This window comes from Zea mays, chromosome 8 (assembly GCF_902167145.1).
Source record: "Zea mays cultivar B73 chromosome 8, Zm-B73-REFERENCE-NAM-5.0, whole genome shotgun sequence".
Lineage (NCBI taxonomy): Eukaryota > Viridiplantae > Streptophyta > Magnoliopsida > Poales > Poaceae > Zea > Zea mays.
Window position 1 is genome coordinate 127,208,926 of NC_050103.1, and position 72,089 is coordinate 127,281,014.

General features: G+C 41.2%; 3 protein-coding genes and 2 long non-coding RNA genes across 9 annotated transcripts; 1 reads left to right on the top strand and 4 right to left on the bottom strand.

Moving 5' to 3' along the window:
* Positions 1–6,112: 6,112 nt before the first annotated feature.
* On the bottom strand, positions 6,113–9,812 carry LOC100382611 (uncharacterized). The gene has a single exon (XM_020543289.2). It carries the CDS (start codon positions 6,697–6,699, stop codon positions 6,331–6,333), a length of 369 nt encoding a protein of 122 aa, XP_020398878.1. The 5' UTR covers positions 6,700–9,812; the 3' UTR covers positions 6,113–6,330.
* An 8,800-nt stretch (positions 9,813–18,612) lies between these two features.
* LOC109941550 (uncharacterized) lies at positions 18,613–19,353 on the bottom strand. The gene is made up of 3 exons (XR_002264201.1): positions 19,298–19,353; positions 18,834–19,220; positions 18,613–18,735 (listed from the first exon to the last, which is right to left on the bottom strand). It is a non-coding gene; the product is annotated as an uncharacterized lncRNA (long non-coding RNA).
* A 20,587-nt stretch (positions 19,354–39,940) lies between these two features.
* LOC103635852 (uncharacterized) lies at positions 39,941–42,228 on the top strand. Its single transcript, XR_557656.4, has 3 exons — positions 39,941–40,175; positions 41,443–41,547; positions 41,624–42,228. It is a non-coding gene; the product is annotated as an uncharacterized lncRNA (long non-coding RNA).
* Positions 42,229–51,599: 9,371 nt separating this feature from the next.
* LOC103635859 (Inner membrane protein oxaA) lies at positions 51,600–55,864 on the bottom strand. Of its 5 annotated transcripts, none has more exons than XM_035961795.1 (9): positions 55,607–55,814; positions 54,040–54,324; positions 53,746–53,950; positions 53,534–53,643; positions 53,247–53,443; positions 52,904–53,007; positions 52,547–52,734; positions 52,261–52,460; positions 51,600–52,061 (listed from the first exon to the last, which is right to left on the bottom strand). In XM_035961795.1, exons 1-9 carry the CDS (start codon positions 55,746–55,748, stop codon positions 51,861–51,863), a joined length of 1,632 nt encoding a protein of 543 aa, XP_035817688.1. In that variant the 5' UTR covers positions 55,749–55,814; the 3' UTR covers positions 51,600–51,860. The 5 variants fall into 5 exon arrangements, with proteins under 5 accessions (XP_035817688.1, XP_020398389.1, XP_008656458.2 ...); XM_020542800.1 differs by having other exon boundaries at positions 53,746–53,959; positions 55,604–55,794; XM_008658236.3 differs by having other exon boundaries at positions 53,746–53,959; positions 55,617–55,787.
* A 10,308-nt stretch (positions 55,865–66,172) lies between these two features.
* On the bottom strand, positions 66,173–66,565 carry LOC103637259 (uncharacterized). Its single transcript, XM_035961982.1, has one exon. The coding sequence runs from the start codon at positions 66,563–66,565 to the stop codon at positions 66,173–66,175; it is 393 nt and encodes a 130-aa protein (XP_035817875.1).
* Positions 66,566–72,089: the final 5,524 nt, after the last annotated feature.

Genomic DNA, 72,089 nt, shown 5'->3' on the forward strand with positions numbered 1-72,089 from the left:
TGTTTTCCCTAAGGCCTGTTTAGATCCTTGGAATGGAATTCTATTCTAATAATACTAATAATTTAACACATATCCACTAAGCTAAAACAGTTTTATGAACAAAAACTCGACCTAACCAACTCAGCTAGCAAAAAACGGGGATTTTTATTAAACAATTGCATAAAATTCGCTCCCATAATAAGGAGTTGAATCCAGGACACAAGGAGTGTTATTCAGACCACCTAACCAACTCAGCTAGAAGCCATTTGACATTTTATGCAAAATATATTTATATACTATTATTAGGAAGATGACGAAAATATTTATGTGCTGAAAGGAAAATGGCATTTACCATTTTCTCTAAATTGTTTTTTTATGATTGATGACCATTACAACTTAATGGACTAACTAGTTTGCCTAGTTGATTAATTCTCAGGTGCATAATTCCATTCATCTTAACTCTAAGTAGACTGGGTGGTGGCAATGCAAGAGGAGCTCAACAACTTCACGAGGAATGGTGTCTGACATTTAGGTCCACGTCCTAACCAAAATATTATAGGCACCAAATGAGTATTCCACAACAAACAGGACAAGCATGGTGTGGAGACTAGGAATAAAGCCCGACTTGTTGCCAAGGGGTATTCACAAATCAAAGGTTTGGATTTTGATGAAACATATGCACCACCCATAGCTAGGTTTGAGTCAATTCGAGTTTTACTTGCCTATGCTACTTACCATGGCTTTAAGTTGTATCCAATGGATGTGAAAAGTGCCTTTCTCAATAGCCCTATCAAGGAAGATGTGTATGTTGAGCAACCTTCCGACTTTGAAGAGAGTGATTATCTTTCACATGTCTTTAAGCTCTTAAAGGCGCTTTATAGGCTCAAACAAGCCCCGAGAGCATGGTATAAATGCCTGAGAGACTTTCTTATTGCTAATGGTTTCAAAGTCGGAAAAGCTGACCCTACTCTCTTCACTAAAAAAATTGTCAAAGACTTGTTTATATGCCAAATCTATGTTGATGATATTATCTTTGGGTCTACTAACAAGTCATCTGGTGAAGAGCTTAGTAGAATTATGATACATAAATTTGAGATGTCCATGATGGGGAGTTGAAGTATTTCCTTGGATTCCAAATCAAGCAACTCCAATAGGACACCTTCATTAGCCAAAAAAAGTACACTCAAGACATTATCAAGAGGTTTGGAATGAAGAATGCCAAGCCCATCAAGACTCCTATGGGAACAAATGGACATCTTGACCTCGACACAGGAGGTAAATCTATAGATCAAAAGGTATACCGATCGATGATAGGATCTTTAATCAATTTATGTGCTTCACGACCAGATATTATGCTTTCAATATGCATGCGTGCACGATTCCAAGCCAGCCCTAAGGAAATCCACCTGGGGGTCATGAAAAGAATCATGAGATATTTAGTTTATACTCCTAGGTGTGTTGTGCTTTTGTAGGGGCTCCTCCTCAGCCTTATTGCTGACTCACGAGGAATTACAACGCATGATTCGTGCACGATCTTTATACACCTGCCTCTGTTAGAGCTATACTGAATTTGCTGGTGGTCAGCGAGTCATCAAGGAACTCACACATCTTCTGCTGCACAGCGATGTCAATGGGAGGGAGCGGGGGCAGAGGTTACGTAGAGGTGGGTTTTCCTCGCATAGGGGAAACTACACCTACAAGTGGATTGAGTAATTATGTAAAGCGAAGTGAAGGGAAGGTTAGTCTTACCGATAGGGTTCCTATTTTAGAAATTAACTAACTATAATGGATGCCAATAATAAATAATAATAATATATTTTTAATGCATGAAAAATGGTTTTAAAGAGTCTAAGAATTCTAGAAAAAAAAATCCTAGACATATTTTAGAGCCCAACAATCTCGAATAAAGTGTTTGGAGCTTATAAAAAATGTTTTTAAGTGCCCTAAATAAATAGAATTTGTTTTCTTGAAAAACGGGAAAATTACTCAAAAAATATGGAAAAGTAATGGAGACTTCAAGGAGGTATGCTAACACATTTCAAGCATCTTTTGCATTTAAAAACACTATTCAACAACCAAAGCTTCTCTAGGGTTTTATTTACTAAGCTAACACTTATATATATACAAGAGAAAAGCTTATCAATGACCAGAAAATGACGACCACCTGTAATATGTGGTTGTGAGGAGTCTCGGCAACACAGTGCAAGCTCTATCCAACCCAACCATCGTTAGCGAGTTGACCTCTGTGGTCGTTAAACATAAAATCCAACTTTGCCTTCACGACGACCATAGTGATTGGCGTGAATACCTACCCCTCCCCGCGCGTAGACAGAAAAGGAGTTGACACGATCTACAACAACCCCGCCTAAATCGAAGCTCACTCGATCTCCTTCAAGATTTCCTCTCGTTCACTGTCAATAGATCAATCTACAGACCAGGGCGGCCACAATGTCTTCCTCCTCCCCATGGTAATTCCTAACCAGCCACCACGTCTTCCTCCTCCCCTCTGTAATTCCTAGGTCAAAGGGAGCAGGAGCGACCATCCCCCATCCCTTCCCTTTCAGGTCGCGACCATCTTATCACCTTGGGAACCACATTCACCTCCCTAAAACAACATCCCCCTCATCCCATGTGCCCCTAATTTATATTTTGGAACCACACAAGGCAGTTCGTCCAAGCAAAAGGGTGTTCCTGCTGTAATCTTCAGAGAATATATGTTAATTAGTTAGATTCCACAAGTTTATAAGTTAATTGTGAGGCATAGCGGCTGATCTGTGAGAATTGTATACATAAATTACTTGTATCAAATGGGAATTCCGACCATTGTGGTTGTGGCTGAGATCAAAATATACTACAATATTTAGTTTAATCAGTGATGCTGCTAGAACCTCATCCCATGTGCCCTAATTTATATTTTGGAACCACACAAGGCAGTTCATCCAAGCAAAAGAAGGGTGTTCCTACTGTAATCTTAAGAGAATATATGTTAATTAGTTAGATTCCACAAGTTTATATGCTAATTGTGAGGCATAGTGGCTGATCTGTGAGAAGTGTATACATAAATTACTTGTATCAAATGGGAATTCAGACCATTGTGGTTGTGGTTGAGATCAAAATATACTACAGTATTTAGTTTAATTAATGATGCTGCTAGAACCTCATCCCATGTGCCCGTAATTTATATTTTGGAACCACAAAAGACAGTTCGTCCAAGCAAAAGGGTGTTCCTGTTGTAATCTTCAGAGAATATATGTTAATTAGATTGATTTCACAAGTTTATATTTTAATTGTGAGGCATAGTGGCTGATCTATGAGAAGTGTATAAAAAAATTACTTGTATCAAATGGGAATTCCGACCATTGTGGTTGTGGTTGAGATCAAAATATACTACAATATTTAGTTTAATTAGTGATGCTGCTAGAACCTCATCCCATGTGCCCCCAATTTATATTTTGGAACCACACAAGGCAGTTCATCCAAGCAAAAGGGTGTTCCTGCTGTAATCTTCAGAGAATATATGTTAATTAGTTAGATTCCACAAGTTTATATGTTAATTGTGAGGCATAGTGGCTGATCTGTGAGAAGTGTATACAGAAGTTACTTGTATCAAATGGGAATTCAGACCATTGTGGTTGTGGTTGAGATCAAAATATACTACAATATTTAGTTTAATTAGCGATGCTGCTAGAACCTCATCCCATGTGCCCCTAATTTATATTTTGGAACCACACAAGACAGTTTGTCCAAGCAAAAGGGTGTTCCTGCTGTAATTTTCAGAGAATATATGTTAATTAGTTAGATTCCACAAGTTTATATGTTAATTGTGAGGCATAGTGGCTGATCTGTGAGAAGTGTATACAGAAATTACTTATATCAAATGGGAATTCAGACCATTGTGGTTGTGGTTGAGATCAAAATATACTACAATATTTATTTTAATTAGTGATGCTGCCAGAACAATTTACTTTTCAGTGTTGTGTTTCGGTTAATATTATTCACGGATATGCAGTTTCAATTTATATCATATATTTCCTATTGACTGGCACCTTACTATTTCATAATTGTCACTACAGAACGTGCTGATTTCAGGATCGTGCATTTTACATTATTTGTCTCAACCCGAAGGAGCAATTCATCCAAGTAAAGGTGTGCAACCTAAATCTCCTAATATAATCTATGCATAGTTATGGCAATTTCAATTCAAGTCTGACCCACTAGCAATTTTTATGGTGAATACCTAAAGATTTTTCACTCAACTACTTTGGTCACATATAAAATTCTATGATTTATAAACATACAATTTTAGTAGATGTAAATTATAGTAAACATTTAAGAGTGAATGATATATGAATTTGTTTTGACAACAAATATATTACCACAGGTTTTATAATTAATATTTACCATATTTATGGCACCGAGTAAGGCATGGATGAATCTAGTTGACGAGCGTCTTAGTACTGAATGTTTGGATGGCCTGACTTCAAAAAAAATCTTTATTTAGATGGAGTCACCAAGTTCTTGGATTATGCATTCAGTAGGTCAGGTGATGGCGGTAAAATTAGGTGTCCCTGCATCAAGTGTTGTAATACATACAACCGTGCTCTTGGCACATCATTCGCACGACACATTGGTAGAATCGTCCGTGATCCTACTATTACCCCGGTGAGGGTGAAGAAATGGACAGACATTAGTGAGACATCTATGATGCATATTTTTGCTGCAATCAAGGTATACTTTCATTATATTGTTGTGTTATCTTTTATATATGGTATACTTTCATTATATTGTTGTGTTATCTTTTATATATGTATATATATATCCTTGAAGATGGTACATTTATATGGGGCATCTGTTTAACAATTTTTTAGGACAAGTTTGAAAACATAGACGAAAAAATTAAAATGGTTGTCTATGAAAATGATATCATGGAGCATGCTAGGGATCTATGGAACAATTTGTGTGGTGACTTTTGTCAGCACTATGTCAAGCCAGCAAAGAATATGCAACAAGCTATTAAGAACTGCCCTGAAGATTTTCCAGAAGCTAAGTGGGAGTGGTTGGTTAAAGAACATTTCTATAGTAAGGAGTTCATTGTAAGTGCTATACTGCTGCCCATTACTGTTCTTAATTGTTTACTGCTGAGATGATGTTGTTAACATGTATAGTAATCTAATTATTCATTGCATTCTAGGCAAGGAGCAAGAGAAATTCAAAAAATAGATCTAACTTGACAATCCTCCATCACAGTGGCAGCAAACCATCTAGAAAAGTAATTTATGACAATGTAAGTATTTGTCATTTTATCTCAACATGTTGATTAGTTTTCTTGTATTACTTGTTAGTTTTGATTACATTTGTTCCATGCATATACTAGGGCGGTAAGGGTAACAGCCCTCCAAGTTTGGATGCCTTATTTTTCATGACTCACACAAAGGGTGGTACATAGTTTTCTAGATTCTGAATCCTCCAGCAAGCATGTGAGCTTATGAAGTCATATATATTTCTTTTTATTGGTGATATATCATAATACAAACCTCTGAAATTAAGGTATCTTTGAATGCAGGCACAACTTGAGGAACAAATATCATTAGATCCTTCTCTTTCTAATACAGAACTTATGGATAAGTGCTTCCCTTCAAAGAGACAGGATCACATTGTTGGATATGGTGGTGGCATGAAAACAAGACACCTTAGAAGTCCATGCATTAGTAAGGCTGAATTGATAGAAAAGTTGAAACAATCCGAGGATGAGAAAAGAGCAATGCAAGAAGAAAATAGAGAGCTACGAGAAGAAAATAAAGCTACAAACAGTCGTATGAGCCGTATGGAACAAGAGTGGGAAGAACTAAAGAATAGATTAAGTAGTAGTTAGACAAAAAGTCCTAGTGTGAGCATTACTGTAAAGATTTTTCAGATTTTATACTATATGGAAATACATCTCATATGTAATAATCAGATTTGTTTTGGTTAATACAATTTATACTTGTTTCAAATGAGGTTCATATATGAGCTCTGAAGTGTTTGTTGGTGCATGCTGAAATGAAATGTAGTTTCCTGTCTTTGATATACTATCTACTACTACTCTATAAAACAGTAAGGAGGGCGTCCACAGATGCTACACCATGCCCCCGCATCGACATCCTCGCCCCCGCCGCGTTCTCTGCAGATGGAAGGCACCATTCACGAATCCTACGTGCGCCCCCGCCATCCTCGCCCCGCTCCCCGCGGTCCCCTTCCATCGGCGACACCATCCTCGCCCCCGCCGCCCGCTTTCCTCCCTCCCCGCCCGCGTTGTGTTGCGCCTCACCTCTCTGCCTCGTCCTGTCGCTGCAAACCTGCACTGCTGCCTCCTCAATGCAGACCTGCACTGCTCTGGTGCGTGTCCACGGGGGTGTGTAGGGTGGCGTCGGGCGCCATGGTGAAGCCAGTGCCGGCGTTGCCGGGGCCCACATGCGGGAAGGTTCCATCAGAGCACGTGCCTGTGGTGGTCGGCGCAGAGGGGGAGGATACGCAGCGGTTCATCGTCCCTGTGGAGCTGCTGGGCCGCCCGCCCATCGTCGAGCTACTCCGCCGCGCCGCGCAGGAGTACAGGTATGCGCGTCGGGACCTACTCCACATCCCCTTCCCCGTGGTCGCGTTCCGCCGCCTCCTCAGCGCACTCGCGGGGACCGCCGCCACCGCCGGCCCCGACGGTGGGCTCACGCTCACTTGCTTCGCCATGGTCGTCTGAGATGAGATCCCTAGCGTAGCGGGTTCTTTCTTCTGCTGCTTCTCCTTCCTTGAGGCATGCGTTGTGCTGTCAGTATTCTTGCTTTTCTAGATTCCATTTGTTTCTTCTTCCTTTTCTCGTTTGGGCTCCGGCAGCTGCTTCACCTCTACAAGGCTACAAGCTCTGCAACAAGAGCGACCACGTCCGGGTCAACTACAGGTGTGCCTCACCTTCTCCTTCCGCCGCTTTGTCGTTGAGGCCGCCTACAAGGCCTGGCATCATCGTGATGGCCGCTCGACGCTCCCTTGTCCACGCTCGCGATGTCCCCGACGTGATGCCCCCTCCCCCCGCGCGCGTACACCTCTGGTGCGCATAGCAGTACGTTGCCTGCAATGTTGTCCTCGAGTCCGTCCATGCTGCATCCATCAGCGTCTGCTCCTGCTAGGAGTACATTGCTGGGCCAAGATCCCCAAGTTCACCTACTTCATCGACCCGCCGTGACCTTCATCAGGTAGCTACTCATCACCTTGCCCCACCAGTCGCATCGAACAGGGAAATCAAACGGATCTATTCCTTAGAGTTTTGTTTCCTATGTAGCGTGCCATATTAGCATTTTTGTCGTTGCGCTCTTGTTTATTCGGATTTCGTAGTTCGAGAGATGAACAATGCAATTTAAGCGTCATCAGAAACATGTTCTGGTTCCCCCCAATATGCAAGTAATATGTACGCCAGGTGTGTTCAGATTCTCTTTGCAACTAACCCATCGACCGAGCTCTTTTTTTCTACTTATGTTGTTGAAGTAGTGTTTTCTTGGCAGATGTTCGCCTTTGGGACATTGCTATGAGGTACTATGTAATGCAATGCAACTTATGTTCATATTCTGTTTCATTTCTCCCCCATTAGAAACAGTAGCCTATATTTATATAATAACACTGGACATTTCATAGGTTAATGAAGGACTAAATTTCTTGTATGTGCTGCAACACAATTTGTGCCACAGATTCAGCTCAAAAGTCGATACAATAACAAAATTGGTGTTTTTATATGTTCTTCAACATTTCTTTTCTTTACGTTGAATTTAGATCATTGTAGTGGTTGATTCTTCCTCCTTTCTTTATCTTTGTTATTTCTTGGGCCTTGGTGGAGGAGGTTACAACGGCAGCGGTGGACAATTTGGCTGGTTGGATCTTATTTGTGTGCTCGTATTGTATGTTTTACGCAGAGTCGGAAGGACGTGGAGGGCCGCTCTTAGTCATCAAGAGGTTCTTCTCTTTCTGATGTGTTTGCATACAAATAGAAAATTTGATAGTTTGCCAATGTCGTTTGTTCAAGCAATTTTCTATCTACTAAATCATAAACATATTAGTTGTTTGGCATAGTAGATCAAATGCAGAATCTATTACTGGACTACAAAAAATATGATCCGTTGTGCTTTGAATGGTTTCTCTTTGTTTCCTAGATGCAGAGCATGGCTCTTATTCTTTGCCTGTTTAAATCGATTGTAGTGATTTGTTTAGTTCTGCTCTGCAGCCCTTTGAGAGATACATACATGGGTTTGTATATTTGTCCATTTCAAAGGTCAATGTATTACCTTGTCAGGCAGCTTTAAGATTTCTAAAATTGACAAAAATGGTTGGAAGATCAAACATCGAGAAATCACTTTCTACAAGTGGAACAATTGCATATGAGGGCATTGATCTATTGACATGTGCCCATATTTCTATTTATTTGTCTTCAAGTTCTAGATATCTCTCTTATTCTGATTTCTATAGGCACATTTTGCTACAGATTTCTGTTTTCAAATTGTTCCTGTGCCATGTTCCATTAGCACTAATATTTTAGTTTAATTAAAAAGGATCTGGCTTAGCATGAGTGAAAAGATATTTAAGTTAGTTAAACATAATCTAACTTTGGACCCATTTGGTTGGAGGTAGTCACATTTAGTCCCTAAATTGCCAAACGGTGGGACTAAACTGTTTTAGTCTTTAGTCCCTCAAGGGATGACTAAAAGAGACTAAACCATATAAATTCCACTTTTCCCCTCCTTTATTTCAGTTGCACTAATGGCGGGAGAATGCTAAGGGGTATTTTAGTCCTATTATGATTCATTTAATGTGTTTTAAATAGTTTTAGTCTCTAGAACTAAACAGGATAGGGACTAAAGTTTAGTCTTTTAGTCTCCTAACTAAACTTTAGTTCCTAGACTAAAGGAACCAAACGAGGCCTTAGCATGAGTGAAAAGACATGTGAGTCATTTTTATGACTTCTACATTTGCAACATGTGGTATGTAGCATGTCTAAAATAGCAATACGCAACTTTCATGAATTATGCAATTTTTAAGCAGCATGACATGTGAGGACTGATTTTTCTGTTATAATGCAAGGGGGCACCATGATAGGTGGTGGCGGGCGCGTGGGTGGACACGAAGGCAACTGGGTTTGCCCTGACGTCAGGTTCGTTTCCATTATCGTGTTCATGGATTTTCTATTGGACTAGATTAAAGATTCGTTGAATCATATTATTCTGTACTGGCATGTGAATTATGTCATGTAGACTCGACTCAAGTAAAACTGTTTCAAGATGTTCTTTGCAGTGTTTGGGTGATTGAATCATTATGCTTTTAGGCATGTGGCACACATGCTGTTACTATTCTAGATTGACCACTATCATTCACATTCCTTTTTTTCCTGCATCTTTTACATCATGGGCTTCGATGCCGCCGTGTATGGGTGGGGCAGGGGTTCGGGGGTTTTCTCGACCTATGTGAGAAGGTCTTCTTCTTAATACAATGCCCGGGGATGTCTTACCCCCCACAGGTCGAGTTTTTTTACATCATGTAGTTACACAAGAACAACTTGATCATGCTAAAGAAGCAACCAAATCTGCAGTTTTGATGAACTTGGAATCAAGGGTACAATGTTCTTGCTCCTGATCAAATCCTAATTGTTTAACATGTTTCCCTAAAGTGTTCTTTACAGTACATACTTTTCCTCTTTTGTAATCTATAGCATTTAAAGATAAAGACAAGTTTAAAATAGGAGACATGACTAGGTTTATTATTATTCAAACAATGTTCACTCTCCACTATTATGTTGAATTGTTAAATGTATTTACATGTCGTTGGAGCGTCACAATGTTCAGTTGTACTACATATTTGGGTGTAGCTAACTTTCGGTGTTGTTATGTACATAATATTGTGTGCCTGAACTTTTAAATTACCATTTGTATTTTATTGTGTTACCATTTGGGATGCATCTACATGCTTGTTGTTTTGGTGTCACCTCGCCAAATATATATTGCTCGGCCACTGTATTGCAGGTTCAGTTCGGTTATTAAAGGATAAAAATTGTAAAAATACTAATAATTTAAAATAAAAAATATAATTGTGTTTGAATAAGTGTTTCGTTTAAACGATGTCTACCTATATGATATATAAAAACCGTAGCAGCGCACGGGCAACTAACTAGTTAATGTAATATGATTACAGATGCAGTTTTCAATACTATTGTAAATGGACATTAATGTTGACATGTGGTTATTAATAGTCATGGCTGTTATAGCTAAAACCGAGGTTGTCGATGCCTCATATGTGGTCGCTAAAAGCTGCAAATTTGGTTGTTGATGCTTTTTATGCGGTCGTTAATACCCCACAACTAACGACCATTATATATACGGTTGTTAATCGAATAACGACCGGAATCTACATGTGGTCGTTACTACAATTAACAATGGAACATTTAACGACCATCGACGAACACAGTTTGTGGTCGTTGTTTACTTTTGACGACCACATTTTGGCTATTAACGACCACATATCCTATCGTTGATACTCATTTCTCTTGCAGGTACAAAATAACTCTCTGTATTTTTGTAAAAAGAGAAAAGAGGATAATAAAGAGAGGGTAACCCATGAATTTTGAGTATAGAGCAAATAAATTTTTATACCCAAAAAATCAAGGTTTTACATCTTGCCTTTCTTACTTGTGATAACGTGCTAATGAGTCTTCAAAAATATTGATCTACAGATATCTCGTACACTCGCCCGTCTAAACACAAATGTACAAACAAATAGACAAATATTAATTAAATAATATAGCACCAAACAAAGAAACAAACTACGATAATATTCTACGCCCCTACACGAGTCCGTAGGTTCAAGAACCACTAAAACCGGAGTTAAAACAAACAAGTTATACGTTTCCTAAGCTTTATTGAATTATTTGTATACTTAAAATCAATTTTCAAATTTATTATATATATATATATTTTAGAGGTCTGTGGAATGTTATTTAAATATATATAAAAATTAAATCTGAAAACTTTGTGTGCGGTATGAAAACAGACGAATAAACGGAAAACCCTTATCCCATTTCCATTTTCGTGATTTATCATCGAAAACGGGATTGGAACCATAAGAGTCAGAAATAGAAAGGGTAGCGGAATCAACGGGTGTACGAAAACAGACGGGAACAAAACTATTAAGCGAAAACTCGTAATTTAATACAAACACACATGATATTGATGACTAACCGGTGACTGACCAGAAAGGCCACAACATGAAACAATTAAAAACAGAGAGATACTACTATATTGTTGTTTGTTTGCTAGTGGTAGACATATAGCTACAGTCGGTGTTGTTTGAGCCTTTAGACCACCTTTCATTGAGAAGAGCTGGTGGCTAGAATGAACTCTTGTGCTATAATTTATCACTAAGGACACGATGCTTTAGTTAAACTAATGCATATTGGGTTCGTCCTAGATTTCTCAAATATGGAATAAATACGAGTTCAATCAGGCTAAAAACAGGATCGGCAAAAAAATGCACGGAATATACCCTCTCTCGTTTATAGAATTTTTCACATACGAAAATGGATGGGTTAGATGTGGAAAATTGTACGAGTTGAGATGGGATTTTTTTCGTTTCTTTTTCAACCCTAGAGACGTGAGGGAAATCAGGTGGCGCACACCCTGTGCCGACAGGCCTACCATTGCCCGGGAGTGTAGGTAGGAATGTTGTGGTCGTCGATCATCTTGCGCAAGGCCGAAGAAAACCGTCGTGGCGTCTTGCATGAGCGTGCTGTGGTGGCCCGACGAGGCGATGATTGACGAAAGAAGTCATCCAGTGTTCCTAGTGACGGTTGATGCGATGCTACGATGGTGGCTCGATGTAGCATCCCAAAAATTCAAATCTTGAAATTTTCTCAAACTCGCTCTAAATTCAAATTGAATTTTAAATTTCGTTTCAAAATGTTTGTTTGTGAGTTGATATCAGCAAATAAATTATAGTGGTCTATATTCTCTCCAAAATCCTCCTCAAAATATCCTACAAATATTTCCCTAATGATCCCCCTCAAATTCTTTCCAGAAATACTACCCAGATATTTCCCTAGTGACCCCCCTCAAATTCTTTCCAGAAATACTACCCAGATATTTCCCCAGTGACCCCCCTCAAATTCTTTCCAGAAATACTGCCCAAATATTCCACCGATATATCTCCAGATATTTTCCTCCTGAGAAATACCTTCAGAATCATTTTTCAAGTCCCCACAAATATTTTCTTCATAACTTTCCTCATGTTCATACGTATACGTATGCGTCCGGTGTCATACGTTGAGCTCTACAAGCTAATTACACTCATATAAGACAAATATATGCTAATCTCCCACTAATCCTCTCATCCTCCCACTAATCCTCTCATCCCTCACCCTAATCCCCCCACCATGGCTATAAATAGAGGGGCAAGGGCCTCCTCTCATCCCACCCCAAGCCATTTCATGGCAACTGTCCCCCCCAACACACACCCACTCCATGTTCCACACAAGCACACACTAGCACAAGGATCGTTCGGTCGTTCTTCGATCGTTCGTCCCCCTGTTCTTAGTTTGTCCATTCGTTCGTCCGATCGTTTGATCGTTCGTCCGATCGTTCATGGTTCGTTCGTCCGTTCGTCCGATCGTTCGATCGTTCGTCCGTTCGTTCGTCCAAATAATCTTTTTCCTGCCGTTATGCTGCCAAAATTCCGATCATTCGTTCGATCGATCATTCGATCGTTCATCGTTCGTTCATAGTTCCTATTCATCGTTCACCATTCGTTCATAGTCCCTATTCATCGTTCTTCCAGATAATCTTTGTCCTGCCGTTATGCTGCCGAAATTCCGATCGTTCGTTCGTCCGATCATTCGATCGTTCATCCGTTCGTTCATCCAAATAATCTTTTTCCTGCCGTTATGATGCCGAAATCCGGTCGTTCGTTCGTTCGATCATTCGATCGTTCATCGTTCGTTCATAGTTCCTATTCATCGTTCATCGTTTGTTCATAGTCCCTATTCATCGTTCTTTCAGATAATCTTTGTCCTGCCGTTATGCTGCCGAAATTCTGATTGTTCGTTCGTCCGATCATTCGATCGTTCGTCCGTTCGTTCATAGTTCCTATTCATCGTTCATCGTTCTTTCATCGTCACTATTCATCGTTCGTTCATACGGACTATTCACCATTACTATTCATTGTTACTATTCACCGTTACTATTCAGCATCGTTACTATTCATCGATGATATCTATGGCAACCTTTTCGTCGTCACTATTCATTGTTACTATTCATCGATGATATCTATGGCACCCTTTTTGTCATCACTATTCATCGACACTATTCACCATCATTACTATTTATCGTTACTATTCATCAATCATCCGATCACCCCAAATTTCAACTACTCATCCATCATGCTGTCCAGTCCACCTAAGACCAGCCAGACCCATATTCCAGTCATACGAACTCCGGTGGCTGTGATTTTCCTTCCAGTAGGGAAGTTCCCATCTGGTCACCCATCCCAGGTTTCTCCAATTTGAGCACGCTTAACTTTGAGATTCCTTCAAACCAGGCTCCCAAACTCAGATTCCAATAATTCTTGTTTCTAAATTCTTATCAAACTATTCCCTATCCAACCATGTCATCCCTTAAGCATGGTCCATATTCCAGAAAACTCCCAAAATACTCTTGTCCCATGTTCTGCCTGTAACTCTCCTGTTCATACTAAGTCAGACGATTAATTCGTCACTATTCTCACCAACAGTGAACTTCACTGTTCTACACCACATACACTCAGCTATAAATACACCCAGCTACCCTCTCCCTCTCCACACACACTCAACACCCTCAGCCAAGGCAAACACCCCACCCACTCAGTTACTCCGCTCTGCCGGCTACACGCATAGTGTCGCTTCGCCTCCAGTCCACCCTCCTGGTAAGCACCTCCGCTCCACCACTAGTAGTATCTCAACACCACATGACACAGATTCTACTCAAGACTCTACCCATTCATATATCGCTATTTTGACCACTATACTAAATGTTTGTTGGTATACTTGCTTGTTTGTATGTTTGCTTATTCATGTTGCATAGTTATTGGAGCGTTCGTGCCGTCTCGTGGAGGCCAGATCTGCAAGTCTACGCCAGGCGGTGGAGCCAGAAGCCAGTTCCGCGAGCTCTCCTTCCCCCTTCGCCGGATAAGCACGGCAAGCTCACTAGATCCCTTTGATGCATAAATTACCTATGATTTTTCAACCACAACCCTCAGCCTGTTATTTTATGCATGATATGATTTTGAGACAAGTTATTATGGCCACCCAAGCCGCTTGCCGCAATCAATCCTTAATATATTTGTTACAAATGATTTGAGAAAAGGTGTGAGTTTTTCAAAAGAAAATGCTCTTCAAAATGTGATGATGAAGGGTTTTCACCCTTATCACCTTTGAGTAGGGATGATCAGGGACTCCCTGGTTTAGGGGAGGGCCTAAGGTGATGGCTCAGCTGGTTTAGGCGTGAGCAGAAGGATTGTCCCCTCACATAAGGACCGGTTTGTCATCCTTCACTACCTATACTCATGATAAGTACAACCACTCGAGACTGTGTGGGTAGTCACTCAATCTGAACTCGTACGGTCCAACCCCAGGGTTATGAAGGCTGGGGAGCACCGGGAGGATAAGGAGGGGGAATGTTTTGTCCGGTTTGGACATGGCGGTGGCCTGACTCCTTCCGGTATAACCGTTAAGGTTAGGACGTGCGAGGAAAGAAAGAGATTCAGATTCGGATCTCACTAGCTATGAGATCGCAGAGCCGGACTAGTGGGTAAAGTGTACCCCTCTGCGCAGAGTTCAAACCTATTCGAATAGTCTGTGTCCAGAGGAATGGACGAGTCTGGTGTGGTATGGCAATTAGTGTTTTGTTTTCCAAAAAAAGAGATGCGTTTGAGAAAAGTGGTTTTTAAAAGGTCCGGCGGTTGAGTCGTGAGCTATGGTGGACGGGAAGTCCAGTAGTTGTTTTTTGAAAATGAAAACCAGTGGGAAACTGCTGAGATACCTGGATGGTTTAGTCCAGGGGATTTTGTTCTAATATTGAAAAACTTCCTACTCCTTTGGGAGAGGATGCGTTTTGCGAAATACAAAATGTTTTACAAAACAACCCTGCATAAAATATTGTTGTTTCTGCAAAATATCCTAAGCTCCACATATTCCATGCATTATATCTGATTTCCCCATTCCGTGGGTGAAGGTGGGTTGCTGAGTATGTTTGTACTCACCCTTGCTTATTTGTTGTTTTTCAGAAAAAGGAGATCGGGTAAGAGTTATGACTGTTCCCAACCTTGCCTGTGGCTGTTGGACCGCTGATTTGCTTCGCTGCGTATATCGGGCTGCTTCAGCCCCACTCTGATGATATGTCCCGAGTTGTGGACCAACTCTTAAAGTTGATCACCACCTTTATAGGTTTGTCTCGTTTAAGCAGATCTGGAATCATCTGATGTATAAATGTGTTTACTAGCCTCCTAGGACTAGTAATTGTATCACATTTGAGTCCCAGAGGATTGGGGACGCTTCACTCGATGATCGGCGAAACAAGTCCTATGCAAGTTGCATGGGTGACCTTTTGGAAAATACAGGGCCAAGAACGAGGACACAAGTGTGGAGAACAACAGAACGATCCAGGTACTTATAGATGGATGGCACCAGAGATGTACAAGCACAAGCTTTGGGCTTCTCTTGTGGGAATTGGTCACCGGCACAGCCGTACCGGAGGGGGTGCGGCCGCACCGGGCCCCCAAAAACAGAGGGCCTCTTAGCCACTGGACACTAGCACTTTTTCCTGTTAAACATATCTTTTCTAAACACAAATACACAAAGAGCGATACGCTATCGACCAATTTCGTTTAGATTGTTAAACTAATGTCTCAATTACTTATCGAATACTCCATCCGTTTTAAAATAGTATTTGTTTTATCTCTTTATTTTTATGTTTATATTCAACTATATAATGATGAATCCACTAAAGAAGCAAAACAAATTCTATTTTGATATAGAGAGAGTATTATTTACTATACACATGATGGTTGCATCGACAAAGAGAAGCTTTTTAAAATTGAAATATTTTTGTCAACTATTTATGGTCAACAATAACTCAATAGAGGTTAAATGGCTTGCCGATTCTATATATAAAAAAGTTGTTGGATGAGTTGATCTCAATAATATAAGTGATGACTTTGTATCACAAAATGTTAGAAGATATTTTTAATGATATCAATTAACAAGTAAGTGTTTTCGGCTATATTTTACATTTGTTATCTTATAAACTTTAAAATAGTGCATAATAATTTTTATATGTCAAATATTCGATACTACATGTATAATTATATATATTTGTGTGTGGATGAGGCCTCTATATCGGATTTCGCACTGCCCCCCCCCCCCCCGAAAAGTCAGGAACGACCCTGGTCACCGGTTCACTCCCTTATGAAGATATGACTCCGCTTCAGGCAGCTTTCGCCGTTGTTAATAAGGTGTGTGTGCTACTTCGATTTATTTTGTAAATAGATAATGTGGGGTTCGTCTCCGGCCTGGCCTGTTTATGTATAGTTTGGAGTTCCGATGATCGGTAAGAACTAAGAAAAAAAAGCTTCATGTCCAATGTTTTCAAGAAGGAAGAAGAAAAGAGTACCAGTCAACGAGTTTACCCTTTCTGCTAATTTATATGAAGCATAGATATGGAACGACAAATCACTACACTATAAAATGCTTAAATGTGCAACTGGGTCCATCATCCAGTTGACAAGAGCTATACTATTCCATGGGGCAGCACAAATAAATTTCCGTAAGATGTTAAATATTATGTAGGGTACAGAGGCTTTATATATCACAAGAGGAAGTTCAACTTTTCATGTTCTACCAGGAAAGGACAATTACACGGTATATTGTGCCATTGCGTTTATTATGATCGACGATCACAAGAAAGCAAATCAAAGTTTTATTGTGAGTGTCATTTCCATCCCTCTCAACTTCTCAAGCATCAGCGTGAAACAAGTTGCCATGGATCTGCTTAGGAACTAACTGCATCAGTAAAACTGACATAAAAATAAAACTGCACATCATCTTCCAAGATTGTTTGCTACAAATGGACTTAAAATCAGGTTGCAGGACTCTTCTGTTGTGTATGCATAGTATTCTTTGTCGTTGTCCACATTATATCTCAGAGATACCACTGTCCAGTCATGTTGCAGGTGGCAGATTTCTTAAAATCAGGTTGCATGTTGCAGGTTTCTTGATGTTGTCGTCCATGAACAGCCACATTTGCTCATTCTCCAGTTTCACCTTCTCCTACAGGCTGTTAATAATGACAAAGCACTAATGAAATAAAATTTATTTGGGAAAAACCACTAAGGTCATGCCTTTCAAACAACAATTAGATATAGGTACAAGAATGTCTGAACAATTCTATATTTGCACAGTAGACAACAATCAATGTTGTAGTCACATGCATAAGTATATTGTAGAAAACCATACTCCATACAGTAAAGCACTAACCAATTTCTTCCATATTGTACCAAATTCATGTCTGAAAATAGTATGAATTAACAATAGATATGAAACAACAAATATTAATATGATATGTAAAATCCATTATGAGGAAATATCATCGTAGTACTAATATTATATTGACAATATAAATATGTAATAATATTATAAATACGTCGAACCAAATAGATTGAACTGATGCCGAGCAAACATTATCAATACGCACAGATTATTTCTAAAAAGTCAATATACAATTTTTAGTGATAAGTAAATATGTTTACACTAATCTAATCTTTTTAATCGATATTGATAAGCTTGTGTGGTATGTCTTCACTTGGAACCTAGCTTAGGCAAAGAAAAAAGAACTATGGGTCATACATATGGGCTCTTACTATTACATGACATTAAAAGGATGCAAATTACACATCACATATCAGCTACGCTCTTATCGCAGCACAACATGGTTGCTTCCCCTACTCAAGTGTTTACATAAGGGAATCTTTTGGAGATTTTAGTTCTGAAATATCCAAAGAGAAAACATGGTCCTAATTCGGTAACCAAATACATGTAACACAAAAGCATCTATGTTAGTTAGAAGCAAAAGAAGGGGCTAAAATTCCAAGCACACGGATGAAGTACATGACAGATGAAGAATATGTAAGTTTAACAAATGAAATGAAAACATAAGCTTCCATTTATTTTGGAGCATTTTGTGTTTGCAAAATGTAAAGTAGGGCACCATCTATATAGTTGAGTTTCTAATGAAACAAAAAAGAAAAGCTTAGCACACCGAGAATCTTTAACCAACATGCTAAAGTTGTTATCTCTAGAAGTAGACGATGAAAAAAACTGACACCCTGCAAACATGAGCATATGCACCATGACTCCATGAGCACCCCGGAGATTCGAAGTAACAGCAGTAGCAGTCAGGTATCAAACACGACAATGGTGAGCACGGGAGGTGGTAGGCTCTCGGTGCGTTCGCACGTGCGTTGTATGAAACTGTCATGACATGCACACAAAACTTTTCTGCACCATACCCTTCAAATCACAACATTGCCTTCTTCAGGAGATAATCACTCTCCCTCATCAGAATCATTAGACTCATACTCATCCTTGTTTTTTTTCAAGCCCAAGACTTGATTTTGAAGCTGCAGCAACTGCCTTCTCTTCACTTCTCTGGTCCTCCATCCCATCACCTTTGCCTAATTAGATATATTCATGATCCAAACAATCCATAATTCAAACAACCCCAACAATGCCAGAAAAAACCCACCAGGAAAAAAAGAGAAGATATATATACCATTTTCCTTGATTACTGGAATGTTTAGCTCCTTCTCTTCATCTTCAGAATCAAGATCGATTATGTAAGAGGCAAGAAGCAAAAATGAGGTCAAGGAAACAAAATACTCCACAAAGAAATAGTTTAGATCAGTCTTACATGAAATAAAACTAATAAAAAATCAATGTTAAAAAGAATATTCATCTTCCTCGATTGGTTGCACAACCTTGTAACCAAAGAAAAATACACTGGTAGTTTTCGATGTGTGTGATAGCTCACACTCTTTATTGAAAACCAAATCAATTTATATCTAAGGGTATTTTTCAATAGAGAGGGTTCCAATAGCAAGCTTCTGGTCATCAACTTTGACATGGCACTTTCACTTTTCTTTGATTCCCCAAGTGCAGCCTACAGGATTAAATCCAAGTAAGTATATAGAGCAAATCCAACCAAGAAAAGTAAGTACACATTACAATGAGATTTACACTGGAAAGTGCAGGATAAAGTCATGTCCAAGCACACACTTGATAGTGGGTCTAGGCTTGACCTCGAGACCTACAAAACACAGAGCAATCTGAGATAGATTAAATGAAGAACACAAACTTGATGTTGTTAGAACAATCATTTCACAATGCACAAAATAAGAAATTTAGGAGCATACCTCTCCCTGCCATGTGGAGCATATTTGTAGTAGAACAAAAGAAGCAATCTGAGGAAGGATACAATATGAATGATCTGATGTTGTTTAACAAAGGTAGCAAAAGAACAAACATCATAATTCAGTGGCATCACATCCTATAATAAGACCCTATTGAAACAGGACACATTGACAGATGCATGGTTTAAGAAGCTAATAACTGACAATAGTAACATAAGCATTGCCCTGCCTTACTTCATTTATAGAGACATCACTTTCAAATACCACATGATCGAACGAAGGCAAGGGAGCCTTCTATATTAAACACAAGCAAACATAAAGTAACACATCCATGCATATATGATTACGATAGTCAAACCATATCTGAATTTGAACACAGCTGACAAATTGAAGAGGAACTGTCAAGTCAGAAACAAAATAGAGTTATACTTTAAGTAATTAGGTCTCTGAGATACTCACAAAGATCTGTATTTTTCATTTTCTGCAAGGCGATTGAGCACATATATCTCAATCATTGCAGCATCACAGTACTTGCGGATACTGCGAACAAATTTTATGGCAACATATTCACGTGTTTCACGGTCCCAGCATTCCAAAACACGCTCAAATGTACCTACAAAATTCCAAATCGTAGCCCTCTTCATTAGAATAATAACGGAGATACCTAGCAGAACACGAGATGACAGATTGAAGAAAACCCAAACCTTCTCCCATTTTGCTCAAGATTTTATCTGCAAAGCTAAAAAGCATTTTGTCAATAAACATAACCATATATCAAACTAAATCTAAGTCCAAAAGGATACTAGGAACTATACGAACCGCATACTGCATAAAGTTTGTTACTTTTTTGCGAAAAAGGTTATTGCTATTAAAATCACAAAAAAACTAAAGATCAGAATGGGAACCCTGCTTCACACATTATTAGCTTGATATGACAAAGGAAAACCTAAAGGTGTACTAACTACCAGTTTGCAATCGGGATCTTATAACAATAAAAAGCTGATAAAACCAAAATAACAAAAAGATGTTGCCACTAATTACATATTATTAGACACAACTAAATGATATATCCATGCACAGGGGCTCGAGGAACTGAAGTAGTGCAAGATGGTAGCTAATGACCAAAGATTAAGATTTAATAAGATATGTAGCTAAATGATGAGTTGAGGAGAACACAAAAAGGTCAATACCCGATCCATATATGAAATCTGCTTCTGTTGGCATCCTCCTTGCTTTCTACAGTAGTAGACTTGTACTCTTTCTTTCAGCTTCAGTGAGTTCAGTCCGGGTTGTGAAAGATAAAATCATTTGAGAAAACTACCATGGTGCAAAGAATTACAGAAATCATGGTTTGAAAAATAGGGCATAAATAGTGCGATCAATTCATGATGCAGATGATGAATCCACAGTATACAACTCACAGAAATATTGCCCTATTGAGACACGTAACTAAATCTTGATAGAGGTCAATCTCCATTGGGCATCGATGGATCGGTGGATATGTCAGTATATTTCTTTTCACTAAACCTACAACATTATTAGGGCAAATAACTTTGCCAAGCACAAGGTTGCTATTGATGCATAGGAGAATCATCCCAAAACACTGACCTACCCAAAAATTGGTGCTTGACGGTGAAACAATTTTTTGTTTCTGAGATCAACAAACCAATCGGTCAATCACAAAACAGAGAACCGACAAATTCAGTGTTGGTTTTCTACTTACTTGAAGTCCCTAGGTGCTTGCTCTTTGCCTCCGTCGCACCCTCCTTGCGCCGCCTATCGCGGCCTTCCTGCTTCACTCTCGCGCGGCTGCGCTGCACGTGCAGGAGCCGATCTTTGCCGCGCCGGCCGCGCGCCACTCCTTGCTTGCATCGCCGTTGGACCCTATCCGAGCACTGGTCCCGCCATGGTTTGGTTTCGGGATGGCCTGACCGGCTTCGTATGCCACTAAAGCGAGCTGAGGTGGGCTCGGCTGCTCCGGTGAGATGGCCAGGTGCACTTTAGGTCGGGGTCAATGCCGCTCGACAGGCGTTACCGCCTCCCACCGTCCCCACACGTGTAGGCTCGCCCTCACCATTACTGATAAGGAGGCATCATGTTTGGAAGGCGTTGTGCATCTAGATTGTCGGAATCGTGCAGGGAGGAAGGGGGGACACACACGATGGATCGACGGGGGCCTCATGAGCCATGGTGAGGACGTCGAGGTGGCTGTCACGGCGGGGGAGGCAGTTGGGGGCATCGCGAGATTGGGGGCACGGTGCGGGCGAGATTTCGAGGGGGGGCTTGCACGACCGTACGGGCGGGGCGTGGTGAAGGTGTGGATCCAGATGCACGGCGCCTTCCGTCCGTTGTTGGGGCGGATCCGATGATGGCGGTGCAGATGGCGTGGGGAAAAGGGTGGGGCGGAGGAGAGGGAGGTGTCCGTCGTGGACAGGATGGAAGGGGGCGCGGCTGGGGCGGAGGCGTCTTGGGGCGGATCCGATGATGGCGGCATCGATGGCATGGGGAGGAGGGTGGGGACGGAGGAGAGGGAGGCGTGCGTCGCGGAGAGGATCTCGAACGTGCGTCGTGGAGAGGATCTCGGAGGAGACGGTGGCAGAACCATGCACCATAGAATGTGGACGCCTACACTACTATCTTAAGGAGTAGTATAGATAGTTACTTACAAGCATGTGCTCTCATTTCAGAACTTGAGGCCGGTCATTCAATTGAGCTGCCCTGCGGCGCTGAAGCTTTTGATTGAGCAGTGTTGGTCCTGGCAACCAGAAAAGAGGCCCGACTTTCAGCAGATAGTTTCAATCCTCAAAGATCTCAAGGCAGTTCTTGAAACAGACAGAACACTCCACAAGGTCCCAAGCTCGATCTGCCAGGCCTTGGAATCCAATGATCAGAACAAGAAGAAGGCCAGTAACTGGATCCAGAGGCTGTCATACGCTCAACCTGATTTCTCCGGGCCTCCACCCCCAAAGTTACTGTAGCTACGCGTCTTCTTATTCTTGGTAGCTTGTTTATATGGTTGGTAGCTGAAAGGGAATTAGGCTTACACCTAGTTCCTAATTGATTTTGGTGGTTGAATTGCCCAACACAAATAAATGGACTAACTAGTTTGCTCTAGTGTATAAGTTATACAGGTGTCAAAGGTTCACACTTAGCCAATAAAAAGACCAAGAATTGGGTTCAACAAAGAGAGCAAGGGATAACCGAAGGCACCTCTGGTCTGGCGCACCGGACTGTCCGGTGTGCCACCGGACAGTGTCCGGTGCACCAGAGGACTCCAAGTCAAACTCATCACCTTCGGGAAAATCCAGAGGCGCTCCGTTATAATTCACCGGACTGTCTGGTGTACACCGGACAGTGTCCGGTGCCCCAGGGAAGAGCGACTCTAGAACTCGCCAGCTTCAGGAATTTGCTCCGCTATAATTCGCCGGACGTGTCCGGTGTACACCGGACTGTCCGGTGAGCCAGCAGGGCAACGACTACTTCGCGCCAACGGTCACCTGCAGAAGCATTAAATGCGCGCCAGAACGCGCAGAAGTCAGGCACGCGCGAAGTGGCGCACCAGACACTCTACAGTGCATGTCCGGTGTGCCACCGGACATCCAGGCGGGCCTAGCAGTCAGAGCTCCAACGGTCGGAACCCAACGGCCTGGTGACGTGGCTGGCGCACCGGACACTGTCCGGTGCACCATGCGACAGACAGCCCCACTAAACGGCTAGTTTGGCGGTTGGGGCTATAAATACCCCCAACCACTCCACATTCAAGTCATCCAAGTTTTCCCACTTCAACTACTTACAAGAGCTCTAGCATTCAATTATAGACACACCCAAGTGATCAAATCCTCTCCAAACTCCACACAACGCCCTAGTGATTAGTGAGAGAGATTTGCTTGTGTTCTTTCAAAGCTCTTGCGCTTGGATTGCTTTCTTCTTTCTTTGATTCTTCATTGCGATCAAATTCACTTGTAATTGAGGCAAGAGACACCAATCTTGTGGTGGTCCTTGTGGGAACTTTGTGTTCCAAGTGATTGAGAAGAAAAGCTCACTCGGTCCGAGGGACCGTTTGAGAGAGGGAAAGGGTTGAAAGAGACCCGGTCTTTGTGACCACCTCAACGGGGAGTAGGTTTGCGAGAACCGAACCTCGGTAAAACAAATCCACGTGTCACACTCCTTATTCGCTTGCGATTTGTTTTGCACCCTCTCTCGCGGACTCGATTATATTTCTAACGCTAACCCGGCTTGTAGTTGTGATTATTTTTGAGAATTTCAGTTTCTCCCTATTCACCCCCCCTCTAGGCGACTTTCAATTGGTATCAGAACCCGGTGCTTCATTAGAGCCTAACCGCTCGAAGTGATGTCGGGAGATCACGCCAAGAAGGAGATGGAGACCGGCGAAAAGCCCACTACAAGCAACGAGAAAGCTCTATCGGGAGAGTCCCGCAACAAGGAGAAGAAGAAGGAGAAAAAGAAGGAAAAGAAGACTTCTTCCCACAAGTCGCATCGGAGTGGCGACAAGATAAAGAAGATGAGGAAGGTGGTCTACTATGAGACCGACACCTCATCGCCATCTACCTCCGGCTCCGACGCGCCCTCCATAACTTCTAAGCGCCATGAGCGCAAGAAGTTTAGTAAGATCCCCTTACATTATCCTCGTACTTCTAGACATACTCCATTACTTTCCGTTCCATTAGGCAAACCGCCAACCTTTGACGGTGAAGATTATGCTAGGTGGAGTGATTTAATGAAATTTCATCTAACCTCACTCCACAAAAGTATATGAAATGTTGTTGAGTTTGGAGCACAGGTACCATCAGTAGGGGATGAGGATTATGATGAGGACGAGGTGGCCCAAATCGAGCACTTCAACTCCCAAACCACAACCATACTCCTCGCCTCTCTAAGTAGGGAGGAGTACAACAAGGTGCAAGGACTAAAAAGCGCCAAGGAAGTTTGGGACGTGCTCAAGACGGCGCACGAGGGTGATGAACTTACGAAGATCACCAGGCGGGAGACGATCGAGGGGGAGCTCGGTCGCTTCCGTCTTCGCCAAGGGGAGGAGCCACAAGATATGTACAACCGGCTCAAGACCTTGGTGAATCAAGTGCGCAACCTCGGGAGCAAGAAATGGGATGACCACAAGGTGGTTAAGGTTATTTTAAGATCACTTATTTTTCTTAACCCTGCTCAAGTACAATTAATTCGTGGCAATCCAAGATATACACTAATGACTCCCGAGGAAGTAATCGGGAATTTTGTGAGCTTTGAATTTATGATTAAGGGCTCACGGAAGATCAACGAGCTTGACGGTCCCTCCACGTCCGAAGCTCAACCGGTTGCATTTAAGGCGACGGAGGAGAAGAAGGAGGAGTCTACACCAAGTAGACAACCAATCGACGCCTCCAAGATCGACAATGAGGAAATGGCGCTCGTCATCAAGAGCTTCCGCCAAATCCTCAAACAAAGGAGGGGGAAAGACTACAAACCTCGCTCCAAGAAAGTATGTTACAAATGTGGTAAGCCCGGTCATTTTATTGCAAAATGTCCTATATCTAGTGACAGTGACAGGGGCGACGACAAGAAGGGGAGAAGAAAGGAGAAGAAGAGATACTACAAGAAGAAGGGCGGCGATGCCCATGTTTGTCGGGAGTGGGACTCCGACGAAAGCTCTAGCGACTCCTCCTCCGACGAGGACGCCGCCAACATCGCCGTCACCAAGGGACTTCTCTTCCCCAACGTCGGCCACAAGTGCCTCATGGCAAAGGACGGCAAAAAGAAAAAGGTTAAATCTAAATCCTCCACTAGATATGAATCCTCTAGTGATGAAAATGCTAGTGATGAGGAAGATAACTTGCGCACTCTTTTTGCCAACTTAAACATGCAACAAAAGGAGAAATTAAATGAATTAATTAGTGCCATCCATAAGAAGGATGATCTCTTGGACTCCCAAGAGGACTTCCTAATCAAGGAAAACAAAAAGCATGTTAAAGTTAAAAATGCTTACGCTCTAGAAGTTGAAAAATGTGAAAAATTATCTAGTGAGCTAAGCACTTGCCATGAAACAATCGACAACCTTAGAAATGAAAATGCTAATTTATTAGCTAAGGTTGATTCAAATGTTTGTGATATTTCAATTCCCAATCTTAAGAATGATAATGATGATTTGCTTGCTAAGATTGAAGAATTGAACATATCTCTTGCTAGCCTTAGGATTGAGAATGAAAAGTTGCTTGCTAAGGCTAAGGATTTTGATGTTTGCAATGCTACTATTTCCGACCTTAGAACTAAAAATGATATATTGCATGCTAAGGTTGTAGAATTAAAATCTTGCAAATCCTCTACATCTACCGTTGAGCACACTTCTATTTGTATTAGATGTAGAGATGTTGATGTTAATGCTATTCATGATCACATGGCTTTAATTAAACAAAAAAATTATCATATAGCAAAACTATGTTGGGACCATGCTTCGTCGCCGAAGGTCCTGCAGGAAGAAATAGCTTCGGCTGAAGCTGTCTGTACGTGATGCCGAAGGGTGCCGTTCATGAAGCTTCGAAATTACAAACCGACTTAAAGATAGAATGTCCTTTTAGTCCATAAGAGTTTGAGTCGTTGTTGTAAACTTTTATGAGGGGTATGATTGTAATTGCTCACGGGCTGTGTCCTGTGCCTATAAATAGTGAACAGTATTCCCTTACTGTTCACGCATTCTTGTAATTGTGATCACATCACTCGGAAATTATTCCTTGCCAAGGCAGAGGTATAAATGTACCTAAACATTATATTTGAATATGTAGATGATGTTGTTCAACTCTAATTTACTTGTCTTTAATGCTTTATGACTCGTGTTATTTTACATTATCTTTAAGAGTTCAATTACGAAGATATAACCTTCGTAATTGTGTCATTATAACCTTCGTCCGAAGTTCATTAAATCCTTGGGGAAATAATGTTTCAGCGGACGAAGGACATTAATATTTAACATTTTATGTTGCCTTGTTCTTAATTCAGAGCATTTGAGAACAAGTCCCCAACATTGGCGCCCACCTCCGGTGAACTCACTTCCACTTTCTTGAGCTGATGGCTTCGTTCAACTTTCAAGCTGGAGCTGCTTCGGCTCCGAAGCTGGTACTCCCGATAACAGGCGGTTCATGCTCAGAGCCAGCCAACAAGAAGCAGAAGAAGGAGGCACAGAGAAGGGTACAACATGTCGGGGTGCAAGGACCCTTCATCAAGTCAAGATGGTCTCACATTCCTATTACCTTCTCCCAAGAGGATCTTCAACTCAAGGATTACCCACACAACGATGCTATGGTTATCTCTTGTGTTATCAAAGGATTTCTGGTCCACAATGTTTTGGTTGATACAGGCAGTGCAGCTGACATCATATTTGCTAAGGCCTTCAGACAGATGCAAGAGCCCGAAGATAAAATTCTTGATGCCACACATCCCCTTTGCGGCTTCGGAGGAAGGCAGATTGTAGCACTCGGCAAAATCTCAATGCCAGTGACCTTCGGATTTATCAACAACACAAGAACTGAACAAATTGTGTTTGATATTGTTGACATGGAATACCCTTACAATGCAATCATTGGTCGTGGTACTCTCAATGCCTTCGAAGCAATTCTTCATCCAGCTTATCTTTGCATGAAGATACCTTCGGACCAAGGGCCCATTGCTATTCATGGAAGTCAGGAAGCTGCCAGAAGGGCTGAAGGAAATTGGACAGACTCAAAAGCAATCCATAATATAGATGGAACTGAAGCTTGTGAGAAATACAAGTTCAGAAGGGAAAAGGCTGCTTCGGCTGATCAGCCGAAGCCCATGCTCTTATGTGAGGATATAGCAGAACAGAAGGTGCTACTGGGATCTCAACTGTCCGAAGAGCAGGAGAAAACCTTGATAAGGTTTTTGTTCAACAACAAAGATGTTTTTGCTTGGTCAGCTAATGATCTTTGCGGAGTAAACAGGGATGTCATTGAGCACTCGCTCAATGTTGATCCATCCTTCAGACCCAGAAAGCAGAGGCTTCGGAAGATGTCTGATGACAAGGCCGAAGGTGCTCGGAATGAAGTGAAAAGACTCCTTAGCGCCGGAGTTATTAGGGAGGTAAAATACCCAGAATGGTTGGCTAACACTGTTATGGTGAAGAAGGCCAATGGTAAATGGAGAATGTGTATCGATTTTACTAATCTCAATAAGGCCTGTCCGAAGGACGAGTTTCCATTACCAAGGATAGATTCCTTAGTCGATGCAGCATCTTCATCAGAGCTTATGAGTCTGCTGGATTGCTATTCAGGCTATCATCAAATCTGGATGAAGAAGGAGGATGAACTGAAAACCAGCTTCATAACGCCTAGTGGGACATATTGTTACCTTCGGATGCCTGAGGGGCTTAAGAACGCCGGAGGAAGTTTCAGCAGAATGACAGCGAAGGTCCTCCATTCTCAGATAGACAGGAATGTACTAACTTATGTTGATGATATCATTGTAAAAAGCACGAAGCAAGATAACCACATTGCTGATTTATAGGAGACCTTCGCTAATTTTAGACAGGCTGGTTTGAAGCTGAATCCAGAAAAATGTGTCTTCGGAGTAAAGAAGGGGAAATTTCTTGGTTGCCTAGTTTCAACAAAGGGAATTGAGGCTAATCCAAGCAAAATCGAAGCTATACTTCGAATGGAACCACCAAGTACAAAAAGGGGGCTCAAAGATTGACAGGAAGGCTGGCATCTCTCAACAGATTCATATCCAGATCAGCAGAGAGAAACTTACCATTCTTCGAAGTGCTGAAGTCAGCCGAAGTCTTTCAATGGGGACCAATCCAGCAGAAAGCCTTCGAAGAGCTGAAGCAATATTTGATAGATCTAACAACATTAAGTCCACCAACGCCAGGGGCTCCTTTGTTATTATATGTGGCAGCTTCGCACTCAGCGGTAAGTGCAGCACTTGTCCAGGAGAAGCTTGAAGGCCAAGTCAAGAAACAAGCTCCAATATATTTCGTATCCGAAGTTCTTAGTTTATCAAAGAAAAATTATACAGAATTGGAGAAAGTACTGTATGCTGTTTTGATGGCCTCCAGGAAGCTTCGGCATTATTTTCAAGCTTATAACATAATTGTTCCTTCTTCACAACCTTTGAAGGATATTATGAGAAATCGAGAAGCTACTGGAAGGATTGGAAAATGGGCTGCAGAGCTCAATGAATTTTGTATTGATTATGTTCATAGATCTTCGATTCAGTCTCAAGCGTTGGCAGACTTCATTGTTGACTGGACGCCAGGGGCTCAGGAGGAAGACACGAATAAAGATGCCGAAGCATGGACAGTGTTTTGCGATGGGTCTTGGGGAACCTTCGGAGCAGGAGCAGCTGCTGTGTTGGTTTCACCTTCTAAAGTTAAAACCTGTTATGCGGCAAGACTCAATTTCAGTTGCACAAATAATATTGCTGAGTACGAAGCTCTGCTCTTGGGTCTTCGGAAGTTAAAGGCAATGGGAATCAGAAGGGCCATTCTTAAAACTGATTCCCAAGTTATTTCTGGTCATGTTGACAAGAGCTATAAAGCAAGAGACCCGAAGCTTGAGAAATATCTAGATACAGTTCGAAGGATTGAGGCTTCCTTCGAAGGTTTCTCTATCAAAAATATTCCTCGTGGAGAAAATGAATATGCTGATCTATTGGCCAAGTCAGCAGCCCAGGGGCTGCCTATACCTTCGGAAGTATTTTTCGAAACAATAAAAGCACCTTCGGTCGAGCTTCTTGAAAGAGCAATCCTTAATATATCCCCTGTGTATAGCGAAGATTGGAGAACTGAGATCATCTCTTTCCTTCAGGGTAATTTTCTTTCAGACGACGAAGCTTATAACAGGAGAATAGAAGCAAGAGCTCGACCATATGTCATAATAGAAGGGGAGTTATACAAGCATGGGGTATGTTCCCCATTGCTCAAGTGTTTATCCAGATCCGAAGGTATAGAATTAATGAAGGAAATACATGCAGGCCTGTGTGGATCTCACATTGGATCTAGGCCCTTGCTTGGGAAAGTTTTTCGCCAAGGATTTTATTGGCCAAAGGCAGCTTCGGATGCAGCGGATCTGGTCCAAAAGTGCGAAGGTTGTCAGAAATGTGCAAGAGATCAAAAACAACCTTCGTCTTTAACTCAATTAATACAACCCACTTGGCCGTTGCAAAGGTGGGGCCTTGATTTGCTAGGCCCATTACCACCAGTACAGGGGAACCTAAGATATGTAGTAGTGGCAGTGGAATATTTTTCCAAGTGGATTGAGGCAAAGCCCTTAGCCACAATAACTTCATTTACTATTCAAAAGTTTTTCTAGCAAAACATTGTTTGTCGCTTCGGAGTGCCAAAGGCTATTACTGTGGACAATGGGACACAGTTTGATTCTGAAGCCTTCAAAGAATTTTGTGATCAAATTGGCACGAAGATCCATTTTGCATCAGTCCGACATCCAGAGTCAAATGGACTTGTCGAAAGAGCTAATGGGATCATAATGACAGGAATAATGAAGTCAATCTTCAATCAGCCCAGGGGAAAGTGGCCAGACGAGTTAATCAAAGTGGTGTGGAGCCATAACACAACCATGTCAAGGTCAACAGGCTTTACACCCTTTAAACTATTGTTCGGTGACGAAGCAATAACCCCGGAGGAGGCTAAAGCAGGATCAATAAGAACAGTAGCTTCGGCAGAGGGCGAAGACGAAGCTGATTGCTCTATAGAAAAAGATGCTATAGAAGGGATCAGACTTCAAGCTGTGGAAAACATCAATAAATATCAAGCTGAAACAATAAAATGGCGTGACAGAAAGGTCAAGCTGAAGAACATTGAACCAGGACATTTGGTACTTCGAAGAGTAGCCAACCCTGAGACAGTAGGCAAATTACAGCTGAAGTGGGAAGGCCCCTTTTTGGTAGTATCTTCGTCAAGACCCAGTTCCTACAGATTGAAGGATATGGACGGCAACGACATTCCTAGATCATGGAATGCGGATGAGCTTCGGCGATATTATGTTTAGTTTGATGTAATTTTTTATATTCTTTTTTGTGGCACCCTTTTCCTTTCCAAAGGGGGAGAAAAGTTTTTAATGGGGCCACAACATGTAATTTTCTTTATTTCAATCCTATGAGAGTGATATCCCCAAAAATGTAAATGTAAATGCAAAGGAAAAAAGAAAAGGAAACAGGGAGAAGCTCCAAAGTCGTTCCTAAGGGAATGCAGAGCTTACAGCGAAAAATAAGCGCTGATTCCGCTGAAAGTAAAAGGCGAAGAAGCTCCTAAGGGAGGCTTACAGCGAAAAGTCAACGCTGAAGGGCTATGATTATGGTTTTTTGAATATGTGTTTTGATATTCATTTGCACAGTACATTTCATCATGTCATTTGCATTAATAAACATTCATTTAGACATATATAGAATCATCATCATACTACACAAAAAGACAGGTGCTTCAGCAATGAGGAAAAACTTTGAAGAAAAATTTTTTTATGCTTCGTTGTGTACGAAAAGAAGGGAAGGTGTTTTTCGCCTTCGGCTCAAAAGAGAAGTTTCGTCCACAGCAAAGCAGATTGTACACAGATAGCAGAAACAAAATATATTACAAGGTATGTACAAATTTACATGAGTTGTTCCATAACTATATTATAAGAGTTTCTCCAGAATTTTTGCAGGAAAGTATATTGTCAGCAACTATCAAGCTTCAGGCTAGGCTTCGTCAAACTTCAGCTTCGTCAAACTTCAGCTTTGTCATCCTGTGCATATCAAACAGCAGAATAAGAAAAGTGCAAATTTCAAGGAGAAGGTAAAAGTAACAAACATAAGTTTCTTACCGGCTTAAGATGACTTCGAGCTTCGTCACCTGCCATTTTTCGCCCGCCACTTACCCAGATCTGGGTCATGAATCTATTTCCAATGCTTCGGGCTAGGCTTGGGATATCTATCAGATCTGATGCTGACAAGCTGAAGTTTGGTCTGTTCACAATATTTCCATGCGTGCAGCCAGCCTTCAGAAAAGCGGTGGCTGTGCCCCGAGAAGCTACCAGGGCGTAGAAGTCGGCATGCCCACCAATAACTTCGTCAAGGGCATCAACCTCACCTTCAATATATTCTAATGTGCTAGGCAGATTTTCAGCTGAAGGTGTAAATTTTTCAGAGCTGGCTCCGACAGAATGAAACACATCCTTCAGCCGCTGCACGCATCGGCTGCCGAAGCTTAGGCATTTCTCTTGAAGTTCTTTAAAGGATTTCTGCAAATTTGAATTTTTATCCACCTCAGTTTTCAGGCTTGCTTCAAGATATTTCTTCTCTTGCTCAAATTTTTCTGACTGTCGGAGCAATTCATTCTTTAAGCTGTTATTCTCAGTTTGGACTTCAGCCAAAGAACCCTCCATAGTCTGAATAACAAAATCTTTCTTTTCTAATGCACCCTCGTGCTCTTTAACCATCATTTCAAGATCTTGGATGGTGAAATCCTTCTTTTTCAGATCAGCTTCGTAATTTTCAACTTTTTCAGCCAAATTTTGGATGACGACTTTGTTCTTCTCTTCTTCGAGATCTTGTTGCATTTTTAGAACCTTACTTAATAATATGCTCTGTCGAAACGATCTTCGTTAGAAAATGACCTAAAAGATAATAATAATAATAAAATAACAAAAATATTTGTTACCTTGAAGTTAGCATAAAGCAAGCTTCCGGCGATATGGTGTCGTTGGTAACGGCAGAGGTCCGCTTCTAGCTTCGGCAGGCCAATGTTTTTACAGAGAGTTCTAACAATTTTAGCTTCGTTGCGGTTTCGAAGGCACCTCAGCTTTCCTTCGTTAACCCCACCGAACAGTGTAGCCCCTGGCTTATACCCGCAGGCTATGGCACATTTTTTAAGCTCTGCTTTTTCAGCGTCTGTCAGTTCTTGCCCAAGTAAATCTTGAAATTCAAAATCTTCTTCCTCCAAAATGTCTTCAGTTTGTTTTTCCCCTTTTCAGTAGCTGTGCTCGCTGCGGCCACAACAGATTCTTCCTCAGTCATTTTTAGGAGTATGTTATCAATAACTTCAAGTGTCTCTTCCAGATTCGGATCTTCTGTGGCCCCGGTTTCAACCCCGGCAGCTTCGGCTGCGCCAGTTTCAGCTTCGAAGGTTTTCGCTCTGGTGGCTTCGGCTGCGGCGCCTTTAGCTTCGGCGGTTTCGGCAGTCTGGTCAATAGCAATTCTTGATGCCGGTGTCGGTGACGGTGTCCCATGAATTACATCTGCTATTTGAATAATCCTTCGTTTTTTCGGCAGTGCAGGACCTTCTTCTGCCGAAGCTGCCTTGTCCTTCTGAAAAAACTTCGTCAGTTCCAGCGCCAGCGGACTTAGCTTGACAGGCAAGGGTTCAGTCATTACCTTCATAATCTCTTCTACTTCAACAGCAGAAGGCGTTGCAGGAGTATCTTCTTCTTGAACCAACGTTTTTGGTTCTGGAGATGCAGTTTTCCTCTTTCTTGCAGTGGCCACCTTCGGCTCAGGGTTCAACTCTTCAGGGCTAAGTTTTTCAGAATCTCCCCTTTTCTTTTTGGCTACCTTGGCGACCTCTTCGTCAGCAGCGCTGGCAGTTCTTTTTCGCTTCGGGCCTCCAGCATCTCCGCCCAGTCGACCATAATCAGCATATTCAAATCCTATAGCATCAAGCACCCTGTTCAGCCTTCGCTTCGGCCGAGTGCCGAAGGCTGCTGTCATCAGCTGGTCCTCTTTTTTGGAATAATTTCCAAGGATTTCATTACTCATTACTTCGATTGTATCGAGCCATTCTTGGCAGGGTGCTTTAAAATATTTCTTAAACTTATAATAATAGGGTAGTCGGACAAGCTCCCCCTCTTTCTTTTCTCCTTTAAGCTTCGGCATAGTCCACTCCTTCATAGTCGGAAATACTCTGAAGGCCAAAAATTCCTGCACTAAATCTCTAGTGCCAATGTGTTCTGCAATAATTTTGAATTCAGCCAGTGCGGTCCAAGTTGGACCTTCTGCTGTCATTTTGCATCGGGGTCTTGTTTCTCCGAAGATCAGTTCAAGAGGGCTCTGTACTAGCTTCTCTTTGTCATCGTCAACTTTGACATAAAACCATTCTGACTTCCAGCCTGCCGGCCATTTGCTTCGGTAGCTAATCACAGGAAATTTTGTGGTTTTCTGATAGGCAAAATTTTAACAACCAAAATTTTCATGCAACCCATCCTTTCTGGCCTTAGTCTGGTAATGCAGCTCATGTACTCGACAGAAGCTGTCGGCAAACGGCTCCACCGCCTGGCTTCGGAGAGCCCAGATATAAACGCTAAGTCTGACAATGGCGTTAGGAGTCAGTTGGTGAAAATAGATCCCAAACTTTTGCAGCACATCAGAAATCATTCTATTCAAAGGAAATCTCAACCCAGCTTTTAGAAAACTATTGAAAATAACTATTTCATCCTTTTCTGGCTTCGGGGTAGTTTCCTCTCCCCCGAAGCGAAGCAGCTTCTTCTCATTTTCACTGAAATAGCCCGACTTCACCATTTTGGAGAAATCAGCCTTGGAGATAGTCGACTTTCCGAAGTCCAAATGGCTAGGCTTGCTCGGTACTGCGATATGGTAATCATCGTCAGAATCAGCTTCCTCAATATCTCCTTGTTCTGTTTCGGCAGCAGCTTGTTCTGTTTCGGTAGCAGCTTGTTCTGTTTCGGCAGTGAGGATTCTTTCCGAGGTCACCAATCCGGATCGCTGCATTGCTTCGGAGATAGGAACAGTCTCCGCAACTTCGGCTTCGTCTCCCTCACGCTCAACTCTAGCAGTAGAGCGCACTCTGGCCATTTAATTTTGAATTTCTTGAAAGATTTCTCGGGAATTAAATAACCTTTTCTCCTGAAGCTTTTCTTCTGACGAAGTAGGCACCAAACTGGAGCTTCGTCTGAATGCGAGAGTCGAGCTTCGGCTATGGTTAAAATTTTTGGCAGCAAAACAGTGCAATAGCAATGAATGCTGTGGTAACTTCACACCTACCTGTCTGTTTATATAGTGCTGCAGGTAAGAAGGTGAATCGTCAGGATTTTTACACCAGGCAAACGGCTGCTCGCACCCGCTGCGTGGTGGGCCGCAAAGACCAAAATAGTGAACCTGCATGGTGGGACCGCTACACGCTCGGAAACTGTATCGTTTCTCGACAACGAGCTCAGGGAAGGTGTTTTTCGGACCTTCGGCTTCCTGAAGCCTAAGAGACTTTTTTCACGGATCAAGCTCGTTACGAAAAACGATCTAGCACCGCGAAGGGGCTACTGTTGGGACCATGCTTTGTCGCCGAAGGTCCTGCAGGAAGAAACAGCTTCGGCTGAAGCTGTCTGTACGTGATGCCGAAGGGTGCCGTTCATGAAGCTTCGGAATTACAAACCGACTTAAAGATAGAATGTCCTTTTAGTCCATAAGAGTTTGAGTCGTTGTTGTAAACTTTTATGAGGGGTATGATTGTAATTGCTCACGGGCTATGTCCTGTGCCTATAAATAGTGAACAGTATTCCCTTACTGTTCACGCATTCTTGTAATTGTGATTACATCACTCGGAAATTATTCCTTGCCAAGGCAGAGGTATAAATGTACCTAAACATTATATTTGAATATGTAGATGATGTTGTTCAACTCTAATTTACTTGTCTTTAATGCTTTATGACTCGTGTTATTTTACATTATCTTTAAGAGTTCAATTACGAAGATATAACCTTCGTAATTGTGTCATTATAACCTTCGTCCGAAGTTCATTAAATCCTTGGGGAAATAATGTTTCAGCGGACGAAGGACATTAATATTTAACATTTTATGTTGCCTTGTTCTTAATTCATAGCATTTGAGAACAAGTCCCCAACAAACTAGATGCTAAGATTGCCGAGCATGACTTAGAAAATGAAAAATTTAAATTTGCTAGAAGCATGCTCTATAGAGGGAGACGCCCTGGCATTAAGGATGGCATTGGCTTCCAACAGGGAGGCAATGTCAAACTTAATGCCCCTCCTAAGAAATTGTCCAACTTTGTTAAGGGCAAGGCTCCCATGCCTCAGGATAGCAAGGGTTACATTTTGTACCCTGCCGGTTATCTCGAGGACAAAATTAGGAGAATTCATTCTAGGAAGTCTCACTCTGGCCCTAACCATGCTTTTATGTATAAGGGTGAGACATCTAGTTCTAGGCAACCAACCCGTGCTAAGTTGCCTAAGAAGAAAACTCCTAGTGCATCAAATGATCATGACATTTCATTTAAAACTTTTGATGCATCTTATGTTTTAACTAACAAATCTGGCAAGGTAGTTGCCAAGTATGTTGGGGGCAAGCACAAGAGGTCAAAGACTTGTGTTTGGGTACCCAAAGTTCTTGTATCTAATGCCAAAGGACCCAAAACCATTTGGGTACCTAAAGTGAAGAACTAAACTTGTTTTGTAGGTTTATGCATCCGGGGGCTCAAGTTGGATCATCGACAGCGGGTGCACAAACCACATGACAGGGGAGAAGAAAATGTTCTCCTCCTATGAGAAAAACCAAGATCCCCAACGAGCTATCACATTCGGGGATGGAAATCAAGGTTTGGTCAAAGGATTGGGTAAAATTGCTATATCTCCTGACCATTCTATTTCCAATGTTTTTCTTGTAGACTCATTAGATTACAATTTGCTTTCTGTTTCTCAATTATGTCAAATGGGCTACAACTGTCTTTTTACTGATGTAGGTGTCACTGTCTTTAGAAGAAGTGATGATTCAATAGCATTTAAGGGAGTGTTAGAGGGTCAGCTATACTTGGTAGATTTTGATAGAGCTGAACTCGACACTTGCTTAATTGCTAAGACTAACATGGGTTGGCTCTGGCACCGCCGACTAGCCCATGTTGGGATGAAGAATCTTCACAAGCTTCTAAAGGGAGAGCACATTTTAGGATTAACAAATGTTCATTTTGAGAAAGACAGGATTTGTAGCGCTTGCCAAGGAGGGAAGCAAGTTGGTGCTCACCATCCACACAAGAACATAATGACGACCGACAGGCCACTGGAGCTCCTACACATGGACCTATTCGGCCCGATAGCTTACATAAGCATCGGCGGGAGTAAGTACTGTCTAGTTATTGTGGATGATTATTCTCGCTTCACTTGGGTGTTCTTTTTGCAGGAAAAATCTCATACCCAAGAGACCTTAAAGGGATTCTTGAGACGGGCTCAAAATGAGTTCGGCTTAAGGATCAAGAAAATTAGAAGAGACAACGGGACGGAGTTCAAGAACTCACAAATTGAAGGCTTCCTTGAGGAGGAGGGCATCAAGCATGAGTTCTCTTCTCCCTACACCCCACAACAAAATGGTGTAGTGGAGAGGAAGAATAGAACTCTATTAGACATGGCAAGAACCATGCTTGATGAGTACAAGACTTCGGATCGGTTTTGGGCTGAGGCGGTCAACACCGCTTGCTACGCCATCAACCGGTTATATCTACACTGAATCCTCAAGAAGACATCATATGAACTCCTAACCGGTAAAAAGCCCAATATTTCATATTTTAGAGTCTTTGGTAGCAAATGCTTTATTCTTATCAAAAGAGGTAGAAAATCTAAATTTGCTCCTAGGACTGTAGAAGGCTTTTTACTAGGATATGATTCAAACACAAGGGCAATTAGAGTCTTTAACAAGTCCACTGGACAAGTTGAAGTTTCTTGTGACGTTGTGTTTGATGAGACTAATGGCTCTCAAGTAGAGCAAGTTGATCTTGATGAGATAGGTGATGAAGAGGCTCCGTGCATCACGCTAAGGAACATGTCCATTGGGGATGTGTGTCCTAAGGAATCCGAAGAGCCTCCAAATGCACAAGATCAACCATCCTCCTCCACGCAAGCATCTTCACCAACTCAAAATGAAGATGAGGCTCAAGTTGATGAAGGAGAAGATCAAGCAAATGAGCCACTTCAAGATGACGGCAATGATCAAGGGGGAGATGCAAACGATCAAGACAAGGAGGATGAAGAACAAAGGCCGCCACACCCAAGAGTCCACCAAGCAATCCAACGAGATCACCCCGTCGACACCATCCTCGGCGACATTCATAAGGGGGTAACCACTAGATCTCATGTTGCACATTTTTGTGAGCATTACTCTTTTGTTTCATCTATCGATCCACACAGGGTAGAGGAAGCACTATAAGCACTACAACAAATATGGCCTTTTATGACAAATACTCAATGACAATAGTAAAGTTCGTCACTAGAAGATCATGTTTATGACGATTTCTATGAACCAAACCCATTTAGTGACGAAAAATTTAGACCCATCATAAAAAACGTCATAACTTTGTGTGTCATCATGTTTATGACGATGTGTTATGACAATATGGTTGTGTCATATGAGCGAATCGTCATAATTTCTCTACATCATACGTGATGACATTGCACGACAATACAAATTCGTCATAAATATTTAATATAGTTTTTTTAAATGCTATATATCCTTTTCTGAAATCATACCATGCCGTTTTGTTGAAGGTCATAAAATGCTTACTTCTTCGTGGTAGTAAAATTAGATTGTAAAATATTTGTCACCACCAAATTTTGATCCAAGACCTGATGATCAAATGAAAGCTCTACCACAATTGTGCCATAGAGGTAAATGTTCTTTGACAGTGACGGTTTCTCTTTTATTAACAAAACATGTCATCTTTTTAAATTGCAAAACACTGGCAAATGGTGCCTGGCTGCTCATGCAGAATATTAGTATATTTGAATCTGTGTTGCAAATGAGCAATGTATATGTGTATATTCACTAGTAGTCAATGTTCAGCTAATATGAACATGTTTAGCCAATCTGAATCTGTCTCAGCCAATCTGAATATGCTATTGGTTTCAGTTTTGGTGGCGCACAGGAAGTAGTCTGTTTTTTCTCATTCCAATACTAGCTAAACACTGCTGCTGTCATGGTAGTGCAGAATGGAATATGGTGGTGAATGTGTAAGCTTATTACCTAAACTTTGTTTCGCCTTGTTACCTGAACGTGTAAGCTGCTGTCAGGTTTTAGTCTGAATGTTTTAGCTGAAAGTGTTAGTCTGAATGTGTAAGCTGCTGTTAGGTTTTAGTCTCCAAAACCTGTTTTTTTCTCTGAAACATGAATTTTTTTCCCAAAACTGGCAGACTTAATTTTTCAACACGACGCCTGACAGGCTGAATTTTGTTACACAGTCAGACTGAATTTTTCAAAACTGACAAACTAACAGACTGGATTCTCCAAAACTGAATTTTCTGAAATCTGAGTTGCACAGAAATGTGTTCTAAAATGTCATACCGTTTTTGTTTAGCTGAAAGTGTTAAGAAAATGCAACTACACCACTGAATGAAGTTTGCCATTTCTCGTAGGATATACCTGACATCGAAGTGGACATCTAGCAATGAGACCTGTTGGTGATTGGCCTTGCTAAAAAAAATTGAGACATATAGCAATGAGAATTGGTCCGTTGGTGATTTTTCAGCTAGCAATGAGACATGTTGCTTTCTATACAAGAAAAGTGGGTTAACAAAGAAGCAAACCCTGAACAGATAGAAAATAGAGTCCTTGTTGGTGATTTTAAGCTAGCAATGCGAGCTATTGCAGGTTTTTGGTAACATCAGGGAATGGCAGGCACATCTAGCATTGAGACCTGTTAGTATGCTGAGATATATTTTATGTACTCTTTGGTCTCCTTTTGTTACATGGCCATGCATTCATGCTGAACTACTAGCAACGAAAACAAAATGTTCTGTCAGAGATTAAACAAAGCTCACCCAAACAGCAATGGAAGGGAGCTATTCTACCTGTAACGATTGCTATTGACATCATTTTAAATATTGTGGGAAACAATTTTTTAATCAATCATAGGTTTTGTTACAAGATAAACCGTGCATGACTGAACCTCAACCTTGCTTACTTCTGAAGCTAAAAACTGAATGGAATAGGGAACATGTGAATGACTGAACCCATAACTTTGGAAAGCCATTTGTATAAAAAATGTGGGAAATTGTCGGTTAAAAAATCAAACAAATTTAAAAAACTTAAAATATTTTGACTCTCAAATAAAGTTGGAATAATTCAGAACGAACATTGTTTGCTGCCTCACGAGTTAGAATCCAGGAAATCTTCTTTGAACATATCACTTTACTTCACTACTATATTAAAGTACGATATCACCATGTGTTATGTGTTATGTGATGGATGAAAATTGTAAATACAGATATATACTAATAACTTGAAAATTAAAAATAGAACCAGTGCACCAAAACATCGCTTGGCTTGTGTTATATGACGGATAGATATTATATACTAATAATTCGATATTAAAAAATATAATTGTGCCAGTCTAAGAAGACGTCCTAGAAATGACACCGTTCTCAAGCCGAACCGATACTGACCCACATTAAATCGTGTTGGGTTGAACCACGACACTACTAATACAAGTCAAAGCTGCCAGCACGCCGTTGGTGCCAAATAAGAAACTAGCCCTCTACATCACGTCCAGTCACAACCACATGGGTCCCACGCCCACCACCGTCTAATAAAAAGAATCAATCTGCTCCCAGGCAGCACCTCTCTAAACCTCTCGCTACCTTCCCCGTCCCTACTGGCGGCAGCCTAGGGCTTTCCCTAAGCTTCTCCATCCCAAGATCAAGATGCCTCCGGGAAAGAAGGGGTCACGATGCATACTAAATCCCCAGGTAATTTTGAACGATGCACTCTTTTCTCTTAGGATCTATACACTGATTTTATTTAGGGTTGTGGAAATCTGTCCCGAGTGGCAAGATTGAAGCGAGCAGTTTCTATTTGACATGAGAAACGGTGGAAGAATTTGGTGATTGCGTGCATTGTCAGGTGTCGACCCAACACCAGACTCCCCCCAACCCCGATCATCTACCTTCCATAGACCCCAATGGCGACCACCACTGCTTCCATTTTTCAGCTGTGGGGAATTGTTTGGATGTTTCACCATCGATAGTATCAGTAGTGGTAATTATTGAATTACACTAATTGTGTTTTATAGCTATATTGGTCGCGGAGTGGTGCAACACCTACAATGCTATATCTGAGTTGAGATGTTGCATTTGCTTCCTTGATTTGTTACACAACATAAATGTTCTTAGCACCCATTTTATCTTTGTATATGGCTTAATGCCTCCGTCTAGACTCATCAGCTCTCTGTTTTGTGCATTCAATTCTTATTCTTTGATTACCTTGATATGGCGAATATGGAAAAATATTCTTAAGTTTATTTACGGAGAGCATTATTAGCAAACTAAAAATAGGGGTTTAATTGCAGTGAGCTGTTCTGTACCATGGTTTTCCTAATAACTTATCTAGTGCCAAATATAGTTCTTGCATTACATTTATTTGCTTCTTTTATAATAGCAAGTGATCAATATTTATCATTTATGAAAACTTTTCATCAATATACAGAAGCCACTCCTACTGACTATGCATATATACTCTTAATTGTACATGTTGTACTTATTTACATATATATTGTCTCTATTGCTCTATCTTACAGACTTAATTTTTATACAAATCAATTTTGTCTAGAACAAACTTAATCATGAGAAAGTACAATTTCCACAGTGCACGGGATTTCAGTCATACATTGCAAAATCTTATGTAGTGGTAAGAAACTATTCATGTGATGTCTAGTGAACTTTGCCTATATGCATACTTTATTATTGTTTGAATGAGTAGTACTACCAAGGTAGATAGTTTAACATCTCTAATATTTTTAAGTTTTTTTACTGTAAATTCGAAGATAGAGTTTTGAACTCTATAGGTTCAAACTACATTTAAAATTGAAATGGTGATCATTAGTTAGCATCTCGAAAATACCACATGATATTTATTTAGTCCTTTACTTGTCATATAAGCTCTTCCAATTCATTCTAACCAACCTGTAACCTACGTTTGGTTCTACTTGCTCACTAAATACATTTGATATCTTTTTAGCGACAAGAAAAATATAAAGATACCCAACCAAGTGCAATAAATCTTTTCAAGGAGATGTATTGCGGCAAGAAGAAATGATTTAGTAAAATTGTTCAGAAAGCTATTGTAAGTATCTATTTACCTTTTTGCGTTCACTTTCCAACTTATGTTACACTATGCTGAGTTTTAATCTTAATGCTAGGATGATATGGAAGCAATGGTGGCAGCATCAGTTGAAGTTAGACAACTTGTGATGTCTTCTACCCAAGTTGTTTCTCATGTCTTGCCCAGCTCAAGTAAATTCCTTCACAATGTTGGCCTTCAGCCTGCCTCCAAGACAAGCTCTATTTCAGCAAAGGTGCACGAGCTTCAATCTCAATTGGAGACCAAGAGACAAGAAAAAGATGGACTTAGGCAAGAAATGGAATCCTTAAAGGCTACATCACAAGAATTTATGACCACTATTGCTAATCAAACAATTGAGATCGAGAATTTAAAGAAGTCGCTAGCAGAAAATAATAGCCTTCTTCGTCAGATACTAAGCACCAATCGAGGCATGTCTCCTCCTTAAGATTGTTGCTATAGTCGACCATGCCAATGTTACATCCAACAACACTGGACTACTTTTTTATTAGTTGTCTATTTAGTCTGATCATATTGATACTATAGTAGCTGTGTGCAGCTTGTGGCGGTTGAACATGTCCTACTTTTGCATTTAAGTTATAGAAAAGTTGTGTGTGTTCATGTTGTTTGATGAAATTGTATGCACGGTTTGGATTGAATTCAATTATATACTGATTTTATTAATTGATGATGGATTAAAAATGTCATAAACAGTTGCCAGGACGTCTGATTTATGACAAAAATATCCGTCTCAATTTGTTTGACACGTCAGCAACCATGACCTGCCACCTCATCCCTTTTGTGACGAAATTAATCGTCATAATTTTTTTCGCCACGTCAGCTGCCAAGTCATCCTATTTCTAACGACGAACATATGCGTCACTAAAAGGACACGTGGCACTAGTCCAATGCAACAATCTACGACATTTTTTGACCACATTTATGACGATCTAGAGTGTCATAGATTTTATGACGAATATATTTTCGTCATTACTTTTGTGACGCTTTTTTGCAGTTCGTCACAAAACTCTGTTTACTATGCACCTTCTATGACAATGACATTTTCGTCATGGTGTCGTCACGACAATAAAGACTATGACAAAAAAACAACTATCTGTGACATAATGAGAATGTCATAGAAGGTCACATATGTTGTAGTGAAGATTCGGATTGGGTGGTGGCGATGCAAGAGGAGCTCAACAACTTCACCAGGAATGAGGTATGGCATTTAGTTCCACGTCCTAATTAAAATGTTGTAGGAACCAAATGGGTCTTCCGCAACAAGCAAGACGAGCATGGTGTGGTGACAAGGAACAAAGCCCGACTTGTGGCCAAAGGATACTCCCAAGTCAAAGGTTTGGATTTCGGTGAAACTTATGCACCCGTAGCTAGGCTTGAGTCAATTCGTATATTATTGGCCTATGCTACTTACCATGGCTTCAAGCTTTATCAAATGGACGTGAAGAGTGCCTTCCTCAATGGACCAATCAAGGAAGAGGTCTATGTTGAGCAACCTCCCGGCTTTGAAGACAGTGAGTACCCTAACCATGTTTATAAGCTCTCTAAGGCGCTTTATGGGCTCAAGCAAGCCCCAAGAGCATGGTATGAATGCCTTAGAGATTTCCTTATTTCAAATGGATTCAAAGTTGGAAAGGCCGATCCTACACTCTTTACCAAAACACTTGAAAATGATTTGTTTGCATGCCAAATTTATGTTGATGATATTATATTTGGGTCTACTAACGAATCTACATGTGAAGAGTTTAGTAGGATCATGACACAGAAATTCGAGATGTCTATGATGGGGGAGTTGAAGTACTTCTTAGGATTTCAAGTGAAGCAACTCCAAGAGGGCACCTTCATCAGCCAAACGAAGTATACTCAAGACATTCTAAACAAGTTTGGGATGAAGGACGCCAAACCCATCAAGACACCCATGGGAACCAATGGGCATCTCGACCTCGACGAGGGAGGTAAATCCGTAGATCAAAAGGTATACCGGTCGATGATTGGATCTTTACTCTATTTATGTGCATCTTGACCGGATATTATGCTTTCCGTATGCATGTGTGCAAGATTCCAAGCCGACTCTAAGGAAGCTCACCTTAAGGCTGTAAAACGAATCTTGAGATATTTAGTTTATACTCCTAAGTTTGGGCTTTGGTATCCTAGGGGATCCACTTTTGATTTAATTGGTTATTCGGATGTCGATTGGGCGGGGTGTAAAATCAATAGAAAGAGCACATCGGGGACTTGCCAGTTCTTGGGAAGGTCCTTGGTGTCTTGGGCTTCAAAGAAGCAAAATTCCGTAGCTCTTTCTACCGCCGAAGCCGAGTACATTGCCGCAGGCCATTGTTGCGCGCAACTACTTCGGATGAGGCAAACCCTTAGGGACTATGGTTACAAATTAACCAAAGTTCCTCTTCTATGTGATAATGAGAGTGCAATCAAAATGGCGGATAATCCCGTCGAGCATAGCCGCACTAAACATATAGCCATTCGGTATCACTTTTTAAGGGATCACCAACAAAAGGGAGATATCGAGATTTCATACATTAATACTAAAGATCAATTAGCCGACATCTTTACCAAGCCTCTTGATGAGCAAACTTTTAACAAACTTAGGCATGAGCTAAATATTCTTGATTCTAGGAACTTCTTTTGTTGATTTGCTCACATAGCTCATTTATATACCTTTGATCATGTCTCTTTCTTATGCTATGACTAATGTGTTTTCAAGTCTATTTCAAACCAAGTCATAGGTGTATTGAAAGGAAATTAGAGTCTTCGGCGAAGACAAAGGCTTCCACTCCGTAACTCATCCTTCGCCGTCACTCCGAGCAACTCTCCATCTTTGGCGAGAAAAGGACTCCGTCTTTGGTATAATCCTCACTCATTTATGACCAAAGGGGGAGAGAGTAATTCCAAGGGCTCTAATGACTCCGTTTTTGGCGATTCATGCCAAAGGGGGAGAAAGTATTAGCCCAAAGCAAAAGGACCGCACCACCACCTAAGTTTAAAAAGAGCTTTTCCATTGGTATGATTTTCAATTGATAAATTTAAAATTGGTATCTTATTATGATCAAAAGGGGGAGAAAATTTCAAATCTTGAAAATGCTTTGCAAAATCTTATTCATTTACCTTTGACTATTTGCAAAAGAACTTTGAAAAAGAATTCACAAAAGAATTTGCAAAAACAAACATGTGGTGCAAGCGTGGTCCAAAATGTTAAAAATAAAGAAACAATCCATGCATATCTTATGAGTAGTTATATTGGCTCAATTCCAAGCAACCTTTGCACGTACATTATGCAAGCTAGTTCAATTATGTACTTCTATACTTGCTTTGGTTTGTGTTGGAATCAATCACCAAAAAGGGGGAGATTGAAAGGGAATTAGGCTTACACCTAGTTCCTAATTGATTTTGGTGGTTGAATTGCCCAACACAAATAAATGGACTAACTAGTTTGCTCTAGTGTATAAGTTATACAGGTGTCAAAGGTTCACACTTAGCCAATAAAAAGACCAAGAATTGGGTTCAACAAAGAGAGCAAGGGATAACCGAAGGCACCTCTGGTCTGGCGCACCGGACTGTCCGGTGTGCCACCGGACAGTGTCCGATGCACCACCGGACAGTGTCCGATGCACCACCGGACAGTGTCCGGTGCACCAGAGGACTCCAAGTCAAACTCATCACCTTCGGGAAAATCCAGAGGCGCTCCGCTATAATTCACCGGACTGTCCGGTGTACACCGGACAGTGTCCGGTGCCCCAGGGAAGAGCGACTCTGGAACTCGCCAGCTTCGGGAATTTGCTCCGCTATAATTCACCGGACGTGTCCGGTGTACACCGGACTGTCCGGTGAGCCAGCAGGGCAACGACTACTTCGCGCCAACGGTCACCTGCAGAAGCATTAAATGCGCGCCAGAACGCGCAGAAGTCAGGCACGCGCGAAGTGGCGCACCGGACACTCTACAGTGCATGTCCGGTGTGCCACCGGACATCCAGGCGGGCCCAGCAGTCAGAGCTCCAACGGTCAGAACCCAACGGCCTGGTGACGTGGCTGGCGCACCGGACACTGTCCGGTGTGCACCGGACTGTCCGGTGCACCATGCGACAGACAACCCCACCAAACGGCTAGTTTGGTGGTTGGGGCTATAAATACCCCCAACCACTCCACATTAAAGTCATCCAAGTTTTCCCACTTCAACTACTTACAAGAGCTATAGCATTCAATTCTAGACACACCCAAGTGATCAAATCCTCTCCAAACTCCACACAACGCCCTAGTGATTAGTGAGAGAGATTTGCTTGTGTTCTTTCAAAGCTCTTGCGCTTGGATTGCTTTCTTCTTTCTTTGATTCTTCATTGCGATCAAATTCACTTGTAATTGAGGCAAGAGACACCAATCTTGTGGTGGTCCTTGTGGGAACTTTGTGTTCCAAGTGATTGAGAAGAAAAGCTCACTCGGTCCGAGGGACCGTTTGAGAGAGGGAAAGGGTTGAAAGAGACCCGGTCTTTGTGACCACCTCAACGGGGAGTAGGTTTGCGAGAACCGAACCTCGGTAAAACAAATCCACGTGTCACACTCCTTATTCGCTTGCGATTTGTTTTGCACCCTCTCTCGCGGACTCGATTATATTTCTAACGCTAACCCGACTTGTAGTTGTGATTATTTTTGAGAATTTCAGTTTCGCCCTATTCACCCCCCCTCTAGGCGACTTTCAGTAGCAACTTTGTAAATTGAACCTTTCTTGTTTCTTGTTGAGAGACCATAGATTTCGTCATGATATATACTTGGACAAAGTACATACATCAATTCTTTTTTCGGCTATACCTTAACAACTTCTATCTTGATGATACTTGGGATGGAAGCGATATGATAGAAATCTAGCAGGTTGGTGGTCGAAGATAACTGAGATTAAAGAAATCTTAAGATAACTGAGATTAAAATCTACATTAGCTAATTAACTCCGGAAGCAAAATCCTCCATGGGAAATTTATTGGTCAATCCAATTCCGCTCTCACCGACAAGAAAGATGCCCCGCTTGGTAAATTTTCCTTCTTCTATTGAGGGCTAGTTTGGGAATCATATTTTCCCAAGGGTTTTTCATTTTCCCAAGGAAAATTAGTCCATTTTCCCTTAAGAAATTGGAAATCCCATGAAAAAATAAGGTTGCCAAACTAGCCCTTTGAAATGCCACTGAGGGAATTTTCTCTCTTGTCCGTGGGCAGTGAGGTGATCTACATTATGCAGGAGGCATGCACACCAGTGACGTTATCGAACTAGTACATCCAAATAAATATAGCAAAAACCATATATCACCAATATAAATACCCACATCATATATCACCCATGGATATACTACCTCCGTTCTCGAATATTTGTCACCCACTAATTCATTTTTAAACTAAACAATAACAAATAAAAATAACGGAGTAAGTACCTCCTATGCATATGCATATAAGTTATAAGCAACACATTTAGCAGAAACATAACTTAAATAACAAAACCTCAATGCCAACATACTAGTTCATATAAGCAGCATTTTGCTCGCTTTTGTGTTGCATCATATGGATCATACAAGCACAATATGATAACATCATAAATTATAAATTAAGGCACAAGGAGTCCAACATGAACATAAAAGTGTTGCTGCCATACAGATGAAATCTATATGACTCATGATAGAACCCAAGGTATCAGCACCAACATATTAGAATAATATTACATCTACAATGGTTTAAACTGTTAGAAGAGAAGAGGAAAATGACAACTATTGTATTGTATTCCAAAGGGCCGAAAGGGCAAAAGTACGTACATATCTGAGCCAAATAAAAAATATATCCGAGCCAAAGAGTGCTGGCGATTTGTGGTCCATCTGCTTGCCTGGGAAGAGAATGCTCACTCTATCAAAATCCTCACGCTCGTTTTCAGGTTTAAGACAACAATTACGACAACAATATTGAATCTTTTAGCTGCTTCAATACCTTCACCAAGCAAATCGGTTGAGTTATAGGAAACATCCTTGCATCCAGCGGTAAAGGTTGCTGTGTAGCATGCAGCACCGTGCCTTACAGCTTATGCAGTGGATTACAATCCCAATTCTTCAAAAGGCAAATTCAGAGGAAGAACATGCGACTGGTACATGTCTTCCAAATATTGTACATTTACCAGTGGATTACAATCCCAATCTGCAAAAAAATGGCAAAACGAATATGGTGATTGAAAGTCTGCACTTCAACTTTTGAACTGAGCATGTATACGGGCGGCGAGCCGGGGACAACAGAGTCCTCGAATACCTTCTGGATGTGGCGTTGTGCATGACAAGGGCCTCCGTCACTACGGCCTCGTCACCGACCACGCGCCACAACAAGCGGTTGAAGGCGGCAGTAGGACAGGTTGACCTACGAGAAGGTGGCATTGTCTCAGCAATACCTACTGTCTGCTCTGGCTAGAAGAACTCCCTTGGAAAAGGGAACGTGCACCAGGGACTATCCTGCTAGCCGCATTAAGAAATCCTCTAGCAGTGTGCTTTGTTTTCCTACCACTCATTCTATTCAATAGAAAAACATTAAAGGTATTAGCTCCATAAAATTAAGTGAATTAATAAAAATCAAATAATACATCACATAAAATTAAATTATGCATTGCACATCAAAATTCATCGGAACCACATATGTCTTCCCTAAACCACATATACCACATATACAATATGCCTCGAACTAAACAATAATGCTAAACACACGCACTAATCAACAAACACATATACCACTAATACATTATGAACCACATATACCACATATGCCTTCCCTAAACATATAACACATATACAATATGCCTCGAACTAAACAATAATATTAATCAAACGCACTAATCGACAAACACAATCACAAAAATATATTAATTTCGGTAGCAATTAAATAAAAGGCCGCCGAAAATACAAAATAAAATAAGCAAAAAATAACCTTAATGAAGGCGAGGTCGACGGGAGACGAGGACGACGACGGACGTTGGGACGGGGCAGAGCGCAGCGTGGCCGGCGGCGCGTCGGTGGCGTCGCGGTGCGTCGGGGCTTGGCGGTGGCTCGTCGGAGGCGCGGGCTGCGCTGGCGGGCGGGCGGGCGCTGCTGCGGTGGGAGGCGCTGCTGCGGTGGGAGGCGCTGCGGGGGCGGGGGGCGGGGGCCGGCGATGCGTGGCCGGCAGGGGGCAGGGTGCGGCACGACGGAGCGGCGGGCCGGCGGCGGACGTGAAACGAGAGAGAGAGAGAAGAAACAGAGAACAGAGAAGAAGGAACCATATTTTCGACGGCCTGCTCCTGCCGCTGAAAATATCTGCTTATTTTCGGTGGTCAAGCCCTGGCCGCCGAAAATGGTATACAATGCTGTTGTGGGCGACGCAGATGGTGCCCAAGAGGAGTTGACCGGCGTGCCGCTATTTTCGGAGGCCCTATGCGAAATATATGAAACCAACCTAATTTTAATATAGAAAAATAATAGATAATAATATATATCACAATATAAATTATATGTACTAAGTTGTACTAGTTACATATTCTTTGTTTAAAAAGCAAGCATTATTCTGTGATGTTCTTGTACTAATTTTATCAAGCATTTCACTCTCAATTTCTATTATAACCAATGCATTCAGTCTTTCTTATTTAATCCTAGAGCGTAACTATGATTTCAATAGCTTTAATTTTGAAAACGTCTGCATACAACGGTCACACAAATGGTCAAGAACTTTATATGTAATAGTTGTATTTGGAAAATAATTATGTTGTTTTAAAAAAATTGAGAATATCAAGTGGACCCATATTTTCATGTTGAATAAGATCTTGAAGAAAACTAATAAATAGGTTGTTTGCATCAATATCAGATTGTCCATCTCTTTTTTATGCAACCTAAGGATTATGACAACAAGATTTTAGTCTCTCCTCCACGTGTAGATGATTCCCTCGAAGACGAGTTGCCTCTAGGACCTAGCATTTGTATATTTATATACTACTGACCAGCGTCGGTCTAGCTCTGAGTTAGAAGTGTAGGATTTGGAAGAACAATGGGCACCACTTGGGTTTTAGAGTCGAGATGCTGCCTGACACCGTCTGTTCAGCTACCTCAAATAATTTAGCCTAGAATACCTTAAATTCAGAGGAAGAACATGCGACCGGTACGTGTCTTCTAAATATTGTACATTTACATGCAGTGGATTACAATCCCAATCTGAAAAAATGGCAAAACGAATATTACAATGCCAATCTGGAAAAAAATCCCAACTTTTGAACTGAACATGTATATGGTAGCGAGCCGGTGACAACAGAATCCTCCTCGGATATCTCCTGTTCATGGTATTGTGCATGCCAAGGACGTCCAACAAATGGTTGAAGGCAGCGGTGGATAGGTTGACCTGCTGAGAAGGTCGCGGCGGCGCAGAGGAGTTGAAGGGCATGGAGTGACTCGGACCACCACTGCGCGATCTTCTAGGTGAGCAGTGATAAGAGCGCGTGGAGTCGTAGTCCGAAAAAGAATGTGGCACTGTCGGATGTTAGATAGAATCTATTTCCATTATAGAAAACCGTTGGATCTTAGATGGAATCTATTTCCGTTATAAAAACCGTCGGATGGAATCTAAAATGGGCCAGCAGGCAGCGAGTATAGCGTCCATGGCGTGGGCAACACCAGCTAACGGATAAACCAAAAATGAGCCGTCGCTCTCCTTGCTTGCATTCCCCAGCCTATATATAAAGGCTAGCCGCGCGCAGCACCTGGACACGTCACTCTCCTGCTTGCATTCCCCAGCCACCCATCCGACATTGCGAGGCGATGGTGTGTTCTGTCCTGACGCCGTCTACTCCTCCGAGCGTATGCTGCCGTGCGACGGAGCTGTCCGCGTCGGCGCGGCCGTATCAGCCGGGTCGCGTCATCTTGGTGAAGTGGTCACCGCCGCCTCGTGGATGGTTCAAGTTGAACTTTGACGGATCTGTTTATCACGATGGATCAGCGAGAGCTAGCGTCGGCGGCGTCATCCGCGACAGCGCCGGTCGCGTCGTGCTCGCGTTCGCCGAGCAGACGGAGCACTCCACGGTCGGCATCGTCGAGGCGCGGGCGATGATCCGCGGTCTCCGCTTGGCGCTCGGCCTCCGCCTGCAGCGGCTGGTGGTCGAGGGAGATGATCTCGTGCTGGTGCAACTGCTCCGTGGCGAGGAGACGCAGACACGGATCCCTGCAGCCTTGCACGAGGAGATCCTCGGCCTGCTTCGCTGCTTCTCCGGATGCGACGTGAGACACGTGTATCGTGAGGGAAATCAGGTGGCGCATACACTCTGCCGGCAGGCCTACCATTGCCCGGGAGTGTGGGAAGGAATGTTGCCGTCGTCGATCGTCTTGCGCAAGGTCGAAGAAGACTGCCGTGGTGTCTTGCACGAGCGTGCTGTGGTGGCCCGATGAGGCGATGATCGACGAAAGAAGTCATCCAGTGTTCCTGCTGACGGCTGACGTAATGCTACGATGGTGGCTTGATGATCGGCGAAACAAGTCCCGTGCAAGTTGCATGGGTGACCTTTTGGAGAATACAGGCCCAAGAACGAGGACGCAAGTGTGGAGAACAGCAGAACGATCGAAGGACCGGCAGCCGCGCCAAGAACCAGATGCTGCAAGAAAATACAGGCGATGATCGAACGAAGAAGGGGGAGGATGCTTTGGACAGATCTGTTTGTTTGCTTTTCCTTGTGTCCAAACTAAACAAGCGTTGATGTTGAATGAATTACTCCATCTGCGACGTGTTGTATCCCTATGATTATTATTTTAAATGTATAAAGTTGTTTACGATTCCTGGAATCCAGTTTTATGGAACATGCTCCAATGCGTTTTTTTTTATCAGAAACTGCAATGACTCATCTCCTCTGCCCGCACGCCCGGGCTTCCTTCACTCTCTCACTTGCAGCTGGGACCCACCATGTCTTCTCCTACCTCCGGCTACTCACAAGTCCACCATGGCCTCTGGCAGGCATCGATGGCATTGTTTGACAAGATTGACTGTATTTGAAACCCTGCCAAAGACTACCTCCAAAATGGATTGAATTGAATCAGCTGCTAGTTGAATACATCTCTGATCTAAAAATGTTTATTTACAACAAAGAATTTCAGCTCTCTATCAACAATCCCTGACAAAATTTTGGCGCCCTTGGGGAGGGGAGCTAGGAGCATGAAAGGAAGTTAAAAGTAGTAAAACAATGTTGGAATGCTGTCCGTTAGATATGCAGTTGTGTAGGAGCAAAATCGCCAGCATTTACAGTTGAATTGCTTCCTTCCCACTAGTTCAATGAGTTCGTCTCGAGCTTGATTTCTTATCCCGTGCTCGCTTCCGTGATAACTTCTTGGTTGCAGAAGCCTTCCATGGTTCCCTTGCTGCATTGTCTGGAAGCATCTTTCTAGGTTGGAAGCGCGCGATGGGAGACCGCTGGGGAGGCCATCTTCGTAAGGCAGACTGCCTCTGTTCCAACAGTTCTCGGTGGTACGACTGTAAAGTAAGAATGGTGCAAGAAAAAAAGAAGAAGAAGTAATCAATAATAGACAAAATAGAATAGGTGGTTACTCGTTCTGTAACAAACGTGCCATCACAAAGAATGTGCTGTTTTCCCTAGTTCTATGGTCCATCAGCAAAACAGCACACAGAAAATCAGTGGCAATAAATCGAACCAAAAAAAAACTGAAAATACCTGAACAACAAAATCACGCCTTTCACAATCCAGGAACATGTCTGCAGTCCAATTAACTCGCCACCTTATTTTATCCCTAACTGTGCTGAAGCTTAGCTGATCTCTGGACGTGAAGCGGTCAACTTCATTGAACCAAAGGCATGTAAACAAGTTTGTTATGGGGATATGTTCCCTAATTATCACACAGCCCTCCGGGACGTCTGTCAATCAGAGTATACTGATATCAGGCAGGTAAACAGTGTTAGAAATATTAATAGGTCACGGATGAGGAGGGAGAAGTAACTACCACTCGTTATAGGAAGTTTGGCTGATGAATAATGGGTTAGACCCTCTCTTTTGTAGAACTCTATCTGGTAGTCAATTGATGTGTTATCATATTTTCCACCAGCCTTGTTGGCCTCAGCTTCCTCGAAAACATCGAAGCGTCTGTAATGCCTGGAAATTGCAAAGCTAACATTCTTCCTCCACAAGAACCTGTAACATAAGTGTAGTGAGATAAATCAAAAACAAACCGGGACAAAATTGATAGAGCAAATGGAGCATCAGTCACACTGGCAACTAGAGAACTTAATTTCTAACAGCATATATAAATGTTCCTTAAGCTATGTGAAGAGTACATAATGCAAAACAAGTGACTGTTTACCTTTCTAATACCTGATAAGGATCCCTCACCAGCTTAAGTTTCCCATCAATCCAAATTGAATATCGCGCATTAGGAAAAAGCCGATGAAGTAATAGCTTTGGAACCTGTAGGAGGAAAAGATCACAGGGGGCATAGATGGTAAAACCAGACCCAATTAACTTGTTGGTTCTGATTTGCATTAACAAATGTCAAGTCAAGCAAAGTTTCAGAATGGGATAACAAGGATAACATGGAGTCCAGTATTCCTTATTCAGTTCATGGAGAAAAACACAGAACAACATGGTAGATTGCGAATAACACAGGTTTGGATGAGAAAAATCAAAATCGCCAACTGCATAGGTACCTTTCCATTGCGTCTAGCATCTGTAAATGGTAGGTTGCGGACAACAACTACCCGCCACAGCCCAATCTTTTTAGTATGACCAATAGTAGTGTTCTTTATTGCAGCTTCTGTTTCTTCATCCAGAAACATAAAGAAGCAAACTGTATCTTTTGAAAATTTGCTGATATTTTCTGGTTGTTGCATTACGTCATAATTACCTGAGAAATTTGTAAGCAAGTGTACATAGTATTTGTAAGCAAGTGTAAAAGCAATTTGTAACGAGGACTGAAATCCAAAGTTGTAGTTACCAAAAATAGCAGAGGCAACAACTGTACTCTGGCACAGCTGCATCTCAGAATGATCAGCTTCATCTATGTCAAACCCAGTATTAAGACCAGGTACCTTCCCTCTTACAAATCTAGAAACAAACAGTAGGTTAGCTACAGCAAAAGAGATACTGATAATTGTAGACAACCATTACATGATATCGAGATAAATCATATGAAATGTATAGGCATACCCACAATGTACAGTCATCGAGTCTTTTATGTCATAAGACTTATCTCGTTCCTCCAGGGATGGAAAACCTCCAAACAAAGAACCGCTCTTGGACTCTTTGGGAATCAAAATCTCTTCAAGAACATAATTTAAGCTTTGAAGGACTGGTGACAATGATGGTTTAGCTGGTCTCAGTGCCAGTGCTTGCTCAACTGGCAAATAACAAACTGGACAAGCTATACAAGCTTAAAATACATTAGTTTAGATTCAGAACTAAAGTAGCACTGAATTGGAGTAGTCAGGAATGTAGACTTACGTCGTGGTCCAGTGCGTTTTCTATCAACTGGTGGAGGAGACAATGAAAAGTTTTCACAAGGATGGTGATCCACAACAATAGCCGGTGGAAAACTCTGCATGAGTTCCTGAACTTGTTTACTATCAGATTGTTTTTCCATCTGCGATGGTGTATTCAAACCATTCACAGTCAGCGAACCTCTCTGAGCTACTGGTCTGCCTGACGATGTCCAAACAGGGTTCACAAAGCTCCGGACATGATCAGAAAACACAAGCATGGTCTCAACACCAGGTGATGCATCTTCGTCTAAAACAGGAAAAAAATGTTTAGTAGGTCAGTATTGGAACACACATACTATGGTGAAAAAAGGACAAGAAAACATATTCTTACAACTGAATGTTACATCCTACTTCAGTATGGCATTTTTTACAACAGATTTTTCAGTCAATTATTATTCAAAATAAGAATGTTTTTAGCACACAACAGTGGGTTTCGCAAACAGAAATCCAGTTGAATCACTAACGTGAACAGATGCATGTGAAAGATGCGCTCTAACTGCAGCTGCAAGCTCAGAAATATGTTAATGGCATTAGCTGTAGTAGAAGATAGACTTCTTGTTTGGCATATTGCTAGAAAAACATTCAATTACACTAAATCCCAGTGAAACACTTTTCTTATTTTCTCAATAAATTTTCAAGCTAATGAAAAACTGGAGGCAAGAAGATGGTGTGCATCTATAAGTAGAAAGCCATCCCATAAAATTTGTCAGAACTTATTGGCATCACATAGAATATTTTGTCCGTTACGAGACCTTGATAAAAGGTCTGGAAACATTTAGCTTCCCACTACCCCAGGAGGGAAATAAGACCCCAAGTCTTAAATTAGACTCAGAAGAAACAAACCGGCTTTTTGTCATTGTAATGTGTAAATTATAAGTTGGTAACAATGAAAATGCATGGAAATTGGCTTCTTGACAAAATGGACCAAAAATCCCTAGTGAACTATTAAATGTCAAATTAAAATGGTCAGCAGAAGCCAAATGAGGTGCATACTGAAAAGAAAAAAAAACGGGCACAAACACAGATGTGCAGTTTACCTATAATGATTTTAAACAAACAGTTGGTGCAATATGAGCTCATCTACAAAGCTGTCACCACAAAGGCACAAACCTTGACAGCATTATCACCAGGTATAAACTTGTAGAAATGTCAATGACACATTAGCTAGATTAAACACTATATCTCTCAACAAGTATGTACTTCAGTTCCAGAAAACTGGCTGATCTGCAGTCAGAACCATAGAATTCAAAACTTCAGATCGCACCCCCAATATTATTGTTTAGTCTCTCAATGCAAATCGCCCAGACATTGGGACTGATCCGATTGGCCTGAACTGCAGGAGGACTATATACTAATCCTCTTTGCATCATATCAGTCAGCTGAAGTTAAAGTTGATGCGGGATAAAGAATGCACATTAACACACGCTAAGATCCCAGAACACATGTCTAATTAGACATAAAATGTGCATAAGGTACACAGAAACATTGACGTGGATTATAACTGGAACACGAGGCAAGGCAACCACCACCTTTACTGACAAGTGATGAGAAGAGGAAGCAGAATGCCACGGCGACGGAGACGAGGAGGCGGAGGAGCATCCGCTGGCGGCGTCCGGCAAGCTTGCAGATCCGGGCGCAGACGCGCGGGCCGCTGGTCCCGCCGAGGGACATCTTCGCGGGCTTCCGCGCGGCCAGCGGTGGGGACGACGACTGGCAATTGATGTGTTATCATATTTTCCACCAGCCTGGTTGGCCTCAGCTTCCTCGAAAACATCTGGTAGTCAATTGGTCATGTAAACAAGTTTTGGTGGCTGGTTTTGTTTCAGTTTGTTTATGTTTAGTGATGAATCATACGACTGTTCCAAGGTTGCAATTGTTATATTTCACAAATGGACAGAGAATGGACAGGGAATGCATTTAGATCACCCCTTGTTCTTAGCACATAGCACATGTACCTCCTTTATATTTGAATTTAAAACTTGGTTCTACATTTGCAGATATAGGAGATTGTGTCACAGTACTTTTGTGTGCGTCTACATCACGAAAGAATATTTGCTCTGGTACTAATCTTTTTACTGCATCAATTACATTTTCACCACACAATAAATCATCTTGCTCCACATGGTTAGGTTCAAATGTAAGTTACCTTCGTTTCTAATTATTGCTAGCAATTCGTTAGGTTCTGAATAAAAATGAATGCAAAAACTATAGTTCAATTCAGTTCTGTAATAGAGTTCAGTTCACTATTAAAGCTAAGTTCTGGAATTAAAGTTCAGTAATACAGTTCTCAGCCACCAGGTTACATGTGCCTCTTTCAAAAAGGATTCTGTTATTAGAGTTCATTATTAGAGTTTAGTACTGGTACCTGGTACTGCTTCAGTTCTGGTGGCTGGTTTTGTTTCAGTTTGTTTGTGTTTAGTAATAAATCATACAACTGTTCCATGAGTTATATTTGTTATATTTCACAAATGGACAGGGAATGCATTTAGATCACCCCTTGTTTTGAGGTCTCTACATACTCTAAAATAGCACGTGAACATATGTGCCTACTTTATATTTGAATTTAAAACTTGTGTCACAATACTTTTGTGTGCATCTACATCACAAAAGAATATTTGCTCTGGTACTAATCTTTTTACTGCATCAATTACATTTGCACCACACAATAAATCATCTTGCTCCACATAGTTAGGTTCAAATGTAAGCTACTCTTGTTTTCAATTTTGTTCGTGAGCAAGCCATACCTCTTCTATCCGAGCATTCAATAGACACTGCAACAAAAAAGTACTTGTCTGTTTTCTTTGCAACATCAGTCGGTCTGCTTCTCTTTAACTAGGTATTGTTTGTCAGGAGCATTTCATTTTCGCAATTTGTGAGGAATATACACATTTCAGAGGTTCAAGAGTTTTGTTTTTTTTCGAATACACAAGAGAATTGCGTATTTTTTATATTAATAGAAGAAGCAAAAACACAAAAGTCATAGCCAAGAGGCCACACAAGAATTACAGGGGATAACAAGAGGAGAGAAACATAGACAAACATAACAGCCCCAAACACACAATCACACAAGAAACACAATATCACTTAGGTAGCAACATCTGGCAGCGACAGACCTTTGGCACCAGCCAGCTTCCAAAGCATAATATCATTTCCAACCATGGCTAAGGCAGCAGAAAGATTTGGACTCATCCCATTGAAAACACAATCATTCTGATGCTTCCAAAGACACCACGCCCCCAAGATCACTATGGAAATAAGGCCAGCCTGAGAAGATCCCCCAAGGGAGCGGAGATGCCTTTCCACCATGCCATGAAGTCCTCTTCACCCGGTTGCGGTGCCACACCAGCAAGCCCAATCCTTTGGAGAAGGATAAACCAGAATTGTCGAGCGAAAACGCAAGACAGTAGCAGATGGTTGATCGTCTCCTCCTCCTGGTCACAAAGGACACAAGCGTCGGGATGGTCGAGGTTGCGCCTAGCCAACCGGTCGGCCGTCCAGCAACGGTTGTGGGCAACCAGCCATAAGAAGAATCGACACTTTGGAGGCGCCCAACTTTTCCAAATAAGATCGCAATGCTCGAAAGTGATTGAGCCCATGAAGATCATCTCATAAGCAGACTTTGCTTATCAGGGGTATCAGGCAACAACAACACCTATGAAACAGCTTCCGCTAAGTTAATGAACTCAGCGATGACCACAGCAGTGACCGTACCACGAAGATCGTGAACCCAAGCCAAATCAGTTAAGCCCTCAACGACCGTTCTCTTGTTAGCTACTCTCTTAGGAACCATAGCACATAGGTGGGGGGCCAGATCAACCAGGCGCTGCCCTAACAGCCATCTGTCACACCAAAACAAGGTGTTGCTGCCATCTCCAACTTCAGAGACTAAGGCAAGATCGAAGAGAGACTTTACCTGATCTAAAAACTGGAGTTGAAAAGAAACCCAAGCCTTTTCCGGACTAGTCTTTTGAAGCCAAAGAGTTTTGTTACATAACGAAATTTCTTAGGAGCACACATTTCAGAACTGAATTTTTGAGATGTACACACATTTATTTTATTTCATAATTGAATTTCTTTTGTTTTAGAACTGAATTTTCAGTGAAGAGCACACACATTTAATAGTTTCAGAGCATGATGTTTCAGAACTAATACAAAACTGAATTGGTTAGAGAGCGCACACATTTCACTTTTTTGGTTGCTTGCTAAAATTTACTCTATGGAGAGATGCCATTGCATACGGCAAAAGCTGAGAGCAGCTTGTGAACGGAATTTACAGAAATGGTTTTTTGAGGTGCACACACATTTCTTTTGTTTCAGAACTGAATTTTTAGAACTGCACCTACAACGTGCTTTATGTGAGAATCATGTCTCTTGTTGTAAGCAGATATAAATGGGCAACACTAACAATTTATCTTTAGGCTGGTAGATTGTCATTCAAGAGCTAGAAAAACTTTTAAAACAACTTATTTTGACAAGGTAATAGTTTCCCTTGTCTAGATAATTTATCCTTTTTTGTAAACGTGTGCACTTAAGACTGTTACTAATGGATCTACTTGCTGGAACATAATGGGAGACGACCATTGTTGCAATTACTTCACCCTCTTTGGTCACGCTATATTTCTCCAGACGGTCCCAAATTATTTTTCTATACCTTCCATCTCAATTTTTCTGTAACTTTTCTATCTACAGAGTTTTTGCTTTCGCTATGTACCTAGAAAAGTCAAAAGACTTATACTTTGAAATAAAAGAGAAAAATACTTGTATTGCAAACTGAAGTAACCATGTTTCTTTCGCTTCAAAATGAGTGCAAATTGAAGTAACCATGTTTCTTCATTTCAAAAAAAAAGAAGAAACCATGTTTTATAGTTTGTTTAGTTAGGCTATATCTGCGAAACATGTTTGAACTATCATATACAAATAAGGTCTACTTGTAATATTTAGAGAAATCGTAGCAACGCACGGGCAAATAACTAGTCAAGACATAAGAGCATCTCCAAGAAACCACGTAAAGACTCCCCAAAACCAGTTTCAGATGTGAAACCTTGTTTTTTGTGCTCCAACAGACCTCCCCCTTTGTCACCCGCATTTATACGTGACCCAAAAACGAGGCATCGCGTGCCACAAATATGCGTGAGAAAAGTACTCTCCCAATCGCTTCCTCGCACATCCTCGGCATCATACGCCCGTGCATCCTGGAAACGAGGCATGGTGCCCGCGCTTTTTTGGCTTGCTAGCTAGCTGACGGATTGAGTCCAGTACTCAAGTTCTTAAAGGAAGGAGGACATGGTTTTCATTCCAGCAAAGACACAGAAAGAAGCACAGAGTATGTGAACCATAAATATTTGTGAACTAAAACATAAATCCTGGCGTTGGCGTCACAATTAATGACGGGGTGCGTTGGACGATTACTGTTATAGCGAGAAGCAAAAATAAAAGGGGCATTGACATGTATCAATGGGCTAGCCATAGAGGCAAACTGGGCTGGCGTCAAAACCTAAAATTTGTAAATGTTGGCCCAGTTTCGTTTCAGCCTTTTATTTTGGGAAACTGCTGGAGTATTTGTTTTTTCCACCACTGAAAAAGATTTAATATGTCCCTCATAATCAGTTTTTGGGGAATTTTTAGCACAAACTCTTGGAGATGCTATAAAAGAATAGGTGGTTACTCGTTCTGTAATAAACATGCCATCACAAAGAATGTGTTGTTTTCCCTAAGGCCCGTTTAGATCCTTGGAATGGAATTCCATTCTAATAATACTAATAATTAACACATATCAACTAAGCTAAAACAGTTTTATGAACAAAAACTCGACCTAACCAACTCAGCTAGCAAAAAACGGGGATTTTTATTAAACAATTGCATAAAATTCGCTCAAATAATAAGGAGTTGAATCCAGGACACAAGGAGTGTTATTCAGACCACCTAACCAACTCAGCTAGAAGCCATTTGACATTTTATGCAAAATATATTTATATACTATTATTAGGAAGATGACGAAAATATTTATGTGCTGAAAGGAAAATGGCATTTACCATTCTCTCTAAATTGTTTTTGATGATTGATGACCATTACAACTTAATGGACTAACTAGTTTGCCTAGTTGATTAATTCTCAGGTGCATAAGTCCATCCATCTTAACTCCAAGTAGACTGGGTGGTGGTAATGCAAGAGGAGCTCAACAACTTCACGAGGAATGATGTCTGACATTTAGGTCCACGTCCTAACCAAAATATTGTAGGCACCAAATGAGTATTCCACAACAAACAGGACGAGCATGGTGTGGAGACTAGGAATAAAGCCCGACTTGTTGCCAAGGGGTATTCACAAGTCAAAGGTTTGGATTTTGATGAAACATATGCACCACCCATAGCTAGGCTTGAGTAAATTCGAATTTTACTTGCCTATGCTACTTACCATGGCTTTAAGTTGTATCCAATGGATGTGAAAAGTGCCTTTCTCAATGGCCCTATCAAGGAAGATGTGTATGTTGAGCAACCTTCCGACTTTGAAGAGAGTGATTATCTTTCACATGTCTTTAAGCTCCTAAAGGCGCTTTATAGGCTCAAACAAGCCCCTAGAGCATGGTATAAATGCCTGAGAGACTTTCTTATTGCTAATGGTTTCAAAGTCGAAAAAGCTGACCCTACTCTCTTCACTAAAAAATTGTCAAAGACTTGTTTATATGCCAAATCTATGTTGATGATATTATTTTTGGGTCTACTAACAAGTCATCTTGTGAAGAGTTTAGTAGAATTATGATACATAAATTTGAGATGTCCATGATGGGGAGTTGAAGTATTTCCTTGGATTCCAAATCAAGCAACCCCAATAGGGCACCTTCATCATCTAAACAAAGTACACTCAAGACATTATCAAGAAATTAACTAACTATAATGGATGCCAATAATAAATAATAATAATATATTTTTAATGCATGAAAAATGGTTTTAAAGAGTCCAAGAATTCTAGAAAAAATCCTAGACATGTTTTAGAGCCCAACAATCTCGAATAAAGTGTTTGGAGCTTATAAAAAATGTTTTTAAGTGCCCTAAATAAATAGAATTTGTTTTCTTGAAAAATGAGAAAATTACTCGAAAATATGGAAAAGTAATGGAGACTTCAAGGAGGTATGCTAACACATTTCGAACATCTTTTGCATTTAAAAACACTATGCAACAATCAAAGCTTCTCTAGGTTTTTATTTACTAAGCTAACACTTATATATATACAAGAGAAAAGCTTATCAACGACCAGAAAATGACGACCACCTGTACTATGTGGTTGTGAGGAGTCTCGGCGGCACAGTGCAAGCTCTGTCCAACCCAGCCGACGACCAAAAACATGTCATCGTTAGCGAGCTAACCTCTGTGGTCGTTAAACATAGAATCCAACTTTGCCTTCACGACGACCACAGTGATTGGCGTGAATACCTACCTCTCCCCGCGCGTAAACAGAAAAGCAATTGACACGATCTACAACAACCCCGCATGAATCGAAGCTCACTCGATCTCCTTCAAGATTTCCTCTCGTTCCCTGTCAATAGATCAATCTACGGGGCAGGGGCGGCCACAATGTCTTCCTCCTCCCCTCGGTAATTCCTAACCAGCCACCACGTCTTCCTCCTCCCCTCTGTAATTCCTAGGTCAAAGGGAGCAGGAGCGGCCATCCCCCATCCCTTCCCTTCCAGGTCGCGACCATCTTCTCACCTTGGGAACCACATTCACCTCCCTAAAACAACATCCCCCTCATCCCAAGTAACCCTAATTTATATTTTGGAACCACACAAGGCAGTTCGTCCAAGCAAAAGGGTGTTCCTGCTGTAATCTTTAGAGAATATATGTTAATTAGTAAGATTCCACAAGTTTATATGTTAATTGTGAGGCATAGTGGCTGATCTGTGAGAAGTGTATATAAAAATTACTTGTATCAAATGGGAATTCAGACAATTGTGGTTGTGGTTGAGATCAAAATATACTACAATATTTAGTTTAATTAGCGATGCTGCTAGAACCTCACCACATGTGCCCCTAATTTATATTTTGGAACCACACAAGGTAGTTCGTCCAAGCAAAAGGGTGTTCCTACTGTAATCTTCAGAGAATATATGTTAATTAGTTAGATTCCACAAGTTTATATGCTAATTGTGAGGCATAGTGGCTGATCTGTGAGAAGTGTATACATAAATTACTTGTATCAAATGAGAATTCAGACCATTGTGGTTGTGGTTGAGATCAAAATATACTACAATATTTAGTTTAATTAATGATGCTGCTAGAACCTCATCCCATGTGCCCGTAATTTATATTTTTGAACCACACAAGGCAGTTCGTCCAAGCAAAAGGGTGTTCCTGCTGTAATCTTCAGAGAATATATGTTAATTAGTTAGATTCCAAAAGTTTATATGTTAATTGTGAGGCATAGTGGCTGATCTGTGAGAACTGTATACAGAAATTACTTGTATCAAATGGGAATTCCGACAACTGTGGTTGTGGTTGAGATCAAAATATACTACAATATTTAGTTTAATTAGTGATGCTGCTAGAACCTCATCCCATGTGCCCCTAATTTATATTTTGGAACCACACAAGGCAGTTCATCCAAGCAAAAGGGTGTTCCTGCTTTAATCTTCAGAGAATATATGTTAATTAGTTAGATTCCACAAGTTTATATGCTAATTGTGAGGCATAGTGGCTGATCTGTGAGAAGTGTATACATAAATTACTTGTATCAAATGGGAATTCAGACCATTGTGGTTGTGGTTGAGATCAAAATACACTACAGTATTTAGTTTAATTAATGATGCTGCTAGAACCTCATCCCATGTGCCCGTAATTTATATTTTGGAACCACACAAGGCAGTTCGTCCAAGCAAAAGGGTGTTCCTGCTGTAATCTTCAGAGAATATATGTTAATTAGTTTGATTTCACAAGTTTATATGTTAATTGTGAGGCATAGTGGCTGATCTATGAGAAGTGTATACATAAATTACTTGTATCAAATGGGAATTCCGACCATTGTGGTTGTGGTTGAGATCAAAATATACAACAATATTTAGTTTAATTAGTGATGCTGCTAGAACCTCATCCCATGTGCCCCTAATTTATATTTTGGAACCACACAAGGCAGTTCATCCAAGCAAAAGGGTGTTCCTGCTGTAATCTTCAGAGAATATATGTTAATTAGTTAGATTCCACAAGTTTATACGTTAATTTTGAGGCATAATGGCTGATCTGTGAGAAGTGTATACAGAAGTTACTTGTATCAAATGGAAATTCAGACCATTGTGGTTGTGGACCTGTGGTTGAGATCAAAATATACTACAATATTTAGTTTAACTAGCGATGCTGCTAGAACCTCATCCCATGTGCCCCTAATTTATATTTTGGAACCACACAAGACAGTTCGTCCAAGCAAAAGGGTGTTCCTGCTGTAATTTTCAGAGAATATATGTTAATTAGTTAGATTCCACAAGTTTATATGTTAATTGTGAGGCATAGTGGCTGATCTGTGAGAATTTTATACAGAAATTACTTGTATCAAATGGGAATTCAGACCATTGTGGTTGTGGTTGAGATCAAAATATACTACAATATTTATTTTAATTAGTGATGCTGCTAGAACAATTTACTTTTCAGTGTTGTGTTTCGGTTAATATTATTCATGGATATGCAGTTTTAGTTTATATCATATATTTCCTATTGACTGGCACCTTACTATTTCATAATTGTCACTCCAGAATGTGTTGATTTCAGGATCGTGCATTTTACGTTATTTGTCTCAACCTGAAGGAGCAATTCATCCAAGTAAAGGTGTGTAACCTAAATCTCCTAATATAATCTATGCATAGTTATGGCAATTTCAATTCAAGTCTGACCCACTAGCAATTTTTATGGTGAATACCTAAAGATTTTCCACTCAACTACTTTGGTCACATATAAAATTCTATGATTTATAAACATGCAATTTTAGTAGATGTAAATTATAGTAAACATTTAAGATTGAATGACATATGAATCTGTTTTGACAAAAAATATATTACCACATGTTTTATAATTAATATTTACCATATTTATGGCACCGAGTAAGGCATGGATGAATCTAGTTGACGAGCGTCTTAGTACTGAATGTTTGGATGGCCTGACTTCAAAAAAATCTTTATTTAGATGGGGTCGCCAAGTTCTTGGATTATGCATTCAGTAGGTTAGGTGATGGCAGTAAAATTAGGTGTCCCTGCATGAAATGTTGTAATACATACAACCGTGCTCTTGGCACATCATTCGCACGACACATTGGTAGAATCGTTCGTGATCCTACTATTACCCCGGTGAGGGTGAAGAAATGGACAGACATTACTGAGACATCTATGATGCATATTTTTGCTGCAATCAAGGTATACTTTCATTATATTGTTGTGTTATCTTTTATATATGGTATACTTTCATTATATTGTCGTGTTATCTTTTATATATGTATATATATCCTTGAAGATGGTACATTTATATGGGGCATCTGTTTAACAATTTTTTAAGGACAAGTTTGAAAACATAGACGAAAACATTAAAATTGTTGTCTATGAAAATGATATCATGGAGCATGCTAGGGATCTATGGAACAATTGGTGTGGTGACTTTTGTCAGGACTATGTCAAGCCAGCAAAGAATATGCAACAAGCTATTAAGAACTGCCCTGAAGATTTTCCAGAAGCTAAGTGGGAGTGGTTGGTTAAAGAACATTTCTATAGTAAGGAGTTCATTGTAAGTGCTATACTGCTGCCCATTACTGTTCTTAATTGTTTACTGCTGAGATGATGTTGTTAACATGTATAGTAATCTAATTATTCATTGCATTCTAGGCAAGGAGCAAGAGAAATTCAAAAAATAGATCTAACTTGACAATCCTCCATCACAATGGAAGCAAACCATTTAGAAAAGTAATTTATGACAATGTAAGTATTTGTCATTTTATCTCAACATGTTGATTAGTTTTCTTGTATTACTTGTTAGTTTTGATTACATTTGTTCCATGCATATACTAGGGCGGTAAGGATAACAACCCTCCAAGTTTGGATGCCTTATTTTTCATGACTCACACAAAGGGTGGTAGTTTTATAGATTCTGAATCCTCCAGCAAGCATGTGAGCTTATGAAGTCATATATATTTCATTTTATTAGTGATATATCATAATACAAACCTCTGAAATTAAGGTATCTTTGAATGCAGGCACAACTTGAGGAACAAATATCATTAGATCCTTCTCTTTGTAATACAGAACTTATGGATAAGTGCTTCCCTTCAAAGAGACAGGATCACATTGTTGGATATGGTGGTGGCGTGAAAACAAGACACCTTAGAAGTCCATGCATTAGTAAGGCTGAATTGATAGAAAAGTTGAAACAATCCGAGGATGAGAAAAGAGCAATGCAAGAAGAAAATAGAGAGCTACGAGAAGAAAATAAAGCTACAAACAGTCGTATGAGCCATATGGAACAAGAGTGGGAAGAACTAAATAATAGATTAAGTAGTAGTTAGACAAAAAATCCTAGTGTCAGCATTGTTGTAAAGATTTTTCAGATTTTATACTATATGGAAATACATCTCATATGTAATAATCAGATTTGTTTTGGTTAATACAATTTATACTTGTTTCAAATGAGGTTCATATATGAGCTCAGAAGTGTTTGTTGGTGCATGCTGAAATGAAATGTAGTTTCCTGTCTTTGATATACTATCTACTACTACTCTATAAAATCGTAAGGAGGGCGTCCACAGATGCTACACCATGCCCCCGCCTCGACATCCTTACCCCCGCCGCGTTCTCTGCAGATGGAAGGCACCATTCACGAATCCTACGTGCGCCCCCGCCATCCTCGCACTGCTCCCCGCAGCCCCCTTCCATCGGCGACACCATCCTCGCCCCCACCACGCTCTCTCTAGATGGAAGGCACCATTCATGGATCTGCGCGGCCGCCCCCGCCATCCTCGCGTGCAGCCGGGGGTTATATAGCAACACCCATAGAGCACACGCCCTCGCCATCCGCTTCCCTCCCTCCCCGCTCGCGTTGTGTTGTGCCTCACCTCTCCGCCTCGTCCTGTCACTACAAACCTGCACTGCTTCCTCCTTGATGCAGACCTGCACTGCTCCGGTGCGTGTCCACGAGGGCATGTAGGGTGGCGCCGGGCGCCGTGGTGAAGCCAGTGCCGGCGTTGCCGGGGGCCACCTGCGGGAAGGTGCCGGCGGGGCACGTGCCTATGGTGGTCGGCGCAGAGGGGGAGGATACACAGCGGTTCATCGTCCCTGTGGAGCTGCTGGGCCGCCCGCCCATCGTCGAGCTACTCCGCCGTGCCGCGCAGGAATACACGTACATGCGTCGGGGCTCGCTCCGCATCCCCTTCCCCTTGGTCGCGTTTCGCCTCCTCCTCAGTGCACTCGCGGGGACCGCCGCCGCCGCCGGCCCCGACGGTGGGCTCACATTTGCTTGCTTCTCCATGGTCGTCTGAGATGAGATCCCTAGCGTAGCGGGTTCCTTCTTCTGCTGCTTCTCCTTCCTTGAGGCATGCGTTGTGCTATCAGTGTTCTTGCTTTTCTAGATTCCATTTGTTTCTTCTTCCTTTTCTCGTTTGGGCTCCGGCAGCTGCTCCACCTCTACAAGGCTACAAGCTCTGCAACAAGAGCGACCGCGTCTAGGTCAACTACAGGTGTTCCTCACCTTCTCCTTCCGCCGCTTTGCCGTCGAGGCTGCCTACAAGGCCTAGCATCACCGTGACGCCCGCTCGACGCCCCCCTCGTCCACGCTCGCGATGTCCCCGACGTGATGCCCCCTCCCTCCGCGCGCGTACACCTCTAGTCGCGTAGCAGTACGTCGCCTGTAATGTCGTCCTCCAGTCCGTCCACGCTGAATCCATCAGCGTCTGCTCCTGCTAGGAGAACGTTGCTGGGGCCAAGATCCCCAAGTTCACCCGCTTCGTTGACCCGCCGCGACCTTCATCAGGTAGCTACTCATCACCTCGGCCCACCAGCCGCATCGAACAGGGAAATCAAACGGATCTGTTCCTTGGAGTTTTGTTTCCTGTGTAGCGTGCCATATTAGCATTTTTGTCGTTGCGCTGTTGTTGATTCGGATTTTGTACTTCGAGAGATGAACAATGCAATTTAAGCATCATCAGAAACATGTTCTGGTTCCCCCCAATATGCAAGTAATATGTACGCCAGGTGTGTTCAAATTCTCTTTGCAACTAACCCATCGACCGAGCTATTTTTTTCTACTTATGTTGTTGAAGTAGTGTTTTCTCGCAGATGTTCGACTTTGGGACATTGCTCCGAGGTACTATGTAATGCAATGCAACTTATGTTCATATTCTGTTTCATTTCTCCCCCATTAGAAACAGTAGCCTATACTTATATAATAACACTGGACATTTCATAGATTAATGATGAACTAAATTTCTTGTATGTGCTGCAGCACAATTTGTGCCACAGATTCAGCTCAAAAGTCGATACAATAACAAAATTGGTGTATTTATATGTTCTTCAACATTTATTTTCTTTACGTTGAATTTAGATAATTGTAGTGGTTGATTCTTCCTCCTTTCTTTATCTTTGTTATTTCTTGGGCCTTGGTGGAGGAGGTTACAACGGCAGCGGTGGACAATTTGGCTGGTTGGATCTTATTTGGGTGCTCGTATTGTATGTTTTATGCAGAGTCGGAAGGACGTGGAGGGTCGCTCTTAGTCATCAAGAGGTTCGTCTCTTTCTGATGTGTTTGCATACAAATAGAAAATTTTATAGTTTGCCAATGTCGTTTGTTCAAGCAATTTTCTATTTACTAAATCATAAACATATTAGTTGTTTGGCATAGTAGATCAAATGCAGAATCTAATTACTGGACTAGAAAAAATATGATCCGTTGTGCTTTGAATGGTTTCTCTCTGTTTCCTAGATGTAGAGCATGGCTCTTATTCTTTGCCTGTTTAAATCGATTGTAGTGATTTGTTTAGTTCTGCTCTGCAGCCCTTTGAGAGATACATACCTGGGTTTGTATATTTGTCCATTTCAGAGGTCAATGTATTACCTTGTCAGGTAGCTTTAAGATTTCTAAAATTGACAAAAATGGTTGGAAGATCAAACATCGAGAATTCACTTTCTACAAGTGGAACAATTGCATATCAGGGCATTGATCTATTGATATGTGCCCATATTTCTATTTATTTGTCTTCAAGTTCTAGATATCTCTCTTATTCTGATTTCTATAGGCACATTTTGCTGCAGATTTCTGTTTTCAAATTGTTCTTGTACCATGTTTCATTAGCACTAATATTTTAGTTTAATTAAAAAGGATCTGGCTTAGCATGAGTGAAAAGATATTTAAGTTAGTTAAAAACAATCTGACTTAGGCCCCGTTTGGTTGGAGGTAGTCACATTTAGTCCATAAATTGCCAAACGATTGGACTAAACTATTTTAGTCTTTAGTCTCTCAAGGGATGACTAAAAGAGACTAAACCATATAAATTCCACTTTTCCCCTCCTTTATTTTAGTTGCACTAATGGCAGGAGAATTCTAAGGGGTATTTTAGTCCTATTATGATTCATTTAATGTGTTTTAAATAGTTTTAGTCTCTAGAACTAAACAGGTTAGGGACTAAATTTTAGTCTCCTAACTAAACTTTAGTTCCTAGACTAAAGGAACCAAACGAGGCCTTAGCATTAGTGAAAAGACATGTGAGTCATTTTTATGACTTCTACATTTGCAACATGTGGTATGTAGCATGTCTAAAATAGCAATATGCAACTTTCATGAATTATGCAATTTTTAAGCAGCATGACATGTGAGGACTGATTTTTCTGTTTCAATGCAAGGGGGCACCACGACAGGTGGTGGCAGGCGCGTGGGTGGACACGAAGGCAACTGGGTTTGCCCTGACATGAGGTTCGTTTCCATTATCGTGTTCATGGATTTTCTAGTGGACTAGATTAAAGATTCGTTGAATCGTGTTATTCTGTACTGGCATGTGAATTTTGTCATGTAGACTCGACTCAAGTAAAACTGTTTCAAGATGTTCTTTGCAGTGTTTGGGTGATTGAATCATTATGCTTTCAGGCATGTGGCACACATGCTGTTACTATTCTAGATTGACCACTATCATTCACATTCCTTTTTTTCCTGCATCTTTTACATCATGGGCTTCGATGCCGCCGTGTATGGGTGGAGCAGGGGTTCGGGGGTTTTCTCGACCTGTGTGAGAAGGTCTTCTTCTTAATACAATGCTCGGGGATGTCTTACCCCCCACAGGTCGAGTTTTTTACATCATGTAGTTACACAAGAAGAACTTGATCATGCTAAAGAAGGAACCAAATCTGCAGTTTTGATGAACTTGGAATCAAGGGTACAATGTTCTTGCTCCTGATCAAATCCTAATTGTATAACATGTTTCCCTAAAGTGTTCTTTACAGTACATACTTTTCCTCTTTTGTAATCTATAGCATTTAAAGATAAAGACAAGTTTAAAATAGGAGACGTGACTATGTTTATTATTATTGAAACAATGTTCACTCTCCACTATTATGTTGAATTGTTAAATATATTTACATGTCGTTGGAGCGTCACAATGTTCAGTTGTACTACATATTTGGGTACATATTTGGGTGTGGCTAACTTTCAGTGTTGTTATGTACATAATATTGTGTGGCTGAACTTTTAAATTACCATTTGTATTTTATTGTGTTACCTTTTGGGATGCATCTACATGCTTGTTGTTTTGGTGTCACCTCGCCAAATATATATTGCTCGACAACTGTATTGCAGGTTCGGTTCGGTTATTAAAGGATAAAAATTGTAAAAATACTAATAATTTAAAATAAAAAAAAATATAATTGTGTTTGAATAAGTGTTTCATTTAAACGATGTCTATCTATATGATATATAAAAACCGTAGCAGCGCATGGGCAACTAACTAGTTAATGTAATATGATTACAGATGCAGTTTTCAATACTATTGTAAATGGACATTAATGTTGACATGTGGTTATTAATAGTCATGGCTGTTATAGCTAAAACCGAGGTTGTTGATGCCTCATATGTGGTCGCTAAAAGCTGCAAATTTGGTTGTTGATGTTTTTTATGCGGTCGTTAATACCCCACAACTAACGACCATTATATATATGGTTGTTAATCGAATAACGACCAGAATCTACATGTGGTCGTTACTACAATTAACGATGGAACATTTAACGACCATCGACGACCACATTTTTGTGGTCGTTGTTTACTTTTGACGACCACATTTTGGCTATTAACGATCACATATCCTATCGTTGATACTAATTTGTCTTGTAGGTACGAAATAACTCTCTGTATTTTTGTAAAAAGAGAAAAGAGGATAATAAAAAGAGGGTAACCCATGAATTTTGAGTATAGAGCAAATAAATTTTTATACCCAAAAAATTAAGGTTTTACATCTTGCCTTTTTTACTTGTGATAACGTGCTAATGAGAGTCTTCAAAAGTATTGATCTTCAGATATCTCGTACACTCGCCCGTCTAATCACAAACGTACAAACAAATAGACAAATATTAATTAAACAATATTTCACTAAACAAAGAAACAAACTACGATAATATTCTATACCCCTACACGAGTCCGTAGGTTCAAGAACCACTAAAACCGGAGTTAAAACAAACAAGTTATACGTTTCCTAAGCTTTATTGAATTATTTGTATACTTAAAATCAATTTTCAAATTTATTATATATATTTTAGAGGTCTGTGGAATGTTATTTAAATATATATAAAAATTAAATCTGAAAACTTCGTGTGCGGTATGAAAACAGACGAAAAAACGGAAAACCCTTATCTCATTTCCGTTTCCATGATTTATCATCGAAAACGGGATTGGAACCATAAGAGTCAGAAACAGAAAGGGTAGCGGAATCAACAGGTGTACGAAAACAGACGGGAACAAAACTATTAAGCGAAAACTCGTAATTTAATACAAACATACATGATATTGATGACTAACCGGTGACTGACCAGAAAGGCCACAACATGAAACAATTAATAACAGAGAGATAATACTATATTGTTGTTTGTTTGCTAGTGGTAGACATATAGCTATAGCCAGTGTTGTTTGAGCCTTTAGACCACCTGTCATTGAGAAGAGCTGGTGGCTAGAATGAACTCTTGTGCTATAATTTATCACTAAGGATACGATGCTTTAGTTAAACTAATGCATATTTGGTTCGTCCTAGATTTCTCAAATATGGAATAAATACGAGTTCAATCCGGCTAAAAACAGGATCCGCAAAAAAAACGAACGGAATATACCCTCTCTCGTTTATAGATTTTTTTCACATACGAAAACGGATGGGTTAGATGTGGAAAATTGTACGAGTTGAGACGGGATTTTTTCCGTTTCTTTTTCAACCCTAGAGACGAAATCGGGTGGCGCACACCGTGTGCCGGCAGGCCTACCATTGCCCAGGAGTGTAGGTAGGAATGTTGTGGTCGTCGATCGTCTTGCGCAAGGCCGAAGAAAACCGTCGTGGCGTCTTGCACGAGCGTGCTGTGGTGGTCCGACGAGGCGATGATCGACGAAAGAAGTCATCCAGTGTTCCTGCTGACGGCTGATGCGATGCTACGATGGTGGCTCGATGATCGGCGAAACAAGTCCTATGCAAGTTGCATGCGTGACCTTTTGGAAAATACAGGGCCAAGAACGAGGACGCAAGTGTGGAGAACAACAGAACGATCTAGGTACTTATAGATGGATGGCACCAGAGATGTACAAGCACAAGCTTTGGGCTTCTCTTGTGGGAATTGGTCACCGGCACGGCCGTACCGGAGGGGGTGCGGAGGGTGCAGCCGCACCGGGCCCCCAAAAACAGAGGGCCTCTTAGTCACTCGACGCTAGCACTTTTTCCTGTTAAACATATCTATTCTAAACACAAATACGCAAAGAGCGATACACTATCGACCAATTTCGTTTAGATTGTTAAACTAATGTCTCAATTACTTATCGA

Coding starts and splice junctions, on each gene's coding strand:
- LOC100382611 (XM_020543289.2), bottom strand. CDS start 6,699: ATGGCGAAGCAAGTGAGCGTGAGCCCACCGTCGGGGCCGGCGGTGGCG.
- LOC103635859 (XM_020542800.1), bottom strand. CDS start 55,748: ATGTCCCTCGGCGGGACCAGCGGCCCGCGCGTCTGCGCCCGGATCTGC. Junction 53,008..53,246: donor ATGCTAGACGCAATGGAAAG/GTACCTATGCAG, acceptor TTCCTCCTACAG/GTTCCAAAGCTATTACTTCA. Junction 52,735..52,903: donor CCTTATCAGGTATTAGAAAG/GTAAACAGTCAC, acceptor CTTATGTTACAG/GTTCTTGTGGAGGAAGAATG.
- LOC103637259 (XM_035961982.1), bottom strand. CDS start 66,565: ATGGAGAAGCAAGCAAATGTGAGCCCACCGTCGGGGCCGGCGGCGGCG.